Here is a 72,089-nt window from a genome sequence, read left to right as displayed (position 1 = left end):
CTACTGCACTAAGGATACAGGGTTAAATACACCTGAAGAGGAAAATATTTAAAATAAAAATAAGAAAGAGAAGTACATTTCTAAAAATTGGAATGGACCCATACCGAGATATGTACAGGTCTCTACAGGTAGAGAAAACATGCACAAAATGTCAAATACACACATCTTTCTTCAATGCAGCTTCTATTTCATAGCAAAATTACATATATGCAAGTCTAAAGTTAAATTAACTTCATGAATTTATAATATAAAAGCTAAATGTTACAAATGCAAATAATGAATTTATAAAAGTCCAAAAAGAAAGTATATGAGAATGTCTTTATGAGTTAAGGTTAATAAGGCTTTCTTTTTAGCTTATGATGAAAATTCAGAAAAAAATAAAATAAACTTGAGTATATTAGTGTTCCACATTATTATAAGCCTATGGTAAATCTATGCAATTTTATTTGAATAAATTTTCTAGATGGAACAGAGAAGTACTTGTCTTTTTTTTTTTTTTTTTGCTTTTTGGATCGCACTCGGCGATGCACAGGGGTCACTCCTGGCTCTGCACTCAGGAATTTCCTCTGGTCGTGCTCAGGGGACCATATGGGATGCTGGGAATCAAACCCGGGTGGGCCGCACGCAAGGCAAACGCCATACCGACTGTGCTATCTCTCCAACCTTGTCTTGTAAGAAGCTTACCAGGCTTCTATCCCAGGTACTGTCTATGATCCCCTGTGTACCACCCGACATTGTCCCAAAACACAAAGCAAAGAGTGAGCCCTGTGCGCCACAAGGCATAGTCCCAACAAAATGTTTTTTTTTCCTTCTACATAGTATGCCACCATCAGCACTGTCAGAGAATAATTACAATTTAAGAATAATTTTTGTTTCTATTTGGGCCACACCTGGCAATGCTCAGGAGTTACTCCTGTCTCTGGATTCAGGAATTACTCCTGGCAGTGTCAGGCACATGGAATGCCAGGGATCAACCTGGGTTGACCACATGCAAGGCAAATGCCCTACACACTGTACTATTGATCCAGCCCCTTAAGGACGCTTTTTGTATTTTTATAGTAGCAACAGTGACATAACTACCTACCTAGGACAGACAGTTATTAAGAAATAACACATCCGAAGAAAAGACCCACAATGAAAATAAGCAATGTCACATGCATTTAGGGTGAAATTTGTAGAAGCAATATAACTGACTCTTAATGAAGAAACAGCCAATGTTTTTTTCAGAGTAAGGGAGATTTTAAAAATCACATCAATATACAACTTTTTAGCTATGAGAAAGGCAAATATCCAAAAGATTGAAGTTACTTGCACTTTTTGAAGGGAAGAGAATGGCATAGAGAGAAGCACATAATCCAGCAAAGCAGCAACTGTGCCTACTCTTATTTCTAGTAACCCCACCTGGAGGAATTTTTCCCTCAATTACACTTCATACAATGAAACAATGGTTGTAGAAAACAATCATTTCTGGAATAGAGGAAGTTGTAAACAAGCCAAACTTCTATAGGTGCCCCAAATAAACAGTGGCAAATGCAAAAAAAAATAAATAAAAAGCTGTACAACTCTAAAATTGGAGACTTTTCAAATTAAAATGGTTGGAAATAAAAATAAAGTTCACAATAATGTACTAATGTGTGAATATTTGTTTTTTAATATGGGGTTGGAATTAAAGTATTTGTGTTTGCTTAGATACATCATTAAGAGAGAATGAACAGGCAGTGGGAAAAATTGCAGGGAAACATTCAATTATATAACTTTTCAGAAGTCTTATGTTTTGAATTATGGTGTCCTGCACATACACTCACATACATACACATAAACACAAATAAAACAGAAGCAAGAACATGAACTAAATTGACTCTTTTTAATTCAATAATGATCTTGAAATGAGTAATTCTAGTTGCCTTTGGAAAAATAAGAAAAATTGAAAAACTGTGTTTATATCTGGAATCAACTGATAAAAATAGTCGCTGCTAAGAAATAGTGGCAGGGGCTGGGGCAGTAGTATAGCCAGTAGGGCATTTGCCTTGCATGCAGCCAATCAGGATTCAGCTTCCAATATCCCATGTGGTGCACTGCCAGAAGTAATTCTTGAGTAAAAAACCCTGAAAATTTCTGGGTATGGCCCAAAAATAACAACAACAACAACAAAATACCAAGAAGGACAGAAGGGAGGGAGAGGGGAAGGAAGGAAGGAAGGAAGGAAGGAAGGAAGGAAGGAAGGAAGGAAGGAAGGAAGGAAGGAAGGAAGGAAGGAAGGAAGGAAGGAAGGAAGGAAGGAAGGAAGGAAGGAAGGAAGGAAGGAAGGAAGGAAGGAAGGAAGGAAGGAAGGAAGGAAGGAAGGAAGATCCAGGGAACAAGAACTAAGGTCACTTGACTTGTAGCTCAAGGTTCTTATAGGCACATCACACAGCCTCCTTTGCCAAGTAATCAGCAAAATACAATTCAACTCAAATAAATTTATTGAGTTGACAAACTGAACAAATTACCCAGACAGTATGGAACATAAGTTTCATATACATAGTTCTTGGGCTCAAGTATTTCATAGATCAAAGGAGCACACAAATATATACTTAAAACAGACAACAACTCTTGGTATCGTTTGTACTATAAGCAAGAAAAAGTAGTTAGCATGAACAACACCCCAAAATAAATGAAATAGAAAGAACATTTTTCCTACAGAAAATTTTTATATATAATTAAACATAAAGAGTAGTGCTTATTGTTTTTTTAAATGAAACCATAAATAAGATAATAAACTCAATCAGAACAACATGTTACCTGCTAGTGTTTCATCCCTTCTTGTGAGACTTCTATAAAATAGAACCAAGTCAACTCTATAAACGATACCTAAGATCACCAGACACACAATTGCCACTGATATAAAAACAGTTATGATCATTCCTCTAGTGAAGACGTGATCTGGGATATCCATCATAGCTTGAGAAAAGAAAAAAATAAAATTAATTATTCAAAAAACTTTAGTTTTTCACCATCACAATGTGTTTGTTAACTTTTACCTTAACCCTCATCTAGCTGTCTATTAAGTTACTCTGCATTTCTGCCTTTAGCTTGGAGTCATTATCTTTCTACTCTAACGTTTCAAGAAAAAAATGTACACAAAGATACTTAGAAACATGTAACTGGAATCATAGTAGTGGAGTTTACTCCAAAGTGTGGAAATGAAATCTCTAGGCTAAAACATCACCATGAAATGCAGAGTCAAACCAAGTTAGCAAGTAGATGAAGGTGATTGTCAGGAAAATGAGCACTAAATTGAGATTGTCTGGGGTCCCCACCTGACTCTGTCATTTATTTTGTATGGTAAAGAAAGCCACTAAAGTCCTCAATTTTCAGTGCCTTCATATGATAACTATTCTGATTATGACATGTGCTAGAATGATATCCTTAGAACATGAGCCATAAGTGAGTTACACAAGTTTGTATTCTCACTAAAGCCCCACAAACTCACTCCTCTCCTCTCTCTTATCCCATCTTTATCTCGTATTTAGGTAGCAAATGCCACGTCTGGGAATGAGTAATTGAGCAGTCAAAACTTGAAACGCAACTTGCTGATCCTAGAGAAAGTCATTTCTGAGCAGTTAAGAAGTCCAAGAACCTTATTGCTTTGGTGAAGGAAGGAAACGGATGGCTCTGGAATGCTCTGTCCAGTGGGTGCTATTAAAAAGAGACGTTGTTCATCAGAGCCAACTGTCAATTTGCCAGATACAGACACTGGTCCAACGAAAATGGTCTTGATCAATCTCTTTTGAATAAAGACCATCCATAGCCTGACCCTTAAGACTGGTGGACTGGAGACAGCAATGATACAAGAACCATTGACCCCATCCCCAACTTCAAACTTTCTTTGGGTCACTATGTGCAAGAGCTGACGTATTGCATCCCTGACAGTGCTCACTTCCAAGCAGCTATATCCCTGGGGTTTGGGTTTCTATAGGGAATCTGAATATGCCAGAGAATGAAAGAGTAAATTTTATGCTTTCATTCTGTTTAGAATACTAACAGACATCAATTCTGCCATTGAATGCTCATAACCTAGGTAGATCCAGTTCACTGCTCAGAAACTTGGCTCCTGAGGTATGACATGAAGAAGCTGAGAATTTGGAAGGGCCTTTTGGGGGAAACTTTCAAAGGTTCCAAAAGCCTCAAGAAAAAGAAAAAAAGAAAAACCTTCCCATCACCTTTTTTCACCAAGATGAAGGTTTTGGTCAGCATGTTGTCCCCGTCTTTGAAATAGCATGTATAGGTAGTGTTTAGATTTTTTTCATTAACATTTTTAATTATTAATATTATTGTACGATTTGTGTTCGTTTTATCACTGCAACAAAGAAAAATAATTTAGCAAAAGTCAACATTACCCACGATAGAGATTCTTATCTCAGTGACAACAGCTACACTAACTCCATCAAATTTTCCCAACCCGCAGTAGGCCGCAACAAGCTTCCTCATCCTCTGGCACTCTCAGGGCCAACAGAAACAGCTCTGTCTGAGACTAGGTGAGGACAGTGATATAAACTTCCCCAAATAGAAAGACAATGAGGCTCAGCTGAAAAATTCAAGAAGGTATTCCTGTCTCAATTATTGTTCCCACTTTTCCTGTCCTACCTTACTCAGCATTCCTCCATGGCAGCCTCTATTACCTGTGACATTAACTGTGACAGCAAATCATTTAGCATAGATGCAAGTGTGTATCGAGCTTGACTGTGCAACCCTAAAGATAAATGCTTATTTTGCTGAGCATTTCAATGATATCTTTCTAGGCCCACTAGTTTCAGACACACAAGAAATACCCAAAAAATGTTCAGTGAGTGCCAGGAAATGAAACACCCTCTGGACTCAGCTTCTCCTTTTCTTCTTAACCGATGAGGTTTTCCTGTCATTTATGCAAGATAAGCCCTCAAGGCTTGAGCCAACCAGCAATGCCATAGTACTCACCCGCGCCTCGCCTATAGCTCTGCAGGGATCACTAGCAACTGGAAAATAGTCCCCACTGTAGTCTCAAATGGTCTCAAACCAAGATTAGAACATATTTATGTACAGAAGCAACCATTCAAGACATGGCAACCATCTAATTATTAGTGAAATCTCAAGAAGTTAAGACACATGAGACCACTGAGAAGCTAAGATAGGGAACTTAAAAGCTCGTATCCCTAATCCTACATCCACCAAAGAACTACTCACAAAAGTCAAGAGTTGGAGATAAGTAAAATTTCAGAGATAACCGAATGAAGAAGACTGGAGAAAGAATATATGCAAAATAAAATACTATACATAAAAACCTGCATATGCAAAAACAAGGTGGTACCAAGAAAGTATTATGCTTAGTGACGTATGCTAGATAGAGAGAGGCAAATGATAGATTATTTAACTCATATGTGGTGCACTAAAAAAAAATGAAACTGAGACAGAGCAATATTACAGTGTTTAAGGCACTGGCCTTGCATACGAATGACCTGTCAATACCCAAAATCACATATAGTTCCCCAAGCAACACGGGAAGTGATCCCTGAACACAGAGCCAAGAGTAAGCCCTGAGAACATCTGGATGTAATTCACTCGCCCCTCCATATTAAACAACTAAATAAAACAAAAGAAATTTTAGGCTATTAAACAAAATTGGTGCTTACCAAAAGGAAAGGGGCTTATTTAATTGGGTAAAAGAGAACAACTACCTAAAGATGGGATTAGACTGTTACTAAAATATGATGTATTGTGTATAAATTGATTTACAATAATGCAAATATAAAATTATGTATCATAACTAACATTACTTCAATAAAATCTTTTCAATTACTGATGTAGAGTTACAACATTATTTCAATTTGAAAATATAAATAAAAACACCTCCCTCACCACTGTTTAAACACCATCTATTTTATTTTATTTGAGGTGCTTGTTTTTTGGTGCAGGGGACATCTTGCAGTACTCAGGGCTTACTTCTCACTCTGTGCTCAGGGATCACTCCTGGTGGGGCTCAGAGGACCATATGATATGTTGAGGACTGAACATAAGTCAGCCATGTGTAAGGCAAGGCTCCCTACACACAGTGATATCTCTCCAATCCTTAAGCACCATTTCTAATAATTTTGATGAATGGGTCGTCTCTACCCCTAAAATGTAGCAAGAGATCACTGGGGAGCAGAATTCCAATGGTTAAGAGATAATGAGAATAATATACATTGGCATAGTAAAAAGCAATTCAGTTGAATCCACGGTCGCTGAGTGCTAGTCATGTTCCTAAACCTAGCAAAAAGATAAGCTTCTATATAGCAGTAGAATGGTGACTAAGAATATCTTTTAAATATAAGAAGTAAAAGAACTCAAAAAATATTCATCTAAGATGATCAACATTATAGTATCTATCATGATTCACTAGAACTTTATGGTACGCATTAAAAGTTAGAGTAATGATTCAGTCATTCAGAAAAGTTTAAGTGACCATATGTTTTACATGTCTTGTTTAAATAAATCTGGTCATTACTCAATGCAATAATATACAATTTAAATTGAATATTAATATCATTCAAAACTTTTTGCACTGCTTTATAATATATCTAGCTGCTCTCCTACTTTTATTGTATTTATAATTTCAATTAATGGTCTCTGGTGGGAAAATGCTTCAATAATTGTTATGTTTAATGTCAATCTACAAACAACAAAAGACACAGTGAATTTACACAATAAATACTAGTGATTATTTCCTAATCACATCTAATAATCTCTGGAGATTCTTCCATATTTGATAGAATTTCTCAAGCTCACCTTTAAGAAAAACAAATGTCTTAAAAACAAACTGAGAGGAAGGGGTGTTCAGGTTCTTGGGAGGGGAAGGTTGGTACAGTAGTAATGGGTGTGGTGTTGAAATTATGTACATGAGAAACCCCATTAATAGTATTGTAAACCACAGAACCTCAATCAATAAAAGAAGTTAAAACAAACTATAATCTAAAGATCAGGAGACAATATCTATATTAACAAATTTTATACCCATCACAGGAATTTCACCTTTAATCCTAAATGGATTATAGATTATACAACTGCCATCATACATAGCCAACAAGGAGATACAAACACTTCAGAAAAAAACAATGCAAACAAGCACCATTAGTAAAACACACACAAACACACACTCACATACACATCTTTCTTCCAATGGGAATTTTCTTCTTTAATATTTTTGGCATTTATAAACATTTTTAGAAATAACTATTTCAAAAATCAGAAATTGGAAAAGTATATTTTCTCAGGATACAGATTTGAAGAACTAGCAGGATACAGCCTACCTTTGGCTTTGGTGCAGCCAGGGTCTTTTAGGGAGTGGTATAGATAATATTCTCTGCAACCTAGAGACACCTAACTCATCTCACTGCGATGTGTGGGCAACAGAGTTCGCATACCTACTAACACAAGAGGCCCACACTAATATATACACACATTCTTGTCCCCTGACCTAGTATTTTCTATTACATCTTAGCAAAAATAAGCACTAAGTGTATTTTAGTGCTTAAATATACTAAATATATATACTAACTAAATATACTAACTAAACATATAATAAGCACTAAAAATACTCCAGAAACATGTGTCCTAGATAATTGCTCTTTATAAACTTCTTAAGTAAAATTCACATTTCTGACTGACCGAAAGATTCTTCTGTAAATTGATACTAATGTGGTTCAGCAATCTACTTTTTTTACAGAATGACAATGTCTGTGTACCTATCAACCTACAGTATGAAAATATGAGGGTATATACAATTTAATAGTAATTATAATTTAGCCTCTGCTCCTTAAAGACTATGATCCTGGAGGGCTACTAATCACTTTTGGCTCCCAGCGGCTTCTTACAGAAATGCATCTAGACTGTGAACTGAACTACAACCCCAGGCTACCCCGGGAGGGGAAAGATTTTTCTCTCTTGACCTTTTCTTTCGGCTGGGGTGGTGACACCCATGTGGCGACCACCATCTTCTAGAACCCACTACCCAGAGGTACGAGTTTGCAGTGACATGGCACACAGGAGATCTTGGGATGGGGGTGTTATGGGCACGCTCTCCTCCCAGATGAGATCCAGAGCAGCCGCACATGAAAGTGTGAACTGAGCTAAAATATCAGAAATCCAAAATTGCGCAGCAGTATATTCTTCATTCTCAGCAATGGAAAACAAATTATCAAATGATAGCTTTTCAGCAAGTTTGATTGTTGGCGGAAAATTCTAAATAATAACAGTTTTCTTTTGAAATATTGAATGTATTCAAAGTGTAGAGAGAATAAAGTGAATGTCATTAGCCACACAGGCGGGGGGTGGGAGGGGGGTATACTGGGGTTCTTGGTGGCGGAACATGTGCACTGGTGAAGGGATGGGGGTCTGATCATTGAGTGACTGAGACTTGAACCTGAAAGCTTTGTAACTTTTTTCATGGTGATTCAATAAAAATAAATTTAAAAAACAGTAGTAATTATAACTTAAACCAAACATTCAATCTTTGTATCATATGCATACTATATGATATTAATTTAATATATAACCACACATATTATAAATCACATGTACATACCTTGATGAGTTCTCTTCATGAACATTAGGTAAACTTTCATATTTCCATTCAAGCGTACTGAAATCAGCCACAGGAGCAGAGCAGTTGAGCCGTACATCTTTTCCTAGGTAAGAATTGACAATCATTGTTCTGATTTCAGAAACTTAGATTTCCCAAAGGTAAAAAATTAATGTAGGCAATATCTGTTAACCTAACATATACTGTTAAATTTCATAAAAATTATATGCCTTGTAAATGTTTTTCAAAAACTGTGAAATAGAAAAATTAGGCAACAATTACAAGTAATAACATTCAGCTCAGCTGAATAGGTGCATATGTTTTAACAGAGTAATATAAAAGGAAACTTAGAGATCTGTAGGTTACAATTAGTGAAAGCTAAAACAATATAACTAAAGAAAAACAAAGTGCATTAAATAAAGAAAAATATGTATTCATGCAATCAATATCAGAGAAGAAATAAAAAGAACAAATAATACATAAGACAACTAGAACACCACAAGATAACAGATTGATTTATCCTTAATTTATTAGATATAGGTGAACAAGCATTATATATAAACTGGACATCAGAAAAAAATCCAAATGTATGCAGTTTAGGCAGGCCACATATCAAGTACTAGGACAAAGAAATGTGCAAAGAAAAAGGAAGTAAAAATGACTAAGGATTCTGATCCCAACAAAATAAGTTGGTGTACCCATCTAATAATTGTGAAGTAGACACTGAATAAAAAAGTAGTATCATGATAATGAGAAAATTTCATAATAGTGGGTTAATTAATTAGACATTGATGTATATGTTCATGAAACGTCACATATATAAAATAAAAATTGACAGAGCTGAAACACTACCAATAGAAAGAAAGTAACCATTATAATTGGAGATAATAACAGATAATAATAATGTCAACAACAGAGGAGTACACAACACATTACAGAGGATACTGACAGCCTAAACTTAGCATAATTTACATTTAAAATGATAAACCAAAATACATTTATTTCAAATGCACTGGAAATAAATAAATCAGATACACCCAGATACTCCATGTTCTGTCCCTCAAGCAAGTTATTGAAACTCTAAAAAGTCTAAAGCAGTACAGCTCGGCCCATGATGACACAAGACTAAATATTAAAAATAGAGATATAATTAAAAAGTACTACAATATTTTGGAAATTAAGAAACATAGATAATTCATAGAAGAAAGAAGAAATAATAGAAAACTTGGAAAATGTTTTGGACTGAATAAGAGCGAAAATGTGGTATATCTAATATTGAAAACAGTTAACAGCTATTAAAGGGAAACTTAAGGGTTTAAAATTAACACATTACAATGAATAAAGTTCTAACATTAAACATTGAAATTAATCAAAGTCTTAGAAATAGAGGAGAAAATTAAAGCCAGAATGAGGGAGAGATATAAATAAAATATATGCAGAAATCAGCCTTATAAATGCAGAAATCAGTAAAAATTTAATTAGGATAAATACAATCAATTGAAATTCCAGAAATCAATAAAAATTGAAAGATAAAAACAAAGATACAAATAAAAAAATGTAGTAGCTACAAAGAGCTGAGACCAAAAGCGTGGTCTATGAAAATTAGCAACATAAACTTGAATCTCAGCTTGCCACACTCCAAGGCAATGACTTAACAAATACAATTCTGTTTTCTTAGCTGGAGTTATTTACTCCATAAAAGAAAAATAATACGTCTCAGACCTGCTTAGAAACATTGATTCAATAATCTATTTCAATAACCCTATGCAATGTCTCATTTAACCTCTGTGGATTCTTTTCTTTCTATTTTAGAATAAATTCTTAATTGAACATGTTGATTTAAGGTGTGGTCGATTTAGTTCATTGAATTAAAGTGAGTCAATTAATAAAAAAACCACATACTAAGTTTAAACCATAGTTTTTCATATCATGCTTGCAGAATTCCTATGCTTAAAAATAGTCATAGACATTATTAGGAACATCCACAAATGACCAAAACTCTAGTTTACAAAGCACAGGCAGTTCCTTAATCATTTGAACACTTTAGTTAGCCTGAAAATGACAACAGTCAAATAATGACAGGCTTTTTCTGATTTTGCAGTATTTTTCACTAATTGTAGAATGTGTTTTTGATACCGTATCAATTAATAATTAATCATATTTAGCCTTGAACTAGTTCATTAAAACACCATCCTTAAATGGTAAATATATACAAGATAAACGTACCTAATTCCACGTCAATAGTCTCAGTTTTTGGCCCCCAAATATGTGGAATAGAAATATCTGTACCTAAAAGAGATAAAAGAAAAATTTACATTACACTTTACACGAGTGTTATATTTACTTGTATTTTTATTAAATAATTGTGGTGGCGGCACATGAGGAATAGTACAATGGGTAGGGCATTTGCCTTGCATCAGCCGGCCGGGGTTCGATCTTCAGAAACCCGTGATCCCTGAGTTTAGAGCCAGGAGTAAGCCCTGAGCACCACTGGGTTGTGGCCCACTCAACAAAAACAAACAAAAACAACGACAAAATAATTAATTGTGGCAGCTAATACCACTTTTCTGATTCACTTTCCATCACATAGCTGGAGAAAGCACATTGAATTTGGGTTTTGCTTCAATACTGAGGCAGGTGCTCATTCAGGGACCCATCAGCCCTGCAGGTCCTACGGGATGCACAGGGAAGTAGCTTTCTGAGCAGCCTTTATTCCCTACATTTTCTCTCTTGGTTCCTCAGAGACTTTCAAACTCAAAGTCCAGATTCATTCTCAGTTAAAACAGAAACCCCTCAACTTTGTGCCCTGGGTAGTTTGTTTCCCCTTAGTCCTGACTTTGCAGGTGCACCTGTACCTGTAAGCTTAGTTCAACTCAACTTTCTCAGTGACTGAGCCCAACTGGAGGTGTATTTTCTCTCTTTCAGCCCCCTCTGATAATACATAGGAAGTAAACCATCACCCAATCACCTCCCACCACTGCTTTCATAGAAATTAGTACCACCAGTAATTGTAGAACGCCAGCAACTAGAGCCACATATTTCAACTGCCCAGAATTAAGCTATTAGTCCTCTCGTCAGCAGAGGCAACTTCCTTCCGGGACCGCTGTCTTCAAGACTAGAGGATGTTGACGGAGAATTAGCCAGTCAGTATCTAGGCCAGTCCTCGAGGCCCTCAGCAAACAGACCCCAGGGAGAGGAGTAGCACCGCACTGTAGCACTGTCATCCCATTGTTCATCAAATTGCTAGAGTGGGCGTCAGTAACATCTCCATTGTGAGACTTGTTGTTACTGTTTTTTTTACTGTTTTTTTGGCATATTGAATACACCAAGGGGAGCTTGCCAGGTTCTGCTCTGTGGGTGGGATACTCTCGGTAGCTTGCCGGGCTCTCCGAGAGGGATGGAGGAATCAAACCTGGGTTGGATGCGTGCAAGGCAAATGCCATACCCGCTGTGCTATCGCTCCAGTACAGGAAGAGGAGTAAATCCAGGAGATCTTTCACATACCCCAGCCTCCAAAACTCTCCTAGAGAGTAGAGTGCTATGGGCAGAAGCAGAGAAGGGAGCAGAGGAACATGTGGACATTGATAGAAGAATAAACCTAGTAGAATGGAAGTACAGAGTGAGCCAGAGCTGGTCCCCTGTGATGGAGCGGCTGTGAGTGAGGTGGTAACTGCAGAAAGTCAGCCAGGACATCCCCAGAAAAGAACCAAATCCTGCATCTGACGGCAATGATGAAAATGGTTTATCTCAAGGACAAATGTGCAGAACATCATGTTAGCGAAAGGAGTGAACTGTCACTGATTCTCTCTCTTTTTTTTTTTTTTGATCCTCTCCTATTTTTCAGGAACTTTTGTGGGAGTTCTGAAGGTAGAGATATTTTAAGAGTTGTCTTGAAGAAGAATGTTTTGTAAAAAGATGCCATTTCCTTAACAAGGATTTGCATTTAGATTATTCTGGATTTTGTAAGGTGTGCCCATGTATTCACAAGAATCCACATCAGGGAAAACTGGGTGCGTCAGAGTTGGAGAATGTGATACAATGAAAGAAGCAAAAGAGAGAAGAGAAATTTGAAATGCTTTACTACTTCTTTCAAAGATGGAGGAACTGGCATAAGTAGGTATGCAAGAAACCCCGAGAAGATACACAAACAAGGAAATAGTTCGTTAGAACTTCCAGAAAAAAATGAAATGCTGCTAAAAGCTTGAGTTTAGCCAAATGAGTTCATATCAGGCTTTGGATCTCCAGAAACATATAATGATATATTGAAGTTATTTAAATAAAGATACTAAGAGGAAATTTATAAATTAGCTATACATAGCATACAGCTATGTAACTGAATGATGAAATTAAAGATGGAATTCTTTCAGAAGCAAATGACCTCTAATAGCTGTTACCCTATGACTTGGTTGGACAAGTCATTACTGGAATTTCACAGTTTTCTGGATAACAGAAATCAATGTCTAGGACAGAAAGTCGCCTACTTTCTAATCTTCAGTACAAGAAGGACCTAACAATTTAAGGGAATAGACTTTATCTGCTGAGTCTCTATAGGCAAGAAAAAAGCAGTGGGCACACACACACACACACACACACACACACAAAGACACACACATGCTGCCTATCATGGCTCTGCATTGTTGGGGAAGTGAGTATCCCTTGGTACCACAGGGTGAAGCATTATATCCTTGGGCTCTTGCATGGACCTGCTAGGCCAGAGAGATACTGGGGTTCTCTAAACACAGCTTGAAAGGCCAAAATATTTTTACGAATACATATATTTATATACATATTATATATATATACATATATATATAAGCACACAAGGCTCAACCTTAACAACATATTAGTAATCTCTTATGGAAGAGCTTGTTGACCCCTGGGTGGGATATAAAAATCTTCACACACTCTCCTCTAAGAAATTTTTTGGAGCATTTTCAGCAGTTTATTAATAACAAACAATACAAAATAAGTGATTCCGGTTCTGCTTTGGGGCAGGGATTGGGGTTTGGGATGGAAATATCCAAAATATGGTGGTGGGAAGGTGTAATGGTGGTGGGATTTGGTGTTTAAATATTAAATGCAATCAAATATTGTGAACTACTTTACAAAAATAAAATTTTTTAAAAAAGTAAATTGAAATAAAATTCCGATCTTTAGGTGCTCTGTTACATATAGTTAAGTTTCAAGATAAAACTGGCTAATGGTCATCATCCCGAACACACACCTGCTATACTGTCATGCCTGTTGCCTATGCTCTTTTCCTTCCAATCAAAGGAGCTTTTTCCAGAAACTCCTCCTGCATGTCCTTCTCTCATAGCTCCCAAGATCCATCTTTCCTCTTTCCATATGCCTGTGTTCTTACCATCTCCCAAGTAACAACGGTTGTACATACTACATTACTTCCAAATTGTTTCCAAATTGCCTCATCTGATAATAATCACAGTCCTTGAAAATAGCATTCTAGGGGCTGGAGCAATCCCACAGTGGACAGGGTGTTCACCTTGCATGCGGCCCACCTGGGTTCGATTCCCAGCATCCCATATGGTCCCCAGAGCACTTCCAAGAGTAATTCCTGAGTGCATGAGCCAGGAGTAACCCCTGTGCATCACTGGGTATGGCCCAAAAAAGCAAAAAAACAAAAAGAAAATAGTATTCTATGGCTCTAGTTTATATTTTCTTGCTTCGTTACTTAACAAAGTTCAGTGTAATTTACTGAATATAAACATACTCTCCAAATACTGGATGAGTGAAAGAATATGCATAACTGTAAAAGGTTCTACTACTTACCCAAATTACAAATTAGAGAACTGACTCATGGGACACTCACCACTGTAAATTTTCCTTTATTGACCAAAAGAAAGTCTTTTTTTTATCATTATGGAAGGTGCCAAAATGATTCCAAATGTTATGTACTGAGTAGTGCTATGATTACAACTTCAGCTGAGTTGCATCTGGCTTCCTTTAGTGTTTCAGAGGATATTTAACTTTGCTATTTTTTTTCTTCCAAAATATAAAATTTCTCTTACCTTTAGTTATTTTTATGTTACGGGTTCTGGTTAAATTAAATAGTTTTCCATTGTGAAGGAGGAAATAAATGCAGGTATAATAGCCTTGATCTTTAAACTCTGCTTCTTTCTTTATAAAGGAATCACCACTCTTACTTACTTCACAATCCTAATTTTTTAGAAAAGCAAGTCAAATATTTTAAGTAAAAGCAACATTATAGTAATTTAAACTTTTTACTTTATAGATCTTTAGGAAAAAAACAGAAACATAAATTAGATATACTTGTTTCTACCATAATAATGAAATATACTCCTGTGCTTTTAATGTCATATTTTTATGAAAACATGCTGGTAAATAGAATATAGAAGGACAATAACTGCCTTTATAATTTCTTTTAACTTTGGTCTTAAAGAAAGAGGCAAAAAAAAGGGTCAGAGAAGGATAGAAAAAAGAAAAGGAAGAATGAGAAGAAGAGGGAGGAGGAGGAGAAAGAGGGATTTACAAACCGTAAGGACTTGGTCAAACTATTTCATATTCCACAAAACTATTTCATAACTCATTCAGTCTAATTGTTTGTACTAGGATTACCCATAATGGGGTAGATAGTGGGTGTGAAGTCAAACTGGATTAGATAATTGAGTACCTAGAAGAGGCCCCAATTCTCTGAAGTCCTTCAGTAGAAAATAACAGATTAATTATAAAAACAAATCAAAAATATCTAATCCATAAGCAGTCAATTGTGTCTCTCTATCTTAAATTTCTCTATGTGTCACGAGAATTAACAATAATAAAATTAGGCTTTAATTGTGTTGTTTCGGTTTGGAGTCCACACCCTACTATGATCAGTGCTTCCTCATACTGACCTGTTCTTCTTTGACCAAGGCACCAGTTTCCAGCGGTCTTGGAGCAATTCAAGAACCCAATGCTAACATGGAAACTGAATTACTAACCTGTAAATACCAAAGAAAGAGAAACTACTCCTAAAGCGTTGACCTCAAAGTTGTCAAAGTTGTGGCAACTGAAACTGGCCCAGAGAATGATTAAAGTAGATTTGGGAAGCCCCTGCATCAGTGAAATGTTTTTGTCTATAAATAAATATTTTATAATCCCCCAACTTTGTCCAACTTACATTAAAATACCAAGAACTCAACTCTTTATTTACCAATTTAGTGTTTACCAATTTAGCTGCCTTGCTCACCCTTCTCAGATCATTATCTCATAACTGACTCAGATAGTTGGAAAACATATTACAAAAGAGCTTTCCCCCACCCCCCAAAATCACAAGTAAACAGTTTTCAAGCTAAAGGTACAAACATAAATTTCTGGGAAATTGTTACCAGTTGCTTCAATTTTCCCGAGTTCTTCTGCTCAGACTATCCTCTCATAGCTTTTTAATGTCCATGATAGCAGTTCCCAGGTTGATGCTCTAAGGTAGTGTTATAATTATACATACAAACATATGCAACACATTGCTGCTTATGTTTGTATGTATGTGTTCACATTTTTATATGTGTACATATACACTCTCATGTATGTATATATATACTCTCACTCCTGTGTCTTATATGAGCATATCATCTCCATTGAACTGTATGTATTGTATTCATTCCTACCATAACAATGAAATACAGTCTCATGCTTTTAGTACTATTGTCTTTATAAAAGCATTCTTGTAAATAGTCTATAGACTGATAGTAGCCTTTTTGATAATTTCTTTTAAGTTTTCTCTTATTCGTAAAGAAAATAGAGTCAAGGAGGAAGGGTGTGTACAGAGAAAAAGGAAGAATGAGGAGGAGTTCTTATAACACAAGTAAAAGAGTGACTAACTAAAAAAAAAACAAAGATAACCAAAAAATTCACAAAAGAGGTAACCATAAGATGCAACAAACACATAAAAGAATATAAAGACAAACCTGAGCCCTAGCAGCTCCTACCCTACCCAACATTCTCTGACAATTGTCTACAACCTCATCATTCTCTACAACCACCTCAGCTCCACAACTGAAACTTACCAAACCAACCCGGGTAGCTACATCTTGGGGCTGATCCAACTCTGGCGCCATCTCGGAATGGGAATGGGGGTAGGCAGATTCTTCCTCTCCTTGCTGGAGAGGCCCAGCTGCCCCCATCCACACCTAATATTCTTCGACATAGGAATAGCCCTTCGCCACAATGTCTGGAGCTCATCGCCACATTCGTGGCCTCACAACTTTTGTTTTTTTGGCTCAATGCAGGCCACATTCGTGGCCTCACAACTCCTCCAACTTTAGAGTATTGAAAACCCCGTAGGAGCAGAGATAATTTGATGGGATCATTGTGTAGAAGCACACCAAGCTCAATAAGTAAAAACAATTACAAAGAAGGATCAACCAGCACCAACCAGCTCAGTGAGACCTCAGATGATGATTTTAGTAACATCTTTGTGAGATACAACAATGGTCACAAATTGACTTTTATGATAATTCCATTTGCCATTTGGTTGTAATGGAAAATATAAAGCAAACTTGTTTGTGCCTGATAGGGGTGCAGGCTGGGTGTGGTGGGGTGGGAAATTGGGTACATTGGTGGAGAGAAGTCACACTATGGTGGGATTAGTGATGGGACACTGAATGCCTCAAACACCTGTACTATGGACAACTTTGCAAATTGCGGTGTAATAATAAAAAAAGAAAATGTGGAGAAATTCACTGAATCAGGAATTTTTCATGTCACCTTTCGAATACATACATAATATAAAATTTCAATTATATGTGGCATGAGTAAATGAAAGTCCTTAAACTAGAAGTAGGAATTCTAGAAGTTAAATATTTTTTTAAGTACGGGTAAAGGGAGGGAGAGCAAAGGAAAAGAAACCATTATCATTTTGGAGTCCTAATTTGGGTCAGGAACTGTGTGGTATGCATCCTGAGTAGGAGCCCATCACAGCAGGCAGTAGAGGGACCCTCTCTCAGACAGGATCTAATAAGCTGAGCTGTATGGAGTCATAGCTTGTCAACATACTGTCTAAAGCACCCCATGGAAATCAGATCTCCACTTTGAAGTTCTGTCTTTTGTTTTTTAAAATGAAGCTGTAGATAAAAGTCATTTATGAGTTGTTACCTTATACAGTGATGTGCTGTTGAGGCTTTTATTGTACAAATACATCTTGTCACAGTCTATTGATAAAGCACCTCCAATTTCCACTAATTCAGTTTCTACTAAATTTTCACAATAGCATCTGTGATTGCTTCTCCTGAGGACATTTAATTTCCATTCATAAGAATCATCACTATGAGATAAATATTATTAAAATATTTTAGAATTAGCATAGAAACTTTACAAATTCCACCTTTTAGTAACCAGCCCTGTGAAATGTGTTGCCATGCTCATTCAATGATTCCCAAACCCTGGTCTTTCCTTTTTTTTTGGCTCAATGCAGCAGGAAATTTAACAACCTTCATGAGAGCAAAAGGCCATGGTAAAAGATAAAACCTTGAGCAGAACTAAACACCCCTTTAATCCTCTGTCTCCACCCCCCACTGCTGCACACAAATTTTTTTTTGCTCGCTCTTTACTCTTCAGTAAAGCTGTTAATTTAAATTATTCCTCATATCAATGTGACCAGGGAACTATTCTTTTTATCTCTATCCTATTGTGAATCTCAATTTTTTCTTAGCTTGATATGATCTAACCTTAGAATCATAACTCTTTAAAGATTACATACATAGAAATCACTGATTTAAAAAAGTAATTCAATTTCGTTCTCATTCCTGGAGTTCCTCTGTGTAAAAACATATGATACAGGGGTAAAATCACTGAAGACGCCACTGAGGTTCATGTTCTAAAAAGTTCTATCTATATTTTTTATGTATTTAATGGACTATGGCTCAATCTCAAGATATTTAGTCTATTCTAAATTAACTTTTATGAAATCAGTTTGATTTTTTGCATATAGTTATCTGGTTTTGTCAGCACCATTTGTTGAAGATGTTTTCCTTGTCCTTATCTCATGCAGCCAGATTCTTTGTCATAGTTTAACTGACAATATATCAGGGAATTTATCACTGGCATCTTACTTCTGTTCATTTGGTCTGAAAGTCCATCTTTATTCTAGTAACTTAAAGTCAGGAACTGTACTACCTCCAATCTGTTTCCGCAGACTGTCTCTGGTTATTTTGGGAATTTTTGAGTTCATACAAATTTTAGGGAATTTGTTTCAAGTCCTTAGAGAATGTCATGGAGATATTGATGGGGATTACATCCAATAAACAAATGGATATTGAATTGATTTTGCATGGTTTTGCACATTTTTGAATGACCAAAAAAAAGAGCTGAAAAAAATATTCTATTGAATGGGGGAAAAATATTTGCACACCGTGCATTAGATAAAGATTTTATGTATCTGAACTATATATGTATATATTTTATGTATTTTATATATTTTTATATTTTTATGTATCTAAACTATACAGCGGGCTGGAGCAATAGCACCGCGATAAGGCATTCGCCTTTCACACAGCCGAAGCGTGTTCCATTCCTCCATCCCTCTCAGAGAGACCAGCAAGCTACCGAGAGTATCGCTCCCACATGGCAGAGCCTGGCAAGCTACCCATGGCATACAAGACATGCAAACAACCCAAATGTTTAGAAACAGATGAATGGATGAAGTAGCTCTGGTTTTATACATAAATATATATATACATATACCGCACATGCATACACACATGAAATGGAATACTATGTAGTTGTAGGAATAGATGAACTCATGCTATAGCGTAATATTTTTTTTGGCTTCAACATTAAAGGATTGGTTGGCATTATGTTCAGAAAAAGGACAAAAATTTGGTAGTCTCACTCATCTGTGGAATACAGAGACAAAATAAGGGAACAGATTATATCAAGCAATGACAAACCCTTAACCTTGGATTACAAAACTGATAAGTGAACAGAGAGGAGGAAAATGAAGAGGTAACTAGAGATGACACTGGTGTCAGTGGTGGGTGGTCCCCCACTGTGTGGTGGGGAACACAGTAACTTGGCACAGCAGTCCCATAAATATCAACACTATTGTAACCATGCTATCTAAACAATAACAAAACAATTTTAAAAATAAAAATGAGGTGTCAGAGCAATAGTACAGTGGGTAGGGTATTTGCTGTGCATGTAGCCTACCTGAGTTCCATTCCCGACACCATATATGGTTCCCTGAGCACTGCCAACAATGAGTTCTGGGGCCAGGAGTGTGCATACCCCCCAAAAAAGACACCTCAAAATTGATAAAAATAAATTTAAATGTTTATTAAAAATTTTTTTTTGCTTTTTGGGTCACACCCGGAAATGCACAGGGGTTACTCCTGGCTCATGCACTCAGGAATTACCCCTGGCAGTGCTCAGGGGACCATATGGGATGCTGGGAATCAAACCTGGGTTGGCCGCATGCAAAGCAAACGCCCTGCCGGCTGTGCTATCACTCCAGCCCCTGATTATTAAATTTTTAATTTAAAATTTCTTATGACTTCATTTTGTGCAGAACCATGGAAGCCACATCAAGGTTTCACTGTAACATCACACTCTCCTCAGATTAGCACAACTAATAATGATCAGATGTGCCCATGCTTCCATTTGATAGGGCACCTTCACTACCACCTGCCCTAAGATATTTTGCACATGTTATTCTCAAGTATCCAATATGCCAAACACAGTAACAACAAGTCTCACAATGAGAGACATTATAACTGAGATTTAAACCTGAAAACTTTGTACCTTTCCACATGGTGACTCAATAAAAAATTTAAAAAAAGACAATGAGAGACATTACTGGTGCCCGCTCGAGCAAATCGATGAGCAACGGGAAGACAGTGACAGTGACAGTGATATTCTCAAGTATCATTAAAATACATACATCCATACATGCACATGCAAATATACAGTGTACACAAAGACACATTCAAAACTATGTACATAATATTACAAATGTCTGAGGTAAACACTGTATCAATAATGTTTTCACTAAAACTTTATCCCAGTTACTTCAAACAAAATAGAACTGAGGTCAGTAATAATCATTGCCATATTCAGTTAGTTTTTGTCATGTTACAGAACCTTTGATTCTTGATACTCTTGATGAAGCAGGTCATATCAAAGCTCTGTTTGTGCTCCCTCTCTGTTTCTCTGCTCATAAGCTTGTGATCACTTGACAAATACCCACAGCCTTCACTAGCACTCGTACCTATTACTCCACAACTCTGATAGGAAAAGGGATGTCTCCACACCAATGTCAGTCCCTCTACCCAGCCTGAGGCTAACACCCACATTGGTTCTACCTTCTTTTGTTCCATGTTCATAACTTTAGAAGGGAAAAACACTTATTTCACTTGATCCTAAAACTCTAAACAACAGAACAGCTGAATTTAAAATCAATTTCATACCATCTTCACTTAAACTCGGCAAAGCTCCTCTGAAAGTAAATCATATTAAGGTAATCTTTTGTGAAAATCACTAAGAAAATAAACACCTAATTGTTCAACAATGAAGCATTTCTTCTTCACTATAGGAAGAGTTGGGGAGAGAAAAATTTGTGTCTGACTTCTCCAAATAATTGCTTGATTAATTAAGCAAGTTTAAGAATGCAATGAAATATACTACTACAAAGCGAGGGTATACTCACCTCATTTTGAGTGTGTAATTTCCACTGTCACTTAGCTCAAGTGGCCAAAACTCTAAAGTACAATTGTGTAAAACAATCCTGGGTGAACTACTGGAGGTTATCTCAACAGATCCAAGTGAATCACTGTTTTTATACCATTTCACAGCACCAGTTTTATTCTGAGATGTACAAGGGCAACGTTTCAGATGAAAATATTCTCCTTCAACTACATTAACGTTAGCACGTGAAATGCAACGTCCTGTAAAAGATTATCAGCAATGTAAAAGAGTAAAAGCAATAAAAAATCAGTTTTCTTCCCCACTACATGGGGTGAAGAAGTCTAGTTTCTAAGAAAGCCCTGAGGTGGGGCTGGAGAGATACCACAGCAGGTAGGGAGTTTGCCTTGCACGCGGCCGACCCGGGTTCAAATCCCAGCATCCCATATGGTCCCCTGAGCACGGCCAGGGGTAATTCCTGAGTGCAGAGCCAGGAGTAACCCCTGTGCATCGCCAGGTGTGACCCAAAAAACAAAAAAACAAACAAACAAAAAAAAGCCCTGAGGAATTTCAGCATCTCAGTCTTGCAGGTTCTCAAATTTTAGGTTCAATCTTTCCAGACTAAGAGACAGGAAGTCAATCTGTTGACCAAGACCCTTTTAAAAATATAAATAAGATGAACTACAAATAGATTTTATTTTTAAAAGGGGCCAGAATGTAACCTCTCATAACTAAAGCACAGATGCAGTTATTTGAGTATTGTGTAATTGTTGCGATACCTAACCCTTAAATACCTCTACCTGAGTCTCTATGGAAAAGAAAATACCAAACCTAGAGATCCCAAAGTTTTTCACTAGAATCATAAGGAGTCTTACCTAGCCTGCTCTCACTGTATTCCCCTAACTGCCTTTCCCCATGCAGGCCAGGCATGGATATGATTACAGGTGGCCTTCCCCTCATTCCTCCCCTCCAGGTGTTCTCTACTTCCCTGCTCTCTGCTAGTCCCCTTTCCTTCCACTCTTTCTCAAGTAACCCAGACCTGTGTGTTACACTGACTGTCATTCCTTCCTTCTGCATTTTTGATAATTTTTGATAGTTATGGGCAGACGTCAACTGACTTGACCATATCCTGTGCTCCAGAGGCCCCAGCACACCCTTCAAGCACATGTTGAAAGTGAGAATACTTCGATTGAATGGAGCATTTCTTCAACGACATGAAGGAAATGCCTCTGTCCAGTTAGGCCTTAGTTCTTATAGCAACAGCCTGCCTTTATAACTCAGTGTCATTAACCACACGGTAAAGAGGAAGTGACTCAAATGTCAGAAACCTTTGGGAAGCTTAGATCTACCTCAAAGCATAAGTATTAGTGGGATCGACCTGCATTTGGTGCTTACTATAGATTCTCTCTCTCTTTTTTTTTTTTTGCACTTTCGGTCACACCCGGTGATGCACAGGGGTTACTCCTGGTTCATGCACTCAGGAATTACTCCTGGTGGTGCTGGGGCACCATATAGGATGCTGGGAATCGAGCCCAGGTCAGCCACATGCAAGGCAAGTGCCCTACCCCTGTGCTATCGCTCCAGCCTCAGATTCCCAATTTTATATCTCAACATGTCAACATAGAAGGTGTGCTACTTGTACCTGTGGATTTTGGTTTTAATGACACCCAAAAGGGAAGCAAGTTATTAACAGTTTATCTTCCTGGTTTGGGGGACACAATATATACTATACACACAACATAAGTAGGTTATATGGGGTTTATTTGTATGTTTGGATTACTTAACACATTATTATGTCTGATAAGAATCCTTGATGTGCCATGTACAGAGATTTGTTGTTTGCTTCATGTTCCTAACGCCCAATTACATTAGCATTTAATATCAATCTTGATATTGGTGTTAAATATCAGGATTGTTTCTATAATATCTATAATGTTTCTATAACAATCTTAAGGCAGCATCTATATATGCTTCTATATACTCCTGTACTGATGCTGTGATAGAAAAGTGTATTCAGTCCTCTTTGGGATTCATTTAAACCTTCATTTAAAGAAACCTGACATTAAAGACTCTCCTGAAAGTTTGACAGATGAAGTTTCCTGTTCCCGGGGCAACAAATGACTTCAATGACCTAACTATTTAGTTTTTCTGACTTGGAAGATTAGTGCATTTTAAAGTTGGTGGTCTTCTCAGGAGGTTTGCTCCATGGCTTGGAAGCTGGCCTCACATGCTGGGGGAAAAGGTAGCTCAGATAGAGGAGGGAACACCAAGTAAAGGGTATTTGGAGAACCCCTCAGGATGGGAGATTCAGGCTGAAAATAGACTATAGACGAAACACGATGGCCACTCAATACCTCTATTGCAAACCACAACACCCAAAAGGAGAAAGAGAATGAAAGGGAATGCCCTGCCACGGAGTTGGGGTGGGATGAAGGAGATAGGGGGTGGGAGCGATATTGGAATCAGTGGTGGTGGAGAATGGGCACTGGTGGAGGGATGGGTACTTGATCACTGTGTGACTGGAACGCAAGCACGAAAGTTTATAACGCTGTAACTGTACCCCACAGTGATTGACTAATAAAATTTTTTAAATAAATAAAATAGGTGGTTTGCTAAGAACAGATGCTTCCATCCCAGCATAAATAGGGTATAAGAATTCTGCTGTGTCAAGAACCTCTGGACCTGTGAATCTGGATACTACTAGGATATTGCCATTTAACTTTAACTATGAGAAATGGATTCTCCATGTGGAATACCATTGATTTCTGTTTGGAGTAAACCTTTCATGGAAAACACTCTTCAAAAAAATTATAAGAAGTCCCTGGAAACAGCAGCTTTACAGACCAGTTTTTAAGGCAATAAAGCAAGTAATCGTAATTACTTACCTGAGGTCCTGCTAAATGTGAGTATCCAAAGGGTCAAGAGTATTTCTATATAATGCATCTTTGGATTCTGCTTCAAGAGGTTTTGCTGGGAAATGGAATAAGAAAGACTCAGTCAAAATTTCCAAATAAAAGAATACTGTCATGAAATTCTTGAAAAAATCTTCCGACACATAAAATGCTCCGGACCCGAATTGGGGCCAGCAACACCGGGGAGCCGGACAGAGGAGGTGCAGCCAGCACACTTTCTCCAGATGGAGCCCTGGCGACACTGAGCAGCAACTAACACGGCTCCGGGATTCGGGACTGGGACACATCCGAGCCACGCAGCAGCTAACGCGGCCGCATGACCTTTACTAAAACCTGAAAACATACAATCTTTTAATGGAAAACTAATTATCAAATGCTTCCTTAGTAGGGCTATCTTGTTTGGGGGTATAACTCCCACAACAATAGTGAGTTTTGTGTTGAAATATGGAACGTAATCAAGGTAAAGAGAAAATGAAGTGAAATTCATCAGTTACACAGTTGGGGTGGGGGGCGGGGGCAGGGGTATACTGGGGATTTTGGTGGTGGAATATGGGCTCTGGTGAAGGGATGGTGTTTGAATACTGTATAACTGAGACATAAACCTGAGAACTTTGTAACTTTCCACATGGTGATAAAATTTTAAAAAATAATAAATAAATAAATAAAAAATAATCTTCCAACACATTCTTTTTATGGGCATGCTTCCATTGCTTAACTCTGCTACCTCAGCATATTTCTTTTTCTTAACAAATTGACCAAGAAATATTTATATTCCTCAGTATAGTAATCAATTTCTGCCATGCTCTTCACCTATGCAGAATTAAATGCAAGTAATACACTTCAGTAATGAGAAGAAATATTTAATAATCCAATTTTCTTTACCTGCCCTTCTCACTCCCCTCCTCTGTTCCATCCTCTCCTCTCCCCTCCTCTCCTCTCCTCTCTTCTCTTCTCCTCTCCCCTCCACTCTTCTCTCTTTCTCCCCTCCCAACCCTCCCCTCCCCCTTTCTCCTCCTTTCCCACATCCAGAGAATCTCAGGGGCTAGTCCTTGCTCTGTGATGCTCAGGGAATCATATGCTGTGCTAGAAATCAAACTGGAAGTCAGACATATGCAAGGCAATCATTTATCCTTTATATTGTCTCTCTAGCTTCAATAATTTGATTGAATTCAATTTTATAAAACAAAAAAATATAACCTGCTGTGTTTTAGACTTGGTTTTTTTGTATCTTTATTTCTAACGTCAACAATCATTATTCTAGAAAAACTTTTTAAGAGCAAGCAGTCTATGATAAATAGAGATATACTGAGATAAATTGAGATTTGAGATAAATTGAGATTGAACTGTTCCCAAATAAGTGTGTCTTGTGTGTGTGTGTGTGTGTATATATGTTTCACCTGCTTTTGTTTTCTCATCACACCAAAATGATTACCGCAACCTCCTGTGGGTTGTTTCTAATGCTCTTCAAAGTATAAGTGCTCTAAGTTAGGGACCAAGCCCACGCCACTCACCGCTCTATATCTGAAGCCCGAAGTTTTGCACTGAGCACCCCCTACCACTGCCCATGAGGAGTGTGTGGACACGTGTTTTCACTTTTGACTCTATGTGTCGATGTCAAGAAATGGAGAGACTAAGTGAGAGTTTCCTGCACTTCAAACACCTACTCTCCAGTGAAGTCAAATCGGTATTGATTTCCATCCTACATCCACCCATCTTTTGTGCTAAAAATGATACATTTTCAGGTTAGACTTGAGCAGCAGATGCAATCGTACTTAAAGGCTGAGACCAAATATCTCACTCACAAACCCTTGTCCCTTTTTCCCCACAGACCTGGCTTCCCTAATGGAGGGAGCACACGCTGATGAAAGTATTCTTCACATTGACAAGTTGTGCAACCTTCAGCAAGTTACGAAAAGTCTCTGATTCTGTTTGCTCATTAACAAAACGAACTCATCTCTAATATTATAATTGAGAAACCAAACCAGCTCATGTTTAGGAAGACTTCCTGTTCATAGCAACCTGTCAGTCCCAAATAATTTGCACTTATTGCTGCTCCCATCCAGGATTGTTTATGCCTGCCTCTGAATGCTGTTTAATGGCTAAGCTGACAAACTATATCTGCGTCAATCCTTAAGAATAAAGTCAGCAAGCATGTAATGGTAGTTTCTGAAAGATAATAGTCAATAAAGTCAAAAGGCATACATATATGTATAAACAGTTGGAAAAATCCAACTGCTTATAGCCAAATTAGAATACTTATCTGGTTTGAGATAATTCCTCTACCCCAGCCCACGATGTGTCATACACACACACACTCACACACACTGTCATCATCTCAGTAATAATGTTATTAATTCTTACCTGGGACGGATGAGAAACACTATCTCCTCACGTCAGGGTTGACAGACCCTTTCAAAGGGCACTTTTGGCTTTCAATTTTTTATGGAACCTACTAAGAGATAAAATTATTTTTTCCTTTTCCTTCAATGAAGCAACATAATTTTATTTAAATAAAATTACTTAGAGAAATGTGAAGGGAAAGAAAGAGAATATTCAAGAGAGAATACAGGATTCTCCAGAAGAAAAAAAATACTTGATTTTTTAAATGTACATACCCAAGGCAGGAAATTAATAAAATGAAGCCTGAAAAGAAGAAAAGTAATCTCAATCTCAATAGTACATTAGAATGTATCTTCTAAGTATATTTCAATTAAGGTAATACTTAGTTTCATACCCTGTATTTTCCACTTAACAAGCATTTTTCTGAGTCAGGATAATTTTTATTAGCATTACTTTAATTGTCACATAATATTGCTACATGTGAATATAAGTTATAATCATGGATTATAATTTTAAGAGGTATTTTATTATTAAAAAAAAGGAAAATCTACAGCCTTCTTCACAAGAAAAAGCAGTATGGATCAGCTGTTGACCTATAATGGATTCCAATGTTCGTTCCACTCTTTATCTCTTGAATAATATTGGGTAATTCACTTAGTCTTTCAGAGTTTCCTCTTCCCTATCCATAAGAGGGAATAATACAACTACTACTCTACCACACACAGAACTCCTTTGAAGGTTATGTGAATTGTAACGTGTGCAGTGGCGAATAACAAACATTGTACATAGCAGTACAATCTAGGAGAGACAGACTGCAGGGCACACATGGCCATGTGTGCTGTCAAACTGCATTCCAGCTGGGCTGGGTGACCACACTCCCTCATTGACAACATGGCAGCTCGCCTCCAGAGATGCACAGAGCAGTTTCGGGGTCGGTCCTTAAATCTAATTAGGTTATCACATAGTTCAAAAAAAAAAAGGATCTCTATGTTTTTAAACCTGCATTTCTATTGGTATACGCCAGGAGAACATCATGATTTTAGTCATTTTATTTGCCTGTCAATGAATTGTTATGCCTCTTGTAAGGTATTTAGCTGTTCATTTTGTTTCCCAACTTAGTTTACTTTTTAATTCCTCTTTTGATGCTTTAACATATGGAAGATTTTATACTTAGTAAATCAGCCTACCATTCTAGGTGTTTGGTTTCCTTTATTTTTTTTTAATTTTATTGAATCACTGTGAGATAGTTACAAGCTTTCATGTTTGGGTTACAATCACACAATGATCAAACACCCATTCCTCCTCCAGTATACATTCCCCACCACCAATATTCCCGGTATACCCCGTTTTACCCTCCCCCCCCATCCCACCCTTCCCCTGCCTGCATGGCTTCCTTTGTTTTTGGTTTACATCACTGTGTCTGCTTCAGAAATTCTTCACACCTCTTCAAAAGCAAGTTTTCTCATCACGTTTACCAACAAAGCCTGAAAAACTGTGCTGGACAAATTGAATACTGGTCAAGGCACTTACCTAGCAAACAGATCTCCAGCACTGCATATGGTTCCCTGAATACTGTCAAGAGTGATTGCTGAGTTCAGAGGCAGACCAAGCCTTGAGCACCATGGAGTACAGGCCAGAAACAATGAAAAAAATAAACATAAACAACAGGAACAACCACAAAAACCCATATCCCTCCACTTCCATCAGTTAGATTTACTTTTCTAAGACTTTTACCTTTAGAACATTCCCTCCCTATTGGTTTTGTGATTTAGATTGTTGTTGTTGTTGTTGTAGTACGTTTTTTTAATCTACTAACAATTAATGCTCTCATTTGGTATGAAGATAGAGTCTAACCTTTCCCTAATAACTATTAATTTTCTCTATTATTCACTCTCTGATCTTTGAACAAAGTGCAAAGGTCAGGACTGTGATGTACAGGCTGTGATGTCTCGCTCTTCCTGACCCTTCTCTATAGAATATCTTGAGTGCAAACATGCATGTCCTACACACACACATACACACACACACCTCCCATCCTCTATTGCCCCCACCCTGCCTTGCTTCTCTATTCATGGCAATCATAAACTGACATGCTAACATGTTTGTCTCTTTGACTGATTATTACCGAATTCTTGAATGCATTCAATTCATGAATTATGTATTGTTAGTAATCACAGGTGATCATTAAATTTATCCTTACAGCTGCAGAATCCACCTGTGGACTTTTCTTAATTTATAGCATCTTGAAAAATTTGTTTTAGCCACTTATGTGACACTATCACCTGAAAATAGAAACATAAACATGTGTGGGATCTCCTCGGGTGATTAGAATATAGTTTTGGGCATCCCAATTTCTAAAACTTTTCCAGCTTCAGCTTCTTATTGTAGGTTGCTGGTCTCAGGGACCTTTTATTTATTTTAGGTGCAGAGGAGGGAATACCACACTCAGAGATGCTAGGGGATTATTCTTGGCTCTGTGCTCAGGAGTGACCCCTGATGTTGCTCAGGGGACCATCTGTGGTGCCAAGAATGGGAACTAGGTCAGTAGGATGCAAGGCGCCTTAACCCCTGTGCTAGCTCTATGACCCTAGGGGGCCCAATTATATGCTTAAAAATAAGTTCTGTGCATCTTAAACATATAAACATAGGATTTAAACTATATTGAGTACATGAGCAACATATATATTAGTGCATACATGTAGGTGTGCATGTGTATACACACACAGAGGAGCCACAGTGGCATGAACTTTAGTCCAAATCAAACCATTCTCTCCTAAAATCCCTTTGTCTGGAGCATCAGGTACAAGTTGGCATCTCACTGTCAAGGGTGCCAGGTCCTTCCATAGCGTGTGAATGGTTATCTGAGCCCTGATCTGTCTCACTGTCCCAAACTGGTACAAACCCAGCTCCTCCCAGTGCACACCCTCTCTGCCCAGGCAGTCCCTGAGCTGGGGCAATTCAGAAACCAGGATTGCATGGTGTAATGTGGGTGTCTGCTGAGAAAGGAGGAGTGGAGAAAGGAAAGTCAGTGTAAACTCAACTCTGGAACTTGTCGTTGACTTATCCTAACCCTTGGAGACATGCATATCCCAAATACCGGTTTTTAAATCAGAAACTCCTAAATATAAATTAGCTACTGGAAACCCTGGGTAGGTCACAAGCTTCTGTGATGAAACAGCACCTCTTCTTTTCCACTGATCGGTTGAAGGATACGGTGAAATTTAATACCTGAAAGTTTGCTAGCCATCTGGGTTTAGTAGATGTGAATTGGCACTTTCTCTAGCTGTTCTTACTTTGGCGGGGAGAGGGGAGTGATGGGGAGGGGGTGAAGGGGATCTTTTTAAGTTCTAACACTCTTATCAGAGACTGCTGATGATCCTTCTCCAATAATACCCCTGGGTGTGCTCCAATATAATTGTGTCCAGCCAGGATTTTAACTCCAACCAGAGAAGCGATAGCACAGTGGGTAGGGCGTTTGCCTTGCAGAGGCCGACCCCAGTTCGATTCCTCCGTTTCTCTAGGGGAGCCCAGCAAGCTACTGAGAGTATCTCGCCTTCAGGGCAGAGCCTGGCAAGCTACCCGTGGTGTATTCCATATGCCAAAAACAGTAACAATAAGTCTCACAATGGAGACGTTACTGTTACTGGTGCCTGCGAATAGGATGACAGTGACAGTGACAGACCCGCCCTTATGTTTCTGTGGTTGCAATGCGCTAACTGCTCACAGCCGGAGCTTCACCAGTCCGTGCTGCCTGGCACTTGCAGGCACGCCCTTACCTGCACGCCCTTACCTGCAGGCTCGAACACGGCAGCCCCTCCGCGCCTGCTGGAGCTCGGGAGTGGGGGGGGAACTGCCGCGGTTCCCTCGGGGAGCGACACGGCGACAGCGGAGGAGGAGACGGGGAGGGACGTCCCGGGGCCGGCAGTCGTGTTCCGGACGGCGGCCTCGGGGGAGTGCTCGGGTTAAAGCTGCGCGCCCGGCTCCTCCCCGCACGCGGTGGAATCCACCCAGGGCAAACGCGGGACGCCCACAAGTCCCGCTGGGGAGACAGGGAGCTCCGGAGCGCCGCCCCACCCCCCACGTCGCTCCTGCGACCCCTGCAGGCGGCCCCGCGCGCTGCAGGGCGCCGCGCGAGAGCGGGACGGGGATCAAAAGGCTCCTTCTCACTGGGGACAGAAGTGGGGGTGGGAGGCAGGCAGCGGTTCACACGGGTCCCATCCTCTCTCAGAGGAAAGTCAGAAGCCCAAGCAATCGGAGCAAGGGCTGAAGTGATGGGAGTCTCAGTCCTTTGACCCAATCCAAACAACCCACCAAAAAATCCCAAATAAAAGAAAGCAGATGGGAGGATTCATCCTCACAAACGCGATTTTGAAAGCATCTGAACACGCCGTCTTGATCAGAAACGCATGCTTTCTAACTCTTAGAAAACTGACTCGAAGTGAAAACTCTTAAAAATGATGAACACCCACAAAACACCTACAGCTTCAGCATAACTGAACAACTTAGTATTCCGGCGCCTGGGTGTAAAATAAGGACACCCGGCCTCAACCCAGGACAATCCAGTCGTTCACTATGTATGCTACTAAGTTTGGGAAACAAAATTTGTTGCAAATACAATTTGAAATAGGACAAAAGGATAAAAATCTAATACCACGATATAAATTCAATATGTACAAGAAAACACCTATGAGAGCTACAAAAAAATACTGCAGAGAGGAATGAAGATCTAGACAACACAGAGTCTAAACTAGATGCAAACGCGTCAAATTACTTAATGCCTTCCCAATCCAAATCCCAGGATAAATTTTCAAAGAAACTAAGACACAATTTCTAAAATTTTTGTGAAAGTGCAAACAACCTAGGTTAGTCAAAAATTCATTTTCGCAAGGTCAGATTCTGCAGAGACTAGGAGCCTTGTTAGAGAGTATGAGTGCACAGTTTAATATGCAATCTACATTTTATAAAGCAGCTCACCCAAGGAAAGGAAATCACATATGCAGTAAAACTAAGGCTTTCCCAAAACTCCAACCCGAGGGGACCATCTACTTTACATCTGCATATATTGAGAGGTTTGTGGTCCCTGAGTCCCTGTTTACCCTTGAAGGAACTGATGCAAAAGGTGAACGGATCTAACAGTGCAAAATAACTTCTCTTTTGCCAGAGGAGTTCTGCTAAAATGTTCCACTAGTTGCATAGAAATATTACAAAAAAAAAAAAAATGAGCCAGGGTTTCTCAACTGACAGCAGAGGATGTGGCTTTCTTGTGGAGCCCAGGGCTTCAACCCATGAGGTCCTGGGCTCCATTCCTGCCTCTGTGGGCACACATATACACACATTACACACACACACACATTGCTTCTTTTTATTTGGTAAATATGATACAAGGATAGGATACAGTTATTGCAGAATCATCAATAGTGGCCTCTAGTTAAGTTGAACAAAAATGTCTTACAATAAGGAATTAGACACATCAGCTGTCTCATAACCCACAAAACAAAGCACTATGAATATTTCAGTGCTGAAATGTAAGCTTTAACCTTGATCTTAACTAGAAAAAATATAGAATTACTTACTGTAAAACTTTATAAACAGTAAGTTCAAGGATGGATCAGGAAAAAGTTTAATATGAGACAATTGTCAAAAATGTCTAAAAGTCATAATATCAGTATGATGGTACAGGAGTTCCATTTCTCTTCTCATTTTTTCTCCTCTCCTGTAATATGCTTTTATTAAAATCATTTTTATAGTGGGAAAAATTCTTTCTAAAGAGAGGAAAAAAGGAATTTCCCTTCGTGTTTCAGATTTACACAACTTGATAGATTCAGCCAAACACACATCAAAAACTTCCTGCCATGTAGTAAGACTTAAGTTGGTGTCTACTGAATAAGTACTGCTTTTTTGTCTTGCCATTATTCCTTAACAATACATAATAATAATTATTTACTTAGCATTCACATTTTATTAAGGATTATAGTAAGAGGAGATGTGCAACACTGTTCTATATAGGGAAGTTGGGCATCCTAGCTCTTGGGTGTTTGGGTGAGTTCACTGGGGGTCATAGAACCAATCCCCAACGGATCCTAAGGGATGCAGGTATATAAAATTACTGTAGAGCCAAACAAACTTCATAAGGGTAGTAGTAGTAAGATATTCCCTACAAAGTCAAAAGTATGAAGGTAACAAAATATCCACTCAAATAACTGTATTAAATCCAAGCATGTTAAAAAGGATATTTTTCTGGCAGTGGTTTGGTTGAGCAAATATGCATATTTTTCAGGGTGCATAAAACTCTGGACCTTTTCGTTTGATGAGGAATGAGGAGAAAGCAAAAGAGAGAAGTGGTGGCAGGGAGCAGGGGAAGAGAGAGAGACAGAGAGAGAGATAGAAAGAGAGAGAGGAAGGAGGGGAGGAAAAGAGCAGAGTGAAAAAGAATTCTATAATACAGTGGAGGAAGACCGTTCAAGGGAAGGAAACATAGGATAGAGATGGGGGATTAAGTGAAAAAAAATTGCTGGGTATTTTTGCATGAACTCAAAATCAGGAAAATAGAAGTGAAGTTACTAGATAAAATCTGAAGCTTTACTATTCAGGACATTCCTATTTCTCACAGATCCACACCCCTCAGTGTCTGCCCCAATGTCTTTATCCAGGACACAGTAGATTTGATTTCACAAAACCTTTGCTGCTGATCTTGACAATCAGGGTCTGCACCGACTTGATACACATCAAAGCAAACACTGCTGCCAATGGGTACTCAGGGAGACATCACCACACTGGAAGTCTTTGTAGGAAGTTTGCTAGGCAAAGGCATTCGATACCTCACTTGCTTCCAGAATTTAGAGTTCAGTGAGCTTCTGTTGGCAATGCAGTCTTCCTTCCACTTGATGGTTCCTTGCATTTTTACAAGGTGCTGGAGGGAATCTTGAAGTTGCCCAAACTGAAATCGAACTGGCTTACTTAGAGGCTCCATCTCAATAAGAATGGCCTTGGAGTCATTCTGGATGAGGGAGCAGTGCAAGGCGATTTCCTGTTCATATGCAAACTCCTCACTATGCAGCATCTGAGGAGTCAGAATGAAAATGTGCCGCCTGCTTTTTCGTATATTGGTTTCCACTGCTATAGCAACATCTGGTAATAAAAGACATGGAAAGATTTCCTGTCGTGGCATTTTTAAGTCTCATTCTTACACCATAACAATTATGAACTTTTGAGAAGATTACTATTGCTATGCTCTCATGTGAGATTCAGATATTGGCCAATTTGTTTATTCAGCAATTTGGGCGTGTTCTTGGTTAACAATGTCTTGGGTTTGAGGTAGACAGGTAGACAGGGAAGGGCCCCCATGCAATGGAACTCCTTGGGGGCAATAAAACAAATTAGCCTTGAAACTGCCAAGACCCACCCCTTGTGAACACAGGAACTAAGGCCTAATAAAACCTTTACTTGGCAATAGCACAGACCAGAGAATGCTGGAGTTGGACACACACACACACACACACACACCCCTGCCTGTCTCTCAGAAATGCTCCAGCAGAAGCAAAGCCCTAGGAAGGCATTTCAAAGAAGACTATCGACTAATCCCATCTGTACCTCCTTGGCAAACACTCTAGCAATGAACTCTTATCTAAGTAAAGAAGCTTGAGATAAACCTACAAAAGCCAACTAGAACAAACAAAGCATACTCATATGCTGCCTGAGCCCATATGCTGTTTGTGTCCATGTTTGTGTCCTGGGCATGTGGTGCCCAGGCACATGTATCTCCCACATCTCCCCTCTTGAGATGTGTGCTTCATGCTTTAATGAGATGTGTACTGGGGCTTTCTCCATACCTTTTGAGCACATCACACTCTCTCTCTTTCTCTTGTTCCTACCCCATTCTCAAAAGCCAAATAAAATCTGATTTTACCTCACTGTTAGTCTCCTCCTAAAATTCTTTTCTGTGAAAAAGATGAAGGAGCCAAGAAAAGCGTGAGCAAGGCTGACTTTCCTTTTCTGCAAGACTCCTTGCATTTCTTGCTCCAGTCTGAATTCACTGCTCCCCGAGAAACCTGGTGGTGGAAATTTATTCCCATGCCCATAGAGCAAGTGGACATCAGATATGGCTTGATGGCTACCTAGTGAGGATCTTGGGACTTGAGGTCTGTGCTCTGCAAGGGCTCATTGCAGACTTCATCAGTCCTAGACTTTCAAGCTGGTCCTGGGGTGGCAAAGGTGGATCAGGAGAAAGTGGTGGTCTCTCTCCTCTCCATTTCACATAAGGTTCATCTTACCTGCTTGACAAGACTATCAAGGGAAAGATTTGTTGTCCTAGGTTAAGTAAGCCCTAAGTAAAACAGTATTTTGAGTTTAATTGGAGAAGAAATTTAGATTCATTAACTATATCTCATTCTTTTCGGAATTGAACCTGGGTCGGCTGCATGCAAGGCAAATGCCCTACCTGCTGTGCTATTGCTCCTTCATCCCTCTCAGAGAGCCCGGCAAGCTACCGAGAGTATCCCACCCTCACAGCAGAGCCTGGCAAGCTACCTGTGGTGTATTCAATATGCCAAAAACAGTAACAAGTCTCAAAATGGAGACATTACTGGTGCCTGCTCAAGCAAATTAATGAACAATGGGATGACAGTGATATAGTGATGTAGTGATTCTTTTAGATCAACGGATTATATGCTTTATTTTCACTTATTTATTCTTCTCATAATGACAGACAATGAATCTTGAACTCACAGATTCAAGGAATGCCCACTACCACAGTTCTCTATTTCTGGTCCCAGTTTACATATTTTTAAAGGACTCAGGGTTTTAGTTCATTAAAGAATGCTAACTCATGAAACTTTGCTCATCTGAACTTACTTTAGATAGGCCTATTGGTTCATTTCTGTCCTAACTGATATTTTAGAAGTGGATTTAACCCAGACTAAAAATGTACTGAGGTAGATCAGACCCAAAGGAGAATTTGTGGTATGAGAACTCCATAAAGATTTCAGTTAGCTCCTGGGTGAGCCTAAAACATATCAAACGCCCAGTTCTTACTGTACGGAAGTAGAAACTAATTAAAGAAATAAAACTATGAGCAAAACACCTCAAGCTCTTCTCAGATAGCAGCTGCTGAAAATCTGTCAGTTCCTATACCTGAATTAAGAAAATGAGAGTTAAATAGTGCCAGGGAGAAAGCTAGTGTCAATCTTGGAACACTCAAAGGGACTGACTGAAACATGTATGAAAGAACAGATCATAAACAGTGTGATGTGAGCCAAGGATAGCAATGTGAGAAGTGAAGAACATTCTATAATACTAAGGTGACTATTCCTGTTATCCTACTGTGGAGGGAAGCAACAGCAAACCCCAAGAAATATATGTGGAGAAATATATGTGGAGAGGGGCAAACAACAGTTCTGACAGAGCAGCCAACTCATTGGCATCCATACTCAGAGACCCAGACTTGCTTTAACTCCTGCTGCCTCCTACTAACCAGCCTTCCTCTGATGGGTTCACAGTGATAAACCACCCCAAGGGAAGATTCTCGAAGTATGTATTTGAAGGCTCTAAAGAAAGATAATGCACCTGGGAAGAAATACACTTTTATTTTGCTTGTTTGTTTGTTTGTTTGTTTGTTTGGAACACCTGGAAGTTCCCAGGGCTTACTCTTGGCTCTGCATTCAGGAATCACTCCTGGCAGTGTTCAAGGGACCATATAGTATACCAGAGCTCAATATTGCACCCAAACATGGGTGGGCCACCTTCAAAGCGAGCACTCTATTGCTATAAATCTCTCTGCTCCTCCAAGGTGAATCTTGAGAGTTGGAAAAGCAAAGAGTAAGTTTTCTTCTCAATATTCAAAGGCTGAGATATTAAACCTGGGATAATAAACAGATAATAAAGAGATAGATGTGGGGGCTAGAGGGATAGCACACTGGGTAGGGTGTTTGCCTTGCACATGGCCGACCCAGGTTCGATTCCCAGCATCCCATATGGTCCCCTGAGTACCGGCAGGAGTAATTTCTGAGTGCAGAGCCAGGAATAACCCTTGTGCATCGACAGGTGTGACCCAAAAAGAAAGTAATAAAAAATAAAAATAAACAGATAGATGAGACCACCTATCTCAGAATTTGTGTCCCTAATATTGCACACAGTTTTACCTTCTCCAGGTAGCATATCTCTCCCATAAATGCATAAGTTATAGCCACATTTATTTTCAAGAACATCTGGTAGAATCTGGTGAACAAAGTATTCCACAGAGTCATTCCTCTTTGGACTACTTTTGTAGCTCCGTGGATAGATAACATAAGCATCGTAGAACTTTCCATCTGAAAATTAAAACAAGAAGCAAAACTTTATCACTGACCTCTTTGGCTATACTTATCTACTAAGATGATATTTACCACAATTGGTTATTATCAAACTTTTCTCATTCTTCAGAATATTCTAGAATCCAGAGATTTGACAACAATTTACTTTCCAAAATAGCATCAAATCACAATTTTAATCCCAAGGTTAATTTTTTAATTATATGAGACCAAAGAATAGACAATAGGCAAGAGCCTGTCAAATTTTGTTTAAATAATATTATCAAATTTGATTAATAATCTATTGATATGTATGTAGAATCATGAACATATTGTGTTCAGTAGCTGAGTTTTTCCCGTGGGATGTGAAAATGGTGAAGGTTATGATTGTAAAGAAGTCTTATTTTTGTAAAGGAATCAAGTTCTCAAAAATCAAATAATTATCCCTGAGTTATATGAACTACTAGGAAAATCTAAATTACATCTGCCTCCACATAAAAGAATGGTATTCATCTTTAGTATGCAGAACTATTTCTTATATGTGTTTACATAAACACATAGGTAATATTTTTTTGGTGGAGAAACAGGGTTTCTATTAAAATATACTTGCATTTCTAACCTATTCAAATATGGAATAGAGGGACTTTTTTAATGCTTTCAGTGCACTATGTCTTGTCAATACACACTTTACAGGATATTTTAACCTTTATGGCTTTGGAATATATTCAATAATTAATGGTTTCCTAGAAGCAACATTTCTAGTGGGGAATAATTTGAGTTGTTGGAATGAATCTCAGAACCAGTACGAGAAACAAATCAGCATAAGGAATGGTCTCTGAGTAGTTTAATTTTCTGATAGCAAATTAACAAACAAAAGGTGATCTGAGTCCAGTAGCAAAGCTATTATAGATGACTAGAACTGGAAAGATAGTATAAGGTATAAGATGCTTATCATGCATTCAGCTAAACCTAATTGGATCTTTGGTATTAGATGGTCCCCAAGATCTCTGGGTGCACATCAGTTGGACCTGGAGGCCTCTAAGCACTGTTAGGGTCACCCCACAATTAATTCCTGGTGCTGCAGGGCTATGCAGTTTCATATCCTTAGCCCTGGAATTGAATTGCAGCCTGATTGGTTGAGAATGAGAGAATCCCCTGGGAATTCTGAGAATTCTTGGGAGATCCCAAAAGGAAAAGAACTAAAAAAGTAGTAAACAGCTACTATGAGATCTTTACTTTTGAAAAGTAAAACTTGGAACTTGCCACTTACCATTCTTAGTTTTGTAAGGTCTAATTATGTCTCTCCAGAGCAGAATAACCTCAATCCAGAACACTTTGAGCATTATCACCAAAATAATTATTAGCATTAGCAATATAATAAATCCAGTAAGCATGTAGTAAGTGCTTTGAAGATCAACTATGAAAAGATAGGAGGATAAAAATTATGATTACTGTTATTACTAAAATTAGGAAAATTAAGCAAATATGGGGTTGCTTATTTCCATTAGTAGTATATCAGAGTCAAATGAGAGATGACTACTTGGAATTTTCACAACCAATTTATAAATCAGTAAACAGATATTTAGTAAGGCCCTACCCTGTCCAAGGCATGAGGTTAGGTATTTTAGGGAATTCTGGAAGCTTAAAGAGACATAAGGACACATGTAGGCTAAGTTAAACAGAAAAGTAAAATCATGCTAAGTAAAAGCATGATTGTGTCTGGCAGAGATTTTCTTGCTCTGTACTGGGAATGAGCCATGATTTCCCTCAGAAAATCATTGAAGGAAGGGGAAGAAATAGAGAGCTGCAATGAAGGTTGTGTACTCCTGGCAACAGAAGAAGCCAGAGGTGAAAGTACAAAGATCGGAGCATAATTTATGAAGTCATCCTATTTGGAAGTTAGAAGATGTTAGAAATATGAAGTTAGAAATATGTTTTGGGTCTTGATTCTGACAAGACTCAAAGCTCCTGCTGATAAAATAGTCACTTTCTTCTTATCATGAAGGTTATCAGAGCCATTGAAGAATGCTGAGTTGGGTGTTAAAGAATTTTTTTTTTTCCTTTTTGGATCACACCTGGGGATACATAGGGCTTACTCCTGACTCTGCAGTCAGGAATTACTCCTGGTGGTACTCAGGGGACCATATGGGTGCTCAAGGGACCATAGGGAATCGAACCCGGATTGGTTGCATGCAAGGCAAACACCCTACCAGCTGTACTATCACGCCAGCTCTAAAGAACTTTGTAAAGTAAGTTTCAAGCAAGATAAACATGACAGAATGGAAGGTATGTTTCTGTGGAAAGAGACAGTGACTATTCAGAAAAGGAAAGGGAAATTTCTGTAATGCTAGGTGTGAAAGATAAGAAGTGTTCAAACTTATATAATAAGGAGAAAGTAGTATATGATCCTGGAATAGGAAATATAATGAAAGGGGGGGAAAATCAACAGATCTTGAAGATACACCTGAGTTTGATGATGTAGGAAATCAGATAAGAAATAGAAGAAATATGGAGAAGTCATGTTACTAGATTTAATGTCCTACACACTTGCTTCTCTTAGTGTGAATATTATTTAGACATCATTGAGCTTTCCTGTGTTCAGTGTTTCACTTTGTACATATGCAAAATGATCCATATCTGCAAACTCTTATATAGATACATTCAAATTCAGAATACTAACTCTGCTCATTAGTTGCATGTTTGGCTTTTAACTACATTTTCCTGTTTAGAATTGTTAGCTATTCATTTACAGTCTCACTTAAAGGTGAATGAGAAAAGAACCATTAGTGACATTTTATTTTCATCTGAAGTCTGAAAGTATGAGCTCCCAGTTGTGACAGGAAATCACTGGCCCAGAGTTTGTAAGTTCCTCCAATAAGTCATCATCTCCCCAAGTTCCTTGTAGTTTGAAATTAAGAGCTACCAAAGTGATGTGATTCAATGCAAACATAGGAAAACCATGAGTCGGACTGGAGTGATAGCATGATAGCACAGTGGGTAGGGCATTTGCCTTGCACACCGCCGCCAACCCAGGTTCGATTCCCAGCATCCCATATAGTCCCCTGAGCACCACCAGGAGTAGTTCCTGAGTGCAGAGCCAGGAGTAACTCCTGAGCATCTCTGGGTGTGACCCCCCCAAAAAACAACCTTTGAGTAGAAGAGTACAATCTTGTCTGGATTTTAACAAATTTAAATGATAATTTCTCCCTAAATAAAACATTTTAATCATATAACACTCCCAGTCACTATTGCAAAAAATCTAGTTGAATCACATGCTGAATACCTATATTTCTCTTGGGGATTGTTGTGAGGTGCTTAAGAATGTGACTGGCAGAAAGAAGTTGTTCAAGACAGTAAAGGAGATTGATGCTCAAGAACTTTTTAAGTGCCAAGGATCTTACAAATGCATGAATATATTTGTGTGTGATAGCTATCATGTACTTTTTGTGCTTAAAATAGGACAAAGCTTTGCTGAGTTCTCCTTTTCTGAATATAATATACTTGGCAGTTACTTAACCTTTCTCTGCTCGTTTCCTAAAAAAGTAAAAGATAGTCACAATATTTCCTCTTAGAATATTCAAAAAATGAATAGTAGTTTAGTGGGAAATCATTACACAGGTTCTGGTACATGAATAAAAGTGTGCTATTATTATATTGTTATCATGAGTATCAAATGTTTATTTAGTAATATTGTTAACAGAGGAACATAGGCTTTCAATGTTTTTGTTCTTAACATTCGAGACATTGATATAATTTATTTTATTTTATGATTATAAAGAAATGACTTTATTGTGATAAATCAATTGTAGAAGCAACAATTTTTTGTTTAATTTACAGCTGACGGAACAGTGTGCCCATATTGATTTAAAGAAAAGTGGATGAAAAATAGAAAATGTAAAAAAACAGGAACAAATTCATCAAGTGCACGTAACATGAGAACAATTCAAACACACAGCTAATCCAATAACATTTGCAAAATGACAGGATAAGTGAAGCATAGCTTAAAGGATGCAGTGGTAGGACTGGGTGTGGAGTGTGGATTCTTCATTCCTCAGGAATCCACCATACCCTTAACTACTGACACCGTCCTAACGTACCAACAGCTCCATGTGGTTCACATGTCCTGGGTGACAGTTACGATAGATGAATTTTTGATGATCTACAGAACACAGTCTCATTTAAAATCACTGATAGCATAATTGATTGTTTTAGAAGATTAACAATTTAGTGATTAAAATCAGAGTTAAAAACACACAAATCCCAAGCACTACTTTATTGGTGGTCTACATTCTACTTATCAAGAAGCATTTTAATTTTATATTACGCTGTGCCTCCATACGTTTATCCAAATTCATATGGATAGTACTCTACATTCAGGGTGTAAACTGAGAATTTAACTCGCCCATCAGCTATTTGATAAGCACCTCAAATTATTTCCAAAAAGTTTTACATGGGGTGACAAAAGTAAAAATATCTTATTTTTATGACATATATGCCTCTGATCCTTCTTCTAACTAACATCTAACTACGTGCTTCTTCTAATATGTCCGATTCTCAATATCCAGCAATTTGAGAGAGTAACAGGTGCTCTGGAAGGAAATACATGTTAAAATATCTGGATGACATTGGTGCATGTAGTCACATACCATACAGGGTTAGAGGAAGGAGAAATCTGTCCTTACAAATTCAACTGTATTTTAACTGATTCATTTAATGTTGACTGGGTATGATGATAGTGAAAGCAACAACAACTTCATTGCTGTTTTGAATTCTTTGTGATATATACATTTTTTGCCAATATTTTCAAAGGCAGATCACTCTCCATCTCATTCTGTCATATACCATCAATATTTGTGAAGTGTTATATAGCAAAAGAGCATATGAAGTCTGAAAATAATCTGTTAAAGAGTATTCGTTTCATATTTTGCCATATTTGCATTTAAATTTCATCAAATTATAATAAAGTGATTAAAAACAATCCAGATTCATAAATAAACTAAAAATCTAAAAACAATTTTGCCACTCTAGCATATGAGGAAAGTTACCCAGCAAGGATAAATATAAATTATTTTGTTAAATAATCAAATCAGACTGGAGCGATAGCATAGTGGGTAGGGCATTTGCCTTGCACCTGGCCAACCGGGTTCAACTCCTTCGTCCCTCTTGGAAAGTCTGGCAAGCTACCATGAGTATTCTGCCCTCACAGCAGAGCCTGGCAAGCTACCTGTGCTGTATTCAATATGCCAGAAGCAGTAACAACAAGTCTCACAATGGAGACATTACTGGTGCCTGCTCGAGTAAATCGATGAACAACAAGATGACAAAGCTGCAGTGCAAATAATAAAATTACAAAAATAGAAATTAACCAAAATGGTCTGCCCTGGACCCAAAGTTGTTTGCTTTAATGTATTAAATTCAACCAACAAAGAAATTGGCTGAATCAACTTAACAGATTTTACATATTACAAAGTAGCATCCAAGATGCCTGCCCTACCATAATGGGAATTGGTATATCACATCTTTGTCTACTTTACCAGTCTCAACAACAAAATTTGTGTCCTTGTGGCGAAAGATGCTATGAAAAACACAAGTTTATAATGTGACCTAGTGGTTATAAAGGATATCAAAATAATATAGTCACAGTTGACTGTGTCATGTTTTCTTTTGCGTGTAGTGAGAAACCAGTGAGTTAAGAGACCTAAAAAGCTGAAGAACTACCAAGGAAGCATTTGGGTACTGAAGAGCGATCTAGTGGGGAGAGCAGGAAGATGGACAAGGAAGTTGGAGAGCAGAAACAGTAAGGCAGAGTATTAGGAAGACTGTAGTGGGAAAGGTCAGTTTCTCAGAAGAGAAGCAAACCTAATGAGCTAAGTCATTTCTGTGATTTCGATGGATCCCTCCTGGAGCCACTCTCCAACACATGGGTCTATAAGAAAATTTCGGCTAACAGTTAATAGAGAGAGCAAACTTGGGTGGTCAAGAGCTCAAACACTCCTTACGTGGTTTCTTCTTCCTCAATCTTATGGTGCGATATCTCAGCCCACACACATTCGAAGCCAGGCACTCATATTTCAGCAATAAATCCTCTTCCTTTATATCAACTATTCTTAAATCTTTGTTTATACAGGCCGTATTATTGCTGAAACTAAGAAAGCAAGATGTTACTTTCCACGCTTGCTTCGTAGTTACACCTTATGGAAAAAAGAGGATATTTTGACTTTAATATAAAAATACCTTTCATATCTCTCTTGTCCCTCTTGAAGTCTGGCTTCACTGAAGTTCTTGATATCACTTGAGTTCACATACCACTTCACAACAGCCATGGAATGAGCATTTTCCCCAAAGCAAGCAGTGCAATTTAGTTGTATTGTTCCTCCTATATAGGAAATAAAGAAAAAAACACCAAATAATTCTTCAGAGATCATTCAACTAATTTGAGAAAAAAAAATGTTGAATGACTAGTATGTGCAACTGTTTGATTCTAATCCCTCATCTTTTGCACTGTGGTAATCTGGCCCTCATTTCCTGCTCTCCCAACCCCAGTTATGTTATTTCATAACTATAAAGCTTGAAGCTCAAGCCTCCTTCTCCTCCTGCCTTCGTCATCATACAAAGCAAGAACCAAAGAAGCATATGGCTGAATTTACCAATTCTATGTTACAAAATCACCCTTTGCTCCCTGAGAAAGATCAGTTTCCCAGAAGAGAACTGGAATTTCTAATTGATCGAAACCACGACTCTCACCACCCGCTGAATTCTCTTCATCCCTCCAGAAACTGCCTTCGAAGGGGAAAAGGTATTTGATCAGGTTAGTGCTTAATCTACTTAACCTCACAAGAATATTTAGCATTACACACAACTCCTTTACCTCACGACCTCCTTCTCTCAGGACTATAAACTTCAATGCCATATGATAAGCATTACAGGCCTTCCTTGCCAAGTGTCTCCTCTTGCCAGGAACCATGTTAACAAGTGGCCATATAAAGAAGAATGAAGAGTTCAGGGTCTCTGGGAAAGTAAGATAGGTGGGGGCGGCAGGCAGCAATGAGCATGTTTCAGCAGAAAGATTGACAAGGTGCTAGGAAAGTATCAAGGAAAAAAATCACAGCAGGAGCAGAACTGTCATCTGCACAGTATAACTGGAATCCCTGAATTTGAGCCAACTGAGGGACTGCGCATGCTCTCTCTCTGGCAGGAAAACAGGAGAACTTTTAGAAATGACATTTGAGCATAGTGATGGGAGATGAAAAGAAATAAAAAAGAAGTGGGGCCGGATGGTCGGGGGAGGAGGACGGAGAAGAATATGGACCTATTGCAGGTCAGTGTTAACAGCCATAAGGCAGCCAGTGTGACAAGACCCAGGGTGAAGATAGAAAGTTGATTACTAAGAATATTAAATTGTACTGTGAGAACTGGGAAAGGTAGATGGTTAGAGTCAGAAAATCTCTGTTCTTGTCACTTTACATCATTGGTTATCCATGAGCTTGTAACTGTCACTGATTTTAATTAAGTAGCTCCAAGACTAATGTGGGGCTCACTCCTCAAGTTTGTGTTCTCCCTTGAGCAATGTATCTTGCTTCCTTGTCTCTGTTTCTTTGCTTGTGTTCTCTACTCTGGAGAAGCCTGTGTGTTCTCTCTCGAACATGTATTCCTCTTTTTCTCTCCCCTCAGGTCTTTCTAAGTATTATTTTTAAAAAAATACCTTGCTTTACAAAAAAAAAAAAAGGTGATGTGAGAACAGTACCTACTATATGGCAGTTAAAAAAAAAATGAGATAGCACATAGAAAAACATCAGCCATGAATGACAAAGCGCAATATAAATGCCACCTCCAGGGCCACATATTGCTGACATAATAACAGACCAGAGTGTTACCACACATGGGAACTACTAATTTAATCTTCAAGTTTCACAGTGTGAATGTCTGACCCACACTGGGCAATTTACACAAGGCACTTCTGAAAGAATTTTCCAAGCAATGCTTAAACATTTCTTACCAATTTCTACTTCCTTTGTTTCATTTTCTGCAGGTGCTAAAATTTCTGGGCACAAAGTTAAACCAGGTTTTGCTTAAAACAAACAAAATAGACAAGATAAATATTAAAGAAACATTGAACAATGATAAAGCTTTCATTCTTCTTACTTCTATCTTATTTTACAGGAAGATTTCATAAATTTTCCTGAAAGTGACCCATGTAATAAATATGCTCGTACAAACAAAAAGCATTCAAATTATATTTTTGTTACTACCTGTCATGTGCTTTGATATTTGCTATTCTCTTTGATATAACTAAAATAAATATATGTCCAATTTCTAACATTATTTGTATTACCCATAAGATGCTAGAAAGCCACAACTCTACAATTAAGCATAACACTACAGGGAAGAATATTTCAAAAATCACAAGAAAAATATTCACATTCAGAATTCCAGGGATGTGGCTTAGAGTGCATACCTTGTAAGTGTGGGATGAAGACCTTAGTTTGATTCCTTGCACCAAACACACACACACACACACACACACACACACTCATAATTTTGTTTGCATCTTCCCACAGTATGGTTCATCTTATGGCTGGAGAAGCATAAGCAAGCCATAATTCCCAAAAGTAGAGAGAGAGTATGGGGAATATTGTCTGCCATGGAGTCAAGAGGAAGGTGGAAAAGGGGGGGTATACCCAGGATATTGGTGATGTGCACTGGTAGAGGGATGGGTGTTTGATCATTGTGAGATTGTAACCCAAACATGAAAACTTGTAATTATCCCCCAGTGATTCAATAAAATTAAAAAAAAAAACCTAACCCTCAAAACTGTTTCCTTTTCTTCAATATCCTTTATCCTAAAAAAAATAATAATAATCTGCTATATATACAGGTGCTCCTTTATCTTAATACAGATCAAGCTATACTCAGTGGAGTCTTCTTTCCAGACTTGATACACTTGATAATGAAGTGCTTTTTCTGGCAACAAACATAGAGTATTAAATATATTTGTGGAAAAAATCATTTGCAATTAAGAGAATGACCACCAGTCAAGGACTTGAGGTTGTTGATGATGTGTATCTAAAGAATTTCAAGCCAGAACTGAAAATAACTCCATAGTATATCCGAATCCTTTTTCTTTTGTATGTGTGTGTGGAGGATGTGGGTGAGGGAAGGTCTCTAGCTGCAATGCCTGAGGGTTGGGGGAGACGGTGAAGTCTTGGTCGGAAATTTTGGAGTGAGAGGGACATGAAGTGCTGTGTTTCAAACTCTAGGTCTCATGAATGCAAGGCATGCACTCCACCCCTTTGAACCAGAACCCCAAATCTCCAAATCCTTTTTTCAAATCTTCTCACTAAACTTCTAACCTAGTTAGTTGCATAAACAATATATTTTTTTCTATTTACAGAATCCCTCACATTAAATTGGGCGATGAAAACTTACATTACTCTCCAAGTTGCATTATCATGCATTGCCCTGCCCCCACACCACAAGACAAGTCAATTGGCATCCAGAACATCTTATCTTTGTAAAATTTAGACAGAGAAGAATACAGATCTGGTCTTGGGTTTTGCTTTTTGCACTTAGTTTCCTCTGAAGTATCTTAAATCTTGATAGTGCATTTTGAAAATATCTTAGTACCACAGCAGAGAATATGTAAGATAAGATGAGAAGGAGGAAGGCTGAGATAAGAGAGAAGATAAGAGAGAAGAGAGGAGGACAAGGGTTGGCAAGATAGTACAATGGTTAGGGCACTTGCCTTGCACATGCCCAACCCAGATTCGATTCCCAGCACTTTATATGGTACCCAGAGAACTGTCAGGAGTAATTCCTGAGTGCAGAACCAGAACCCCTGAGCATCACTGGGTAGGGTCCAAAAACAAAAGAGAGAGAGGAGGAGGAGAAGGAAGAAGAGGAAGAGAAAAAAAATAAAACAAGTAGAGGAAAAGGACATGGAGGAGAAATTGCAGGATAATCAACTAGAAAGGCATAATTCCTCCCATATATCTTTCCCCCAAATAGTCTGTTCTGTTAAATTCAGCAACTTACCTTCAAATCTGAAAAAAGTTGTTGCTGTCACAGGGTAATTTACTCCATTTTCACTGTGCATAAATTTACATGTGTAGTCACCTGTGTCCTTGCTAGTTGTGTCATCAATAAACAAATAATGAAGGTGTGTGTGGTACCTTGGTCCTTGAAGAGTTTTACAATTCTGAAATCAAGAGTCTTATTTTAGGTAACTATTTACTTGTGACCTATATTAATTTTGTAATTCTCATTTGTATCTCCAAATATTACTTTTACCTTAAGCCACTCAATGGGTGCGGTCCAATTAAACATTTTAATTGTAGGACAAGATATTCTGGAGTTTTTTTCTGATCCAGTTGTTGGTTGATATAACAGCTGATTGCAACCTGGTTGTTTTTCATATATGGTGACATTTACATAACCAGTCTTATTAGAGGTAGGGCTTCTAAAATAATTCAAATATTAAAAGTTACTTAGCATTATGCACTGTAGCACTGCCATCCCTTTGTTTATCAACTTGCTCGAGCGGGCACCAGTAACATCTTCATTGTGAGACTTGTTACTGTTTTTGGCATATCAAATATGGCACGGGTAGCTTGCCAGGCTCTGCCATGCCGGCGGGATACTGTCAGTAGCTTGCCAGGCTTTCCAAGAGGGACAGAGGAATCAAACCCGGGTTGGCTGCGTGCAAGGCAAATGCCCTACCCGTTGTGCTTTGAACTGTTAATATTATTTTTACTTTTACATAACATTTATTTGTTTTTTCTTATTTAAAACTGGTCATCAAAATTTGTTTTAAACTTTTGGTACCTTCGAGATTTACCATAGTCCCTCTCACACCAAGACATTATCTTCTTTTTATTTCTTTCTTCATTTATTTTTACACCATATGCCTGCTGTAATGGCAGGAAACTGATAGAATAAAAATAATTCTTATTTACTGATCCTACTATGTACCATTCATAGACGCTTAATCTTACTCACACAACAATGCTTTGAAGTGGGTTATAAAATTAGATGCATTTTACAAAGAAGGAAATTGGATTGAGAAATACTCTGCATCACACAGCTATTGACAGAGGATGAGTTTGAAACTGAAACCTGCCTTACCTTAGACTCTATACATCCAACTATACACATTCTGTCATTTAAGAGAGGTCATGAAACAAATATGACAAAAATAAAAACATTCCATAATTCATCTGGAGCCTAAGTAATTTATAGGCATGAGATCTCATGTACTGTGTCACTTAACTCCCATTTTAAGATAACTGACTTTTCACACCCCTCTAATGTTTTCTTGATATACAACAATGAAGTTACTCCTTTGTGCTGATTTTCTTTGACTTCCTGCCCAAAGTAAGTACACTCAATACTCTCTGCCACTAGAAAATTAAGGTTGTGTGTGTGCATGTTTCCCATAATTAGTCTATAAATTAGTTCTTGAACTTTACATCCAAACAATTCATAACCACCTATATCTCCGATGAATAATGTTCCTGAAAGCACTCATGTTCAAAACATTTTATAAATTCACTGTTTCAGAAAAGTCTAGAAAGTGAAAGCAACTCAGACTATCAACAGTTAAAGAGTAGGAAGTAGGCCCAGAGATCACAGTGGCTGTTTAGATACCTTCTGACAATGCAAGTATAGGTTCCAGTATCATTGACTTCAGCTGGGAGAAACTTAAGATATTTCCCTGAGGCAAATACACGGTTTGTTTTCTGAGTGCTGATACGTGTATTGTTTGTTGTATAATACCACTCCACAGGGGATCGAGATGACTGTCTAGAACATTGCACAATTAATGCCTCCTTTTCCAGTCCCTTGTATAGTGTAGCTGCAAATAAAAGAAGAACACATAAATATATTCCTGAAATCTTGTATCAAGCTGTGGCATTCCAGTTAGAAACCTGTCGTGCGAAGTGATGAATGAGCAAATGGCAAAGTTCTTTTGAGGGAGGAGAGAAGATGCTTCATAAGTAAAGTTCAGGGAAACTTAGGGGCAAAATGGTCTGCCTGGAGCCACCTGGGGGAAAAAACACAGCAATACCTGGAGAGTTAGGAGGTGTAAGCGTTCAAAGCAGGGGTCCTTCCCATGCAAGTGTGTGTCCCCAACCACTGAGATATCTCCCAGTCCCCATAAGACCCATGGCGTATTCTAAAAGGGATCACTTATTGATGAATTAATTTGAAATGATATGTCTTAGGTTGCTCCAGTAGCAAAACAGCCATGACTTAGCCACACAAAATAAGCTATTGGTCCCCAAATCCCATAATCTACTGTGTATAGGCACCATCATACATTCTGATGCATTTAAATATAACACACTAACCCAATTAACATAGATTGATTAAGAAGAATTTTCACATATATATATACATGTATATGAAATATACATATACTTCATATATATTATGAATACAGTCTGGAGCGATAGCATAGTGGTAGGGGGTTCGCCTTTCATGTGGCTGACCCATGTTCGATTCCTCCACCTCTCTCGAAGAGCCCGGCAAGCTACCAAGAGTATCGTACCCGCACAGCAGAGCCTGGCAAGCTACCCATGGTGTATTGGATATGCCAAAAGCAGTAACAATAAGTCTCACAATGAGAGACATTACTGGTGCCCGCTCGAACAAATCGATGTGCAATGGGATATTATGAATACAATGCATTGGTTTTGTAAAATAACACTCAAAATTCACATATAATTCATACTAATATATGAATATATCATATTTCTATCTATGTACATATTTATATCATTGTCATCCCGTTGCTCATCAATTTGTTCAAGCGGGCACCAGTAACGTCTCTCATTGTGAGACTTATTGTTACTGTTTTTGGCATATCGAATACACCACGGGTAGCTTGCCAGGCTCTGCTGTGTGGGCGCGGTACTCTCGGTAGCTTGCCGGGCTCTCCAAGAGAGTTGAAGGAATAGAACATGGGTCGAAAGGCGAACGCTCTACCGCTGTGCTATATATTATTTAATATATTAATATGCATTCATGTGTTGTTACATTATATTTTATTGTGAATATAATTATTTTATATAACAAATATATTCAATCAATTAATCACAATATCACAATATCCCGTTAATCACCGATTTCTTGGGCGGGTTCAGTAACATCTCATTTCATCCTTTCCCTGAGATCTTAGAAGTCTATCTTGAGTTGGCTCTCCTAACGATGTTGCACTGGGGGCTTTCCAGGGTCAGGGGAATGAGATCCAGCTTGTTACTGGATTTTGCATATGAATTTTTTGTTGCAAAAACAAATATATTAAAATATATTAATTTCATATATAAGATATATGTATTTATGAAAATTTTTCTTAATGAACTTATGCTAATACATACATATATATGATTATAAAGTATAAGTGAATTTTTTAAACTGAAAATGAACAGTTTAAGACAGTATGCATATTCTTGGCATAAGTTAATTTAAATAATTTTAAAATTCAGTGAAAAATAATACTTACTAATTAAGGCTGCTGGGAAAGGCATGAGACTTGTTAAAATTGCCAATATCTGAAGTCTCATTTTCAGGTTATCTGTTTAGAGCAAGTATTAGTAATGGCCTGTGGAGATTATTCCAGTTGGATTGCTGACATCTGGTGGTATAAGGTTCATCCAGGTCACTAATGGCGCTTCCTGAGACGTATAGTCGGAAAGAGTTGTCAGAGATTTCATAGAAAAATAAAGCATACAAAAGATAAGCCAGATGTGGACAGCCATAATTTGTACATGTTCAGTAACCCCCCCGCGGAGGTAACCAGTCAACAGTCTTCCGTCATGAATGCATTTGCCTAATGCAGCACTGCAGCTATGGAGCACTGCAGTGAATCCTCCAGACCTTTGGGCCATGTGGCCCTCACCGATATTGTATTGCTTTTTGTCTCATGAGACTGTACTAATAAGTTTAATTATGAGCAAAGAAAATGAGTTTTTATTTTTGAAAATAATAAAAACCAGAAAATTCAACAAGCAATAAAAAATGTAATATCAATATTATTAATGCTAATATGAAACTGCAGACATCCACGAAGGCTAGCAGTCACACAAGAAAGCGCACAAGAACCCTGCAAAGAATACATGTTTAGAGTCATCTCTTCAAGACATCTGAGCTATCTCAGAAACTGACAGATAAACAGCAATAGCCATATTGCTATATACCACCCCAAACCTTCAAAACCTTCTACCCTAGCCTGTTCCCATACTTAACAAAGCTTTATGTGAATAGTTAGGGTCTATTCAAATTTATTGCTTATTTCTTTCAGCTCAAAGAATCATTTGTCTATATATCTATTTTTCTTTAAAAAAATCAGGGAGCAACAGAACCAATATAAAGTACCAATGTATAAATAAAAAATAGTTTTTAATATATTTCAAGAAAACAGGTTACCTATGAATATTTTTCCTTTAATGTGTATGGAAAACTTCTTAGTACAAACTTTAGGTAAATAAATGGTGCTTACCCAAACTTCAGGATAGAAGGAAATAAATTCCCAGCTGAGTGACTGCAATCGTGGTGCTCCTGTCTTCCAGAGTCCTCCCCTGCAGGCACAGTCTTTTATATTAAAGGGGGTTCATTGGAAGACATCCTGTACTTCAGCCACTCCACCCACCCTGAAATTTGATTTTGGGCCAAAATTTGTGACTTTTGGAAAATGCTGGTGCATCATGTACCAAGAATTTTTGACCTTTGTACACAAATATTTATACATAAGGACAACATTTACCAACATTTACCAATCCCATTAAAGGAAGTCACCAGCCTACCTCCTCAGCGTCAGCATCAGTGTCTAAAACTGAAAGCTCATTGTTTATTGTCCTCTTATTACTTTAATTCTAAGTGATCTTGAAGTTTTGGAACTGTAAGGGGCTGTTGCTCCAGATGTTCCTTGACACTTTGGCCACAGGGTGGGGGAGAGTTACTAATTAGGTGGGCTCAGCTAGTTGGAGCAGATTTCATGCAAAAGTTTCAAGAGCAGAAAGAAGAAGCAATGAGAAGGAAGTAGGATTTTATAGGCTTGTAAATATCCTGTTTTGGTGCAGAATATGATGCAATTCTCCTCCTTAGACCCAGTGCAGCTTCTCAGATTTCAGTCTCTGGACAGCTTCAAGTTTGCATAGCACTGTCCTCTGGTTGTTCATTGATTTGCTCAAGCGAGCACCAGTAACGTCTCCATTGTGACACTTGTTACTGTATTTGGCATATCGAATATGCCACAGGTAGCTTGCCAGGCTCTCCGAGAGGGACGGAGGAATAGAACCTGGGTTCCCCGCATGTAAGGCAAACACCCTACCCGCTGTGCTGTCACTCTAGTCCGAGTTTGGATAAAAAGGAAGTTTTTCTAAGGAATTCAGAGAAATTGAGGGAAACATGAGTAAGAATGCTATGTCAAAGTGAGTAAAAATGTGAATCATAATCTTCAAATTGTGGACTCCATGTAGAACAAAATGTTAGTTGCAAATTTTTGATTTAGCTATAAGTAGCTGGCATGACTCTATTATGAGTAATTTGTTTCCATTTTCAAAGTAAATATATTTCACAAGACTGCAGGGCATAGACAAAGGGCAAATGCATCAGACTCTAATAGAACACTAGAAAGTTGATCGAGAATATTGAAGGAAAGAGCTTGGTAGAAAATTCTCAACAATCCTGAAAGAAATGTGATTTGTCATTGATTGTTGTTTTGAGACAATAAGATACAGTCCTTTGAAGGAAAACGGTAAAACCAGGGATAAGAACAGGGAAAAGCTCTCTCCAGAATATGCTCCAATCCCACGTGAAACGACAGAAAGAGTCTGCAAATCCCTGGCGGAAACAACAGACCCTGAATTTGGAAAGGCACCTCACAAATTGAGGCAAAACGTGGGCACGTGCACACACTCAAAGTCCCCCGGAAACTCATCAGTGAATGGAAAGAGTCACAGCAGATCCAAAAGGACCCAAGATAAAAAGAAAGACACCTAATGTCTTTTATTCATACATGATATATAGAGAAAACAAATACAAGGTAATTAAATAACTCAAAATTAAGCTTTTGGACTAAAAGAACAATTAATTATTAATGAAAGGGGAAAAGGTAGGTAAATTAAGACAAAGGGGAAAATGTATATTGACGGACAAAATAGAATTTTCAGTAGTCAACTTAAAGTAATACGTATACATGTTAATTTTTAAAGACAAACACCTAGAACTTATATAATGATGCGATTAAATATTAACACAATTTTTACAGGAAGAAAGGAATATCTGATTTCTTTAAGCCCTTAATTCTCTACTTTACAGAGAACTAAATAATTTAATAAATTTAAAAATATATTGAGTACTCTTACAGCATCCTAATAAAATTATGTGTAAAAGCTGTGATTTTGGATGAGGGGGTTTTAACAATCAGGGTTAACAAAAGAATATTTGAAATTGTAGTAGTTAATAGCAATTCAACAAGATAAATATGAAATACAAAGTTTACTAATAAAGAAATTTTTAGCAACCATATAGTTTTGCCAAGGTAAGCAGAATTCTTACAGTAACTACTTGATTCTCTGCTGATAATTTCTTTTAAATATTTCTCAGAAGTTTTTTTATTTTCAAAATTAATTTAATATGTCCATAATATTTTTCTTATTTGAAAGTTACAGCTTTTAAACCGGTATGACCCTACTTAATCTGATTTTATCACATTTCGCAAACAAACACAACAAAAGAACAAAGCCAATCCGTTCACATTTGGAAGGTGATACTGAAATATTTCCAAACTTAGAAGATATAGCATAAGACATATTCATTTGTCTTCGCTGACATAATAACTAAATCAACATATGTGTTTTGACAAACTCCAGAGCTGTCCATCTATGTCCTGGTCTTACTGTAAGCCACGTCAGAAACTAAAATATCTTATCACATTAAATTCACAGGACTGTAAGTGAACAATTTAATAATTCTTGTAAAAATAAATGAAAGCGTCCTCTCATTTCATTAATGAGCTCTGTACTTAAAATATCTCTAGAGGGCTGGAACGGTAGTAGAGCAGGTAGCACTTTTGTTTTACATGTGGCCCACCTGGGTTTGATCCCTGGCACCCCATATGATCCCCGGAGCCCTGTGAGGAGTGGTCCCTGAGCACAAAACCAGGAGTAATCCCTGAGCACCAATGGGTATGACTCTAAAACCAAAATAAATACAATAAGAAATAAATAATGAAATATTTGTAGAACCTCTGATAGATTAAGGTAGAGAAAGTGGGGGTGGAGTAGAGAAATAGTGTTAGTGTTAACACTATTTCTGTCATAGAGGGGCAGGGGGCAGTAGGGAAACTCTGGATGTTGATGGTGGGAAATATACACTGGTATTTTTATATAATATATAAATATAAATATACACAGGTGCTGGAACATTAAATGACAGAAACGCAATCATGAACAACTGTGTAACTGTGATCTCACTGTGATTCAATTAATGAATGAATTTTTTTAAGCCAAAAGTGTTGTGAGTCTGGAGAGATAGTACAGTGGGTAATGCCCTTGCCTTGCACAAGCCAGGAGAAATCTCTGAAAATCACTGGGTATGGCCCCAAAAGCAAAAACAAAAAGAACAAGCAAAAAAATGTAATTAAAATAGTAACAAACTTTAATTTCCTTAGAGGAAAATCAATGGCCAAGAAATTTGAAAAAATCTATATATATTAATTAAAAATTTAGACATTATTAGAGTAATTCAGATCATTAAAACAAAAATGAATGCACAATTATAATTTCATAAGTATCATAGCAATTATAATAATACCAAGTGTTGGTAAGAAATAATGTAATTTGTACAGCCATATATTGCTGATATAAGCATAAAATGATACAATTACTGAAAAATAGATTGATAAATTTTAATAGACACTTTATCATATAACCTGGAATTTTTTAGGATTTGCCAAAATTAAACAAAAAATATTCTCATAAAACATACACTATCAGTTTTTAAAATTTGATGCTCATCAATAGGTAAGATGTGATCAACAAGAATGCTGTTATATTCATATAATGGAAAGCTCTTCAGCAATAAAAATTGTCCAACTGATATTAGTGAATTCTAGAAACAGTGTGCTTAGTGAAAGAAGCTGGTACAAAACATTTAACATTGAATGCTCCAATTTATATAGTGGTTTAAAACTTCAAAGCTAATAAATAATTACATGAGAGGGAGATAAAGGGGTCAATGGACCATAAAGGAACATAAAAGAAATTTACAGATGGACATGATTGCCTTGTAAGTTATACATTTATCAATAACTTATTGAATTTTATACCTAACATATGTTCACTTTGTTGCATACATATCTCAATAAGTTGCTAACAACATATATAGAAATCATACCATGAACCAACTGTTCTACTTCTAGTATTTATTTGAGGTTTAAAAGAGCTGGGATATAATATAGTGGGAAAAGCATCTTAGTGTTATGGCACCAATTTCCAGTTCTATTTCAACACAGCATACATTCTATTAAGTACCATGAGGTGAGGTCTAAAAACAAAATAGGTTAATAAACAAAGGCATTTATCTATCCATGCAACACTAATAAAAGAATGTTTACAAACACTGTATACATACTACCAGAAAAGCAATAAAATTCCCATCAGTAGAAGAATAAATAAATAAAATTAAATGAAAAATACCTTATTAATAAAAAGATTACTAGAGGCCGGAGGATAGCACAGCAGGTAGGGCTTTTGCCTTGCATGCGGCTGACCTGGGTTCAATCCCCAGCATCCCATATTGTTCCCCAAGCACCACCAGGAGTAATTCCTGAGTGCAGATGCAGAGCCAGGAGTAACCCCTAAGCAAAGCTGGATGTGACCCCAAAAGCAAAAAAAACCCAAAAAGTAATAAACCCCTGCTTCCCTCAGAAATTGGGCTAAGTAAAGCAAGTATAGAAATTTGTCTATTTCTCTCACATGATGTCCAATGACAAACAAATTTATCATACTGGAAATCATAAAGCCTGTGCTTGGGATAGCAAGGATTTGGTTAGGACAGAAGGGTATTTTCTGTCAATAAGAAATGTTTTTATGGTATTCAGGCAGGTGATTACATGTCTGAATACAGTTGTCAAATTTCATTCACAATTTATTAATATTTATGCTTTTAGTTGAATGTCAGTTACTTCTCAAAATAAATATTGAAAGAAAAGAAAGACATACTATTCTATACGTGTAATCAATTGTAAGTCATGACATCCACATTCATTTCCAGGATATTACTCATGGCCTCGCCAGGACCTTATCAACAAGCTTTCTAAAATAAATGATATGTAGAGAACGTTGCTTTTTTGGGGTTGGGGGAATGATTCCAAGAACAAATTGTACAAACAAGTCCTGTGTTCACTAAAAAAATTCAGATGGTTTCCCCTGATATTAATTAAAATTTTTCCATGGAAGATCAAAAGCAGATGAGGCAGACTCATTTGTGGTTTCTAGAAAGAGGACAAAGATGATGCTCAAGATATTGTACAGAAACGATAACACATGAGCACTGACTAGTAAGGATTCCAGACTCTACCAGGGATTCAACTTATCTTTCTCTAATTGAGAGGAGATTCCAGGAAAAAAAGTAGGAGTTACTAGAAGGAGACTATTGACTTCTCCATAAAAGAAAATCTAGTGTTTTAGCCCAAGAAGAAGAAGAAAGAGGAGGAAGACGAGGAAGACGAGGAGGAGAAGGAGAAGAAAAATGCACTCTTTTCTAAAAAGAAAAGAAGAAAATCAATAGTCCAGGGTTTTCATTTTTGTGCCACACCTGGTGATGCTCAGGGTTATTCCTGTTTCTGTGCTCAGGGTTGGTTCCAGGGACAATCTGGAGTGCTAGGGGTTGAAGCCTGTTTGTCCATACACAAGGCCTGTATACATGTCCTACCTGCTATACTATCACTCCAACCCCAATAGTTCAGAGTTTTAATGATAGGTGTGATGGTATAGTCATAAAAGTTTGATAATAGGTATACATTTGTTTATTTCCCTTTTTTTTTGCTTTTTTTTTGCTTTTTTGGGGTCACACCTGGTGGTGCACAGGGGTGCACCTGGCTTTGCACTCAGGAATTACTCTTGGCGGTGCTCAGGGGATCATATGGGATGCTGGGAATCGAACACGGGTCGGCTGCGTGCAAGGCAAATGCCCTACCCTCTGTGCTATTGCTCCAGCCCCAATAGGTATACATTTAAAGAACTCTGTGATTGGTCAGTTTAGTTGTATACTTTCAGAGTATAATCACACACATTTAGATGGGAATGCTATCACATAGTTGGGAGACCTCTTGTATACCAAGGCTGCATGGCCTATTGAAACCACTGTAGTGTATATGTTCCCTCATGAACTTAAATGCTGTGAAGATGCATAACAATGCATACCAACTCTTCACCAACTGGGCTCTCAAGAGCAAAGTACTAAATCCAGATAACCACAGAAGAACTCAGGCATCAACCCTTTTCCAGATATTAAGGATAGCATCACAATCCTAACAGACAAAAAAGGGAAACATAATTTCCTGCCAATAGAATTGCAATTTAGAGGGTGGACAATCACTGTCACTGTCACTGTCATCCTATTGCTCATCGATTTGTTTGAGCAGGCACCAGTAACATTTCCATTGTAAGACTTGTTGTTACTGTTTTTGGCATATCAAATATGCCACATGTAGCTTGTCAGGCTCTGCCATACAGGCAGGACACTCTCTATAGCTTGCCAGACTCTCCGAGAGGGGCGGAGGAATTGAACCCAGGTCGGGTGCGTGCAAGGTAAACGCCCTACCCTCTTTGTTATGGCTCCAGACCAGAAAATATTTTAGGTGATGATATATTTAGTGTGTAAAAGCAAAGGAGAGTTTAAAGAGTCGGAACAAAGAGGAAATAAGGAGAATTGGAGATGTGCAACTATGCGTCGCGTCTGGTGACCTGGGAAGGTCAACTAGGAAGAGGATGTTTCATCAAAAGTAGTAGACAGTGTGTTTTTCCCAAAGCAGAAGCATGTTGACCCATTATGTCTAAGGAGCCAGGAGTAACCCTTGTGTATCGCCTGGCAGTAGAGATCTATATTCTCTGAAGTGAGAAATGACAGGAAGGAAATGGGTGGAGAGATCTGGTGATCAAATGGTGAAAGCTTCCTGAGTCATTCTCAATGCTTTGGCTTTCACTCAGTGAGACAGAAACTGGTGGAGGATTTCAAATTAAACAAAGTCAGGTGAACTAAGTTGGGTTTTATTGAGAATGTTCTGGGCACTGAAAATACCCTGACAAAAGGGAAGCCCTGGAGGAGGAATACCACTTAGCGCAGGATCTGTGATGGTCAAACGAGAGATGGGGACTGGGACTAGAGCATGGGAAGTGGCATGAGAGGCTGGATTTTAGTTTAATTTTGGGAGATGAGTTGACAGAATTCTTGATAGACAAGAAAGAAGAAAGAGAAAGATGGGCCTAAGCAATGGGCCTGAACAACAGGGTAAAGGCTGTTGCTACTTTAGAAATAGGTACTGGAAGCGGGGCAGATTTTAGAGTAACTCAGCAAGTCTTAGACATAGTCATCTTGATGTATATATTAGACAATACACTGGAGATGTCAACGCACAGTGGCATATATGCTCCTGAAGCTTAGGAAAATACTCAGGCTAAAGATACAATCTGAGGGGCTGGAGCGATAGCACAGTGGGTAGGGCGTTTGCCTTGCACATGGCTGACCAGGGTTCAATTCCCAGCATTCCACATGGCCTCCTGAGCACCACCAGGAGTAATTCCTGAGTGCAGAGCCAGGATTAAATTGCCGGGTGTGACAAAAAAAAAAGAAAAAAAGATACAATCTGCATGTGTGTCACCAATGTGTAGATGAAAATCATTACGAGTGAAAGGAAGAGGCCATGGGGAGGCTGAAGAGTTTCTAATTTTCTAATTTTCACTATGAGTCTTCCCTAAGGTGTGGTGTTTGCTTTTCTTTAAAAAATGAATTTAGATTTCTCTTTGTGAACTTCTCCAGAAGTATTGAGAATCTAACCATGAAACAACCTTGACTTTGGATCTAGGCCAGTGATGCCATTTCCTTCAGCTTAAAGATAATATTAAAGGACATAAAAATCAATGCTGTGTAATAAGGCACTGTTATAGACACAATTTTTTGGCAATTTTTTTCATGTAGCAAAAGAAAGTAATGTAGAAGAATTTTGTTGAGATACTCTTGTTGTGAAAAACATCCTTCCTGTAGTTAAGAAGGTAACGGAAAAAGAGAAAAGTTTAAAAGATTAGATGGGACTACCGAAGGATGTAGCTTATCAGATAAGTACTTGTCTTCCAAATGTGAGGCCCTTGGTTCAACCATGCTACCACAATAAATAAAGATAAAACAGAAAATTAAACAGACCAATAAAGGTAAATACTAAGTGCAGGCATTCTTCTTTGCAACCTACAAAACACAATAAACACTACACCACCAGTTTAAGCTTATCATGCAGTTAATAAATATACTCTAGCAACTTAAAAGCCATCAATAATAGTAGAGTCTGAGAGTTGGTCCACAGAACTAAGTTTGTTGGTTGGGGGTTGGGAATGTTGTGGTGACATGGTGAGGTGAGAGAGCACATAGCCATAGTAGTGGACATGGGCGGTGGGTGTAGTATAACAACACTGTATGTTTTAAATTTTGCTATTAATGGTATTCTAATCACAGTGTTTAGACAAAAAAAAAAGAATCATAAATCACAAGTCACTACCCTATATAGAATCTTATTCACTTACCCAATATCTTTATATTTAAAATCTACTGTTTGACAAGTTCACTTTCCTCTATTCCTTTGCATCTTCCACTCATCTCTCACTGTTTTCATACATAATGATTACATGATATCAGTACTGGTTGACATGAGACTAAAAAAGCACTAGAGATATTTGTTATTAGAAAGAGCTGTACCATAATCAATTACTACATAACCTATCACTAGCTAAGGGAAAGAGGATAAATTTGGGACTTTATGATGTAAGTGTTTTGAAGATTTAGCTTCAAGGAATATTATTAGACTCTTTTGCTTAAAAAAACTAAAAAGCACATGGCCAAATAGCAACAAATAAATAAATCCTGCTGCTGCAAGATGCCTGAGATCCCTTCATATGGAGGTCATCAAGAAGTTACAGCATGAGATTCCCAGACACATTGACTTAGTCATACATACATATATACATATGTAGTCATTAAAAACAGACATACAATATATGCACTTTTATGACATACATACAATATATGCATTTAATTTTATTTATAACCATCAATGTGGCTTATAATACTGTTAAAAATGGGTTTCATACATAACACATTCCAGCACTATCCCTTCCTCCAGACTCTCCACTTTCCTCCACCACAGTCTACTGTCCCCCGGCCCCTTCAAAATAACCTCCATCCTCCCCTGTGGTAAGTTTTCTATAGTAGATCAGTTCTCAGTTTCTGTTCATTTGGGGAAATTGTTATACCCCTACTCTTCTTTATGTCTCAGTGATGAAACATATCATTCTGTGCCTGACCATCTTCTTCTGCTAACTTCCCGCAGCATAATATAACCATCCATATAGCAGTAAATTGGATGACTTCACCTTTTCTTACACCTGAGCAGTATTTCATGGTGTACATGAACTATAGATGATCATTTATTTGTTGCTTGTTCTTGTTTTGAATGTTTGCTCCATTTTTTGCAAATTGCAGAATTTGAACCCACTTTGGAAATACTGCATTTGTGTCTTTGAAAAATACTTTAATTTCAACTTTGTTAATATAATTACTACAGCAGATATCATTTCTACCTTGACCTAAATTGAGTTATAAGTAACCTCTCATCTTGAGATGAATAATTTCTTGAGTAATTTCTCCTTTTATTAAGTGGCTGTTCTCATTCTTCATATCTATTCCTTACCTACTACTTCATGATTGAGTGAACCCCTTTCTGTTTTTTCTTTTTGTGTCACACCCGCATTGCACAGGGGTTACTCCTGGCTCTGCAAACAGGAATTACTCCTGGAAGTGCTCAGGGGACCATATGGGATGCTGGGAATCGAACTCAGGTCAGCTGTGTGAAAGGCAAATGCCCTACCTGCTGTGCTATTGCTCCAGCCCCAAGTGAACCCCTTTTCTTCTCTACCTGTATTCATTATCCATATGAAGTTATCTATTTTTCATTATCCATATGAAGTTATCTATTTTCTAGTTTTAAAAAGAATCTGTGTGATATATACTCAAAGTTAAACATCTATACTTATTTCCTTGTTAAGTTCAGACACAAAAATCTACCTGTAGTCTTGAGAACCTCTACATATATGACATAAAAATTAGCCTGTTAAGACTGAATTTCCATTCTTATGACCAAAACAGAACTCTTTAAAAGTGTGGGTAATCTTTGTTTAAAACAACTCTATTTTTACAGCTTCACAAATCAAAATCATCAAAGGCATTCTTTACCAATTTTGCTCCAACACTTCACACCTGATCCATAAACAAGCCCCATTATATGCACTTCATATATGCATATATATATATATATATGGAACACATGATCTCTTCTCAAGGCCCTCACTTCTTGCCTGGTTTATTACAATAGCTTCTATTTAATCTGTTTCATCTTCCTTTACACATTAAATCTTATTTTCATCACAATAGCCAAAATCTGGAAGCAACCCAAGTGCCCAAGAACAGATGACTGGTTAAAGAAACTTTGGTACATCTACACAATGGATGTTTGGTACATCTACACTATGAAGATGTTTGGAGAGATGAAGTTATAAAATTTGTTTATAAATTAATAGACATGGAGAGTATCATGTTAAGTGAAAAGGGTCAGAAAGAGAGGGACAGACATAGAAGGACTGCACTCATTTGTGGAGTATAGAATAACATCACATGAGGCTGAAACCCAAGGACAGTAGATAGAAGGCCAGGGGTATTGCCCCATAGCTGGAAGCCTGCTTCATGAATGGAGGGGAGAAGGCAGATGGAATAGAGAAGGGATCACTAAGCAAAGGATGGCTGGAGGAATCAGTCTGGATGGAAGATGTGGGCCAAAAGTAGATAATGGACCAAACATGATGACCTCTCAGTGTCTGTGTTGCAAGCCATAATGCCCCAAAGTAGAGAGAGAGTATGGGGATATTGTCTGCTGTGGAGGCAGGGGAAGGGTAGGAAAGGGGATGGTATACCGGGAATATTGGTGGTGGGGTGTAGGATAACATTGGGTTTGTCCTTTCAGCCTTGCCGCAGGAAACTTAGTTTACCTTAAAGCAATGTCCTTTCTGTATGGACACAGAAAGACAGTTAATATTATGCTTTGTAACTTGGGAGCTCATTGACTCCAATAATATTTACTCCTGGGCATCTGCTTTCTCAACTCAGTTGCCCTTAGTTCCCAGCACTCCAAAAGCAGTGTCCCGACGAGGGACAAAATGGACCCAGGGCAAGCTGTGAGCTACCCTGGCATAGAAATGGACCAAGACAAAGCACCACAATTCTCAACTATAAGTTGAGAACATGGTCATAGACAAATGCTGTCATGATCCAAAAGCAACAACAAGACTAGGACACACCCTGCTGGTGTTAGGAAGATTAACCTGGCCTGAGGACTGTGGTCTGGAATATATAGTGAATGTCCTCAGGAAGAACCAAACTTTAAGTCTGATATATCTCCTACTGTGCTCATATAGAATGACATCGTTAGAAATATTAGAAGTAAATTTACTACAACTAGCTGAGGAAAGAAGAAAGCAACACACCCTTGTTTGGATCCCACCCTTGAGCAGATCTCCTAGTAATCTGGGATAATCTTCTTAGATGAGATTTTGTTAATCTCCTGGAGAAATGGTCTTACCCTCTGTTGATTTGTTAATGTTCAACCCACCTTTCTGTCACCAGAAGAAACAGAGGCAAGACAGAAGCAGCAGAGAAGACACAGAGGAGAGAAGACACAGAAGTGGAGGAGAAGATGAGGTTGGCAGAGGTAAGACAGAAGCAAGGAGAAGAGACTGAAGTGAAGAGAAGACACAGAAGCAAGACAGAAAACACAGAAGAAGACACAGAAGTGGAGAGAGATGACACAGAAGCAAGAGAGAAGACACAGAAGCAGAGACAGAGAGAGGTTGAAAGAGACCAGAGGAGAGACTACAGAGACAGAGACAGAAATAGAGAGACAGACAGAAGAGAGCACAGCAGCACACAGAGAAGCAGAGTACAAGGAGGAGCCATCCCGATCCGGTCTATACACAGCGGCTCAAGAGCACAGAACACGAGCAGCAAGAGAGAGAGCGCTGCCCTAAGAGCCTGCAAACAACACACCACACACATCACATCACCTCTCCTGCACATGCGCCGTTTGTATTTTTTACAGTGGGGAATGTGCACTGGTGGAGGGATGAGTGTTTGATCATTGTGTGATTAGAACCCAAACATGAAAGCTTGTGACTATCTCACAGTGATTCAATAAAATTTTTTCAAAAACCAAAATCTATGTCATCTTTGTTTAAGACAACTCTACTTTTACAGCTTCACAAATCAAACTCAGCAAAGGCATTCTTTACCATTTTTGCTCCAATACTTCACAACTGATCCATAAACAAGCCCCATTATATGCACTTCATATACATACAATATATATATATCACTGTCATCACTGTCATATATATGTATGTGTATACATATATATATATATGAAACACATGATCTCTTCTCAAGGCTCTCACTTCTTGCCTGGTTTATTATAATAACTTCCATTTTCATCTGTTTCATCCTTCTTTTACACACTAAAATCTATTTTCAAAGCAGAGACCAGCACAATCTTTTAAAGTCATATCTTCTCCCCAAGCTTACCCTTTAATTGAGTGTGAATCAAATTTGTCTGTGATGGGCAGAAAGGCACAAAAAGACAGAAAACAGAGCAAGTATTTGTTAGGATGCGAAAAATAAGAAACTCTACAAATTGTTGATTAGAATAAAAATAGTACTGATGCTGTGAAAAACATTGTAAGTCTACCAAAATTACCTGTGATCCAGAAATCACACTTCTGGGTGTTCATTCTAACAAATTAAAATCAGGATCTCATGGAGATATTAGCATTTCTATCTTCATTGCGACTCAAACAATATGTGCAAGGTGAGGAAACAAACTGATGGCTAGCATTGATGGCTGAAGAAAGAAATTGTAGCATACCTATGCAATGGAATAATCTTCACTCTGAACCTTGATGTCATTATGCTAACTAAAATGATCATTGAATAAGGAAAAAGTGTGTCATGATTCCACTTACAAAGGTCTCTGTGATAATAAGACATAAATATCGATATATTCAAAGAGTACACTACTATCTTTAGTTGCTGACTGTGAGGGAAGATGAAATGGGAGATAATAGACTTGGCATTTCAGTTAAAGGGAGATGATTAATTTCTGGATATCACCTATATAAACATGGTGTCTATACTTAACAGTATTGGATTATATATTTACAATGGTTAGTCCATATCATGTTAAATATTTGTATACTAAAATAAAAATTGAAAAAGGAAAACAGTGTAAAGAATCCTGCCCTGACTGTAGTACAGACAGGGCTGGAAAGATAGTAAGGCACTTGCCTTGCTTATTGACAACTCATGTTTGATCCCTGCTACCACATATGGCCCCCCAAGCCACCACCAGGAATGACCTTCGAGTGTAGAATCAGGAGTAACAAGTCCTGACATTTCTGGGTATGGCCTTGAAAAAAATCAGAAAATGTAATACAGAGAACCTACATTGCTCTTTCCTTCCTCTTTCTGATAAATGGATTGTGTGTGTTTGGGTCATACCCAGTGATGCAGTACATAAGTTTGTACATAAGTTTTTATTCCTGGATCTATGCTCAGGGATCACTCCTTGAAGTGCTTGGGGATCAAACCTGGTTCAGCCTTTAACAAGACAAACACTTTCCACACTATATTTTCTCTCTGGCCCAATTGTCATTATTTTTTCCTATACCAATGGGAACTTGGGCCCTAGCTCCATGCACAGTGTGAGCTGACAATTGTATACGCACAGTTTTAAGAAGAGACCTGCTTGAGATGGGAGATCTTTATTATATCAGCATCGCCAAGCTATACAGTGATGAAATGTGTTGGGCCCAATATCTTCTACACAAACTGTTCAAGTATGGAGTAAACCTGATTTTCTCCTGGAAAATCTGTCATGTTCTATTGGACAACCATATAACAGCTCATTTGCGAAGTCCAGAAATCAGTTCCCAGAGCACAAAGGAAATCATTGACGACAATGATAAGGGCTGATAATTACTGCTAACTGGGTACTATATTACGTATCTTCCATACATTAAATCTTTAAAAGTCACCTGAAGTTTGGTATTTTTACCAATATGCTTATTTTATAGGTAAAGGATACAAAATGTTTAGGTAAGTTGTCTATAGCCATGAATAGATTATGTGTAAAATCAAAAACTCATATACATATGCAATCAAAAGTTTTCTTCCTCATATGAAATAGTACAGGAAAGTAATGTCCATATTTGAGGGACGCAACACATGAATACTTGTGCTACAAAAGCTAGAAAAAGAATTACTATAGCTGAAGGAAGCACACTTCCCATTTCTCTCCTCCCAGTAGAAATCACAAGGAATAAATGGTATTCAGTAGATAAGGTTCTGTAATCTAACTCACATACGGATGACTCTATCCACATTTCTAAACAACCTCCATAGAGAAAAAAATTGAAATCATCAGACAGACATTCAAAGCATGTACCAATAACAAACGCAAACTTACTTAGCTATTCACTTGCTCTCTTCCTCCCCACCAAATCTAGACTAGTCATCACCACTATTAAAATTTCCATTCTATGGCTTCTTCTTTCTCACTCCAATTTAGCTTCCTTATACCACATACTTCATTCTTTAGATCTTTCTAACAGCACGTACTGTCCAAATCATTTCCCTTCTCTGAGTTTATTCCATTTCTGGATTTTAGTAGATTCCAGACAGAATAATTCTGGAAGATGTGTGTTCTCTTTCTTTCTCACTCTCACTCTCTGACTCTTGCTCTCTCTTTCTCTCTCACAAACATAGATATTAAGCCCAATTTCTACATTACACAAATAAAACTTCAAAAATCTGTGTCAACCCGAAACTTTGCTTCCTATGGATAGCCACATTTTTCACAAACAAATAAATGCTCATATCAGTTGTTATATTTCACCTAAATTTCTGGCTTTATATAATATTCTTTTCTAATGTCAAAGTACTTTTTAAAATATGACAAAAGAACTTACCATCAATGAAACTTGAACTCATTCTTCAACTTCATACCAACAGAATCTATGAACTCTGAAAACCAATTTCTCTGCCAACGGTATTATAAGTGTAATAGTCACTCTTCTGTAAAAACCTCCAGTTTTTCTTATCAGTTAAGGAACAGGAACTGGATCAAAGATTAGCTGAAACTGATGAATAATGCTGTTTAAAAATGTCCACTTCAGTTTCATCATTTTGCATTTGAAAGATCTCTGCTGAAGTTATGCTTCTAGTTTTAATTTATCTCATTAGACAGTCCCTTTATACTTAACTGTTTTTTACCACCTTTGTGGGTGAGTTTCTCACCCTAATCCACATAAGTGACAAATGACAAGTCACTTGCTGCCCTTAAAGTGGGTTGGCAATGGTTACTTCCTGAAAGTAGCAGCTGTGTACATTTCTGCAGCAAGTTTTATATCTCAACACCAGTTTCCCAAACTCTGGTACATATTGTGTGCTTGAGTGCATATAAAGGTCCCTATACTGAATTTCGCACATATTACACCATACACTCTGCAGAAGCTTAATAGAATCTAGGAGAAACTGATAACTTGTCTTAACCACCACAACTGCCAAAATAAGGCATCCAGAATTCACATAAAATTTACCAGAAGTCTTTCCAGGCATCTCTGAATGACCTGCTAGATTGCTAAAATACATATTTTTGGACACATGTCACAATTGTAAGAGTTATGGTTAAACCAACTTGAATCATGTATATTATTTTTGCCAATATATTGACAATTTCAATATTCAGAATATGTCATTTGCCAAAGAATTCTCTAATTTGATACAAAAAGCATGAGTTGGGACTAACTGGTTCTCTTCTTGCCAGAGCAATCACGGCAAAAATTCCATTAAGTTTCTAAATCTCTTGTACAAAGGGAATTATTGCCAATATTAAATAATCTAATCAATATGTCAGTCTATTAATATATACTGCTGATACTGCTTAATTTTTACCCTTATACTTGCCACAATAAATTTCTGTCACTGTCACTGTCATCCCATTGCTCATCGATTTGCTCGAGCGGGAACCACTGATGTGTCCATGTGAGTCTTGTTACTGTTTTTGGCATATCAAATATGCCACGGGTAGCTTGCCAGGTCCTGCCGTGTGGGCGAGATAGGTAGGGCATTCGTCTTGCATGCGGCCAACCCGGGTTCGATTCCTCCGCCCCTCTCCGAGAGCTGGGCAAGCTACCAAGAGTATCTCACCCACATGGCAGAGCCTGGCAAGCTCCCCGTGGTGTATTCAATATGCAAAAAACAGTAACAACAGGCTCACAATGGAAATATTACTGGTGCTCGCTCGAGAAAATCGATGAGCAATGGGATGACAGTGATACAGTGATACAGTGATTCCTGGACATCTCATAGAATAAATTTAAATGATAAAAATACTTCAAAACTTATTTTCTATTAGAGTTGCATCAAGATCTAGGTTCCAGGGCTGGAGTGATAGCACAGTGGTTAGGGCATTTGCCTTGCATGCAGCCTAACTGGGTTCGATTCCCAGCATCCCATATGGCCCCTGAAGCACCTCCAGGAGTAATTCCTGAGTGCATGAGCCAGGAGTAACCCCTGTACATCACCGGGTGTGACCCAAAAAGGAAAAAAAAAGATCCAGGTTTCATGGAAGAAGTCAAATCACCGCTTTCCCTTGCCTTTTGTCACCACACATAAAAGGCACAAATCTGAGAAAGGAAAATAATGACAGTCTGGTTAGGTATTGCACAATCACCCTATTTGTCACGATCCTGTAGGTGATTATCTATTATTTCTTCTGCATTACTGGAGCACACTAGAAGAAGAGCACCTAAGATATCAATAATATGGCAATTACAAATACATCCAACATTGTGTCAGGAACTGTGAGAGATGTAAGAGAAGGATGAGAATTTTCTCCTAATGTCACAAACATGCACTTTATTTTAAAATGTAATAGCAATGTATTGTTTTATAAACACAAAGTTGTGGGCATTAAAATAACTTTGTAGCAGTCTGGATTCCTTTTATTATGGTAGGATACTGAGCCACACTGAGAGTCCCTTGCCTGCACGCCTGGCTGTCTTCCCCAGGGCCCCTCGGAGGGGATGGGCTTCAACTTCCCTCCCCACCCCGAGGAGAGCTCCCGGCAGCCAAAGACCACCGGAACCTAGCTACAACCATGCTCAACGCCCTTCTCCACATGTTCGGACAGGCCTCATGCATGAATGTACAGGCAGAGGAACCCAGGTATGTGTAATTCCATCAATGGCCAACATCCAGAGAGAGACTTAAAAGCAAGCTCCCAGATATCTTGTAGCCTACTTCTCCCTCCAGGAGAAACTGGCAATCTTCTGAGAGTTTCCTGCCCACATGGGACAGCCTTGCAAGCTTCCCATGGTGTATTTATATGCTAAATCCAGTAACAAGCTGGATCTCATTCCCCTGACCCTGAAAGAACCCCAGTGCAACATAGTCAGGAGGGCCGAGTCGAGATAGACTTCTAAGATCTCAGGGAAAGGAAGAAATGAGAGTTTACTGAGCCTGCCAGAGAAATCGGTGATTAATGGGATTTTGTAATCGTGATCATAATCGTGACTGAGCCAATAAAGCCTTTTTTATTCCAGGATGATTTTTATTTTTTTTTTGACTTTTTGGGTCACACCTGGCGATGCACAGGGGTTACTCCTGGCTCTGCACTCAGTAATTACCCCTGGCCGTGCTCAGGGGACCATATGGGATGCTGGGATTTGAACCCGGGTCGGCCGCGTGCAAGGCAAACGCCCTACCCACTGTGCTATCTCTCCAGCCCCCAGGATGATTTTTAAAAACCTTTATGACATTGTTTTTAAGGCATTTGGGTTATGCCCTACTTCTAGATCTCTTTATATATTTTATCAGTGTATATGTTTTTAGGCTGCTGTTTAGAATCTCTGTCAACTTTTTTGCTCAGCATCACCATTTACATAGTTGATGATTATCAGGATGATTAGTGGCATTTTATGTGCTCCTGCCAACAGCTCAAGATATTCATTGAGGTTCAAGTTGGCTAACAGCCATCAAAATTCACAACTTAAAATGAGGGGGTGTCCTCCACAGTCATGGAAAGAATATTGAAATTTCTATTTGATCATCTTTATTTTCACAGAATTCTTCAAAATTTGGAATTCAAACCCCTGTTAGCAGGCACCAAGCGGTAGAGAAAGGCTAAATAAGCCCTGAGGATAATAGGCCACCAGCTTTGGGCATCGCTCCCCTAAACCTACTGACAGCCTCTCAGTATGATTTGCTCTCAGTCACTGTCACTGTCATCCCATTGCTCATTGATTTGCTCAAGCAGGCACCAGTAACATCTTTCATTGTGAGACTTATTGTTACTGTTTTTGTTATATTGAATACGCCACAGGTAGCTTGCCAGGAGTATCTGCCGTGCGGGCACGATACTCTTGGTAGCTTGCCCACCTCTCCAAGACGGTCAGAGGAATCGAACATGGGTTGCCCAAGTGCAAGACAAACACTCTACTGCTGTGCTATCACTCCAACCCTTGCTCTCAGTATAACCACTAAAACTTTCTTCAGATTTCAGAGTTAATATCCTAAACAAGTGCCTCCAAATTGGCCAAAGGCCACTCTTCTCAAAAAAGAGTTGAACATCTGTGGACACCCCCCATTTGACAACATAAAATAAAACAAAATTAACAGGTTTGTTCTAAAACAAAAGCAACAGATTGTTGAAAAAGTAGAGGTGTTCTTGGGGTGAATGTGTCAGTGTGTGTTTATGTATTCACATCAACTGAGCATCTGAGCTAAGCAGTCAAGCCGAACTTAGCTCTATTCAGTGTCAAAAATCATAGGGAATTACTATTAAGATTTGATGCTTTGCTCCAGTACAGCAGAAGAAAGAAAATGTGAGTTCACTTCCTCCCACACTTATAATAAATATGGATTCATCTACATACAAGTTAAAACCTTAGCAAGTAGAACTTCCAAAGCAAAAAAAAAAGAAAAAAGTATAACCAGATGGAGAGGTGAGACAAACTGATTCATTTTTCCAGAGAAGAAATGCAACTTCAGGGGCTACTAGGTGTGATCAGAAAAACACCTACAAGGTGCCCCAACTTTCTTTCAGGAGCAGGAAGAGGATCATACTTCAGAGCTTTCACCCCAGCCCTGTGATCCAGCATAGTAGACATGAACTGTGACATCTCAGAGAGGAGGGACAGAGGGAGAGGAGCACAGAAAGTGGAAGGAAATAAGCAGAGGCTCCTGATAAGCCCATGAGCAGACTCACTTGCCCTAGGAATGAAAAACTGCAGGTCTGAACAGCTCTAGACCCATAGAAGGACCCAGGTTGCCATACTTGCAGTGGTTAGTGGGAAAACAAGTGGTAATATAAAATATGAAAGACATATGTCAAAAACTTTAAAACACTGTTGAGAGAAATATAAGAGGATGACAGGAAAAAAACTTCCATGTCCATGAGTTGGAAGAATGAATATGGTCAGAATGACAAGCCTATAGCACAGTGGGTAGGGTGTTTGCCTTGCATGTGGCTGACCCGGGTTTGATTCCTCTGTCCCTCTCGGAGAGACTGCCAAGCTACTGAGAGTATCCCAACCTCATGGCAGAGCCTGAAAAGTTACCTGTGGCATATTCTATATGCCAAAACCAGTAACAAGTCTCACAATGGAGACGTTACTGGTGCCCGCTTGAGCAAATTGATGAACAACAGGACGACAGTGCTAGAGTGCAGTGCTACTCAAACCAATGGAGTTGAATTGAAAGGCAGAAAATCAAACCTCAGACTTATTGAAAGTTATTCTCTGAAGAAGGAACTGAGTGCATGAAGTAGAACAAGAAAAGCCTCTTCAACAAATGGTGCTATAAAACTGGAAAGTCACATGTGTGTGTTCACAAAGGGCAGTGGCGCTCTATCTCTCCCGCTGCCCATGTTCAGTAGTCTCACGCCACTTCCCCTAACCTGGGGAGGCTGATGGAGATGGGCAGGTGAAGGAAGGAACGAGTGCCAGGCTGCTCGGTATCAATTGCAGTGTATTCCGATCTCCATTCCCTTCTGCTTCTGTCTCTCAGCCCTTCTCGCTCTCACTTATGACTTTGTCTCTCACTTCTGACTCTGACCCTTACTTCTGACTCTGGCTCTCATTCACTTTGTGCTCTTTCTTTCCCCTGCTTCTGGCTTCGATGACTCCCTGATTCTCTTTTGCCTTATGCTCTGCTTCTGTGTCTTCTCCCTTTACTTCTCCTATAGTCTTAGTTTATACAGCAATCACATAGGGTGGTAACACAAAGGTGGGTTGGAAAATTAACAAATCAACAAAGAGAGGTAAGACCACTCCTCAAGGACCAAATCTCATCTAAGGAGGTTACTCCAGATTACTAGGAGATCTGCTCAAGGGTGGAATCCAAACAAGGGTATGTCACTTTCTTCTTTCCTCAGCTAGCAATCCTTCTAATATTTCTAGCAATATCATTCTGTATGAGCACAGTAAGAGATAAAAACTTAAAGTTTGGTTCTTCCTGAGGACATCTCACTATACATTCCAGACCACAGTCCTCAGGCCAGGTTAGTCTTCCTAACCCCAGCAAGGTCCTAATCTTGTCATTACTTTTGGATCATGACAGCATTTGTCCATGATCATGCCCTCAACTTATAGTTGAGTATTGTGGCTCTTTGGCCTGGCTCATTTTGTTGCCAGGGTAGCTCACAGCTTGCCCTGGGTCCATTCAATCCCTCATCGGACCCTGCTTTTCGGGTGCTAGGAACTAAGGGCAACTGAGTTGAGAAAGCAGATGCCCAGGAGTAAATATTAATTGGAGTCAACCAACTCCCAATTACAAGAGCCTAACATTAACTGTCTTCCTGTGTCCATACAGAAAGTACATTACTTTAAGGTAAACTATGCAAAAGAGAGAAAAGCAATGTTTAACTTACAATAAAGTTCAATGTCATAGAAATATCTGATCTTACCAGTTAACAGAATCTGA

The 72,089-nt window shown here is 38.3% G+C and overlaps 2 protein-coding genes across 2 annotated transcripts in view; both read right to left on the bottom strand.

Annotated features, from left to right (window-relative positions):
* Nucleotides 1-24,145, bottom strand: part of IL18R1 (interleukin 18 receptor 1) — a 27,479-nt gene extending 3,334 nt beyond the window's left edge. The window contains exons 1-9 of the mRNA XM_004617918.3: nt 24,088-24,145; nt 21,228-21,465; nt 17,681-17,849; nt 14,602-14,749; nt 10,802-10,858; nt 8,575-8,681; nt 4,842-4,861; nt 4,203-4,324; nt 2,782-2,940 (exon numbers count right to left, since the gene is read on the bottom strand). Of these exons, the coding sequence (XP_004617975.3) occupies nt 2,782-2,940; nt 4,203-4,324; nt 4,842-4,861; nt 8,575-8,681; nt 10,802-10,858; nt 14,602-14,749; nt 17,681-17,849; nt 21,228-21,465; nt 24,088-24,145 (1,078 nt within the window). The remainder of the gene's footprint in view (nt 1-2,781; nt 2,941-4,202; nt 4,325-4,841; nt 4,862-8,574; nt 8,682-10,801; nt 10,859-14,601; nt 14,750-17,680; nt 17,850-21,227; nt 21,466-24,087) is intronic.
* A 9,063-nt stretch (nt 24,146-33,208) lies between these two features.
* On the bottom strand, nt 33,209-50,299 carry IL1RL1 (interleukin 1 receptor like 1). Its single transcript, XM_055121315.1, has 10 exons — nt 50,239-50,299; nt 48,381-48,588; nt 47,025-47,190; nt 46,770-46,932; nt 44,734-44,805; nt 42,972-43,113; nt 42,737-42,882; nt 38,008-38,154; nt 36,591-36,758; nt 33,209-33,582 (listed from the first exon to the last, which is right to left on the bottom strand). The coding sequence occupies exons 1-10, from the start codon at nt 50,297-50,299 to the stop codon at nt 33,209-33,211; spliced, it is 1,647 nt and encodes a 548-aa protein (XP_054977290.1).
* Nucleotides 50,300-72,089: the final 21,790 nt, after the last annotated feature.

Source organism: Sorex araneus, chromosome X (genome assembly GCF_027595985.1).
Source record: "Sorex araneus isolate mSorAra2 chromosome X, mSorAra2.pri, whole genome shotgun sequence".
Classification (NCBI taxonomy): Eukaryota; Metazoa; Chordata; class Mammalia; order Eulipotyphla; family Soricidae; genus Sorex; species Sorex araneus.
The sequence above is the reverse complement of the archived record's forward strand: the minus strand, read 5'-3'. Positions and strand labels throughout refer to the sequence as shown.

Excerpts from the sequence above, each read along its gene's own strand:
- IL1RL1 (XM_055121315.1), bottom strand. The coding sequence starts at position 50,299 with ATGAGACTTCAGATATTGGCAATTTTAACAAGTCTCATGCCTTTCCCA. Across the intron at positions 43,114-44,733 it reads AACAAAGGAAGTAGAAATTG|GAGGAACAATACAACTAAAT; the intron begins GTAAGAAATGTT and ends TTTCCTATATAG. Across the intron at positions 36,759-38,007 it reads ACCTTACAAAACTAAGAATG|ATGGAAAGTTCTACGATGCT; the intron begins GTAAGTGGCAAG and ends TTTAATTTTCAG.